General features: G+C 43.1%; 1 protein-coding gene and 1 long non-coding RNA gene across 5 annotated transcripts; one reads left to right on the forward strand and one right to left on the reverse strand.

The window, feature by feature from the left end:
* Positions 1-9138: 9138 nt before the first annotated feature.
* LOC309816020 lies at positions 9139-56627 on the reverse strand. 4 transcript variants are annotated; one of them, XR_014295946.1, is made up of 8 exons: positions 56118-56627; positions 55174-55261; positions 49571-49702; positions 34792-34856; positions 32430-32611; positions 21529-21635; positions 16042-16172; positions 9139-9567 (listed from the first exon to the last, which is right to left on the reverse strand). It is a non-coding gene; the product is annotated as an uncharacterized lncRNA (long non-coding RNA). The 4 variants fall into 4 exon arrangements; XR_014295947.1 differs by having other exon boundaries at positions 55174-55264; XR_014295949.1 differs by lacking the exon at positions 56118-56627 and having other exon boundaries at positions 55174-55664.
* A 499-nt stretch (positions 56628-57126) lies between these two features.
* Positions 57127-58806, forward strand: PCBP1 (poly(rC) binding protein 1). The gene has a single exon (XM_082643156.1). The coding sequence runs from the start codon at positions 57396-57398 to the stop codon at positions 58464-58466; it is 1071 nt and encodes a 356-aa protein (XP_082499282.1). The 5' UTR covers positions 57127-57395; the 3' UTR covers positions 58467-58806.
* Positions 58807-72089: the final 13283 nt, after the last annotated feature.

Consider the following 72089-nt stretch of genomic DNA (forward strand, 5'->3'; position numbering starts at 1 on the left):
TTACACAGCACTACAGCAATCATATGTTAGCTGCAACCACCCTCACCTTGAGCATGTTACAGAAGTGCCTGGATCCCCCTATCCAATAGCCTCTCGCAATTTCTGCAAATTCCCAGCAGCTAATACTCTTAGCAGTCCCTTCTGGCTCTGGCTCCAGCTCCTGCTGGACTTTTGATCTCACTCACATCTCACCTCTTGAAGCTGGTCTCTTCCCTCTGCTCTGAGTTGTCCCAGATATGGGACTTGGTTCCCTTTCTCCATGCTTTACCAGAAAGAAAAATATACACATATACCAACTCCATCAAAACACTATGTGTTCATCAGCCTTTCCTAATGTTATGAAAAGACAGATGGGTTTTATATTACCGTGAGCAACTTAGCTTTCCATCCCCCTACCTCTGATACCCAACAACCCATAGCTAGAGTCAGCCCACTATGAACCACCTACTCCAGGTTCCACTCGGACCAGCACTATGGAACATAAAGAAGTATAAGTTTTGAACTTTCACTCTCTCACCACTACCATTCTGTGGTAGAATGCTTTTTTCCCCTAATATGAATTGTACTACCCTTTTTAGAACAGAACTGGCTGCAGTCAGTTTTGGTTTTAAATAAGTTTTGGTTTTAAATAAGTTTCTGTTACATCACTCTATGTGAACTCTCCAGCTCAGAGAAAAGCCTACATTACCAGTCTAAACCAATTCCCATACACCCATATTGGGGTCTACTGACACTGAGAATGTGATTAAGGAACACAGTGCTTCTGTCCCAAAGAAGGACAAAGGGGTTATATGTAAGTCCTTGTGCCACCCTGCAATAGAATTCCTACTGTTTCCAGGCTGGAGTTCTGGAGCTTCAAATGCCAGGCAACTAGGCAAAACTAAGGTGTCAGTTTCAAGGATTCCTTTCACCTCGGTTGGTGGGTGCCTAAAACCAGCTGAGAGGCTTCTCCAAAGGAGAGGTAAGGACACAGGCAAGGAGCAGGCTTCCTCCCAAGATCTAGGGCAGCTCTAATAAGCCTTGCCTTCCTAGGCCACTCAGGTAATTACCTTCCCTTTCTAAGGGGAAGAAGCAAGAAAGGCCTCCCTAAGGAGGCCCCTGTCCCTTCCACTGCATCTGAGGCAGGAGGCTGAGAGGCTCTGCAAGGCTGTGTATACCAAAAAGGAGCAAATCCTAGGCAAGAAGAATTCTGAGCTTTGAATTCCTTTGTTCATCACACCAGAAACTGCAACTGTAGGCACCATGGCCCAGTAGCCTTCCTCAGGAATCCTTTTCGTTCCAGGAAGGGAGGGGTAGTGAGAGGTCCCTAAATTCTTCACAGAGGCTAAAATTTATAATACCAGATTAAACAAAGAGAGGAAGAGGTAAGAATGGGAAATAAATCTTCTATCTTACATGAAGAGAAGATAAAACTTGATGTTTTATTTGTTAATGCCATAATTTTAATAATACAGCCTTAAATATTGTTTAACCTAAAGGAACCCTCTAATAAAATTTAAAACAGGATGAACACATTCCAAATCAAATAAATAGGAATATTAAAAAAATAAATTAATAGGGGCCTTTCTCACCTTCTGAGATGGCCCACACTCTGCCTGTGGAGTGTGTTTCTCCCAAGGCCGCTCTTGCCTTCTGAGATGGCCCACATTCTGTCTGTGAAGTGTGTTTCTCTCTAAATAAATCCACTTCTCACCTATCACTTTGTCTCTCACCGAATTCTTTCTGCGATGAGACATCAAGAACCTGAGCTTCATTAAGTCCTGAGACCAGCTAGACCAACTCCCGCTCATCATCAACACCACTGGGGACGTCTTCTGTGCCGTTTCTTCGTGACTTTTTGGGCACTAACACCTGGTTGGGAGACTACCTTGGAAGGGATAGCATCTAAAATCATATTTTTGTACTCTGATGCTGTTACAAAAAGTGCTTCATCATCAAGGAGATTCATAGAAAAGCTATGGAAACAATTACAACCATTCCACACCAAGATGATGGCTATGCGAGGATTCCAGCCCATACTGACTTAAAACAAGGAGCTGTCCTGCCCCTGGGGCCCCTAGATCAGGCATCCAGAGATTTTTACTCCCTGACAGGCAGGGTTGATGTCCCTACTCAGCCTTGAAGCAGTTACATAAGACAGACCATCGCCCTTCTGATTCCCATAAGAATATGGGAATAAAATCTCTGAGGGGGAGAATGACACAGGAGGGAAGGAGGCAGGGCACAACTTCTGAAAGAATGACATAGCCCGACGACATGACTTAAACTGATTAGAACCAAATGGGTCCAAGATGTCAGACACAAGTCAACTTCCACTAGACCTTGAGCCTCAGTATATGCTCACATCAGCAAGCTAAATGACACACCCATAGGCGCCATGACAGTTCCAAGACCAACAAAAAGTGGGTGGTGGCCCAATTCCTGGAAACCCCCGCCCCTTACTAAAATAGCTGGAATACTCCTCCCACTCATTAGCCTATGAAATTACCTACTGTGTACCTACTTTATACTGACAACCCCATACCCTGGTGCCTTTCTCACCTTCTGAGATGGCCCACACTCTGTCTGGGGAGTGTCTTTCTCTCTAAATAAATCCACTTCTTAACTAAAAAAAAAAAAAAATTAATAGGAACATTCTATTCATATTGCTCTGTACTTACTTCTTTTTGGGGGGGTGGATGTGAATTTATTTACATTAAGGCCTTATGAAGGGATAAAAAGGTTACATTTTGTGGCATATTTAACAAAATGTACTGACTGAAAATAAAGCTGGAATTGTCCCCAGAAAACTCAGGGCCCCTAGTCTCACTAGGCTCTTTATAGCAGTCCTGTAGGGTATACTTGCTCTTTTCATTGATACAGAACCTACTTCAATGTTTTCATGGCCACATAGCATTTCACAGTCCCTACTCATGGATATTTACCAATGCAATAAACATTCTTGTCCAGAGAACTCTGTGATCAAGGATAAGCACTTCTTTAGACAAAATTCTAGTTTGCCCTGCTGTGATTTGCCTATTTGTATTTTTTGCCCATTTCCTATAGGACTTGCTGTCTTTTCTTTATTGATTTTTAGAAACCTTTTATAGATTATAGATACTAATCCACTGGGGGTTTTTTTAGGCTACATTGGATCTTTGTTGCTGCGCGTGGGCTTTCTCTAGTTATGGCGAGTGGGGGCTACTCTTCGTTGTGGTGCATGGGCTTCTCATTGCAGTGGCTTCTCTTGTTGCGGAGCATGGGCTCTAGGTGCATGGGCTTCAGTAGTTGTAGCACACAGGCTCAGTAGTTGTGGCGTGCGGGCTTCAGTAGTTGTGGCACGTGGGCCCTAGGTGCACAGGCTTCAGTAGTTGTGGCGCACGGGCTTAGTTGCTCCACAGCATGTGGGATCCTCCCGGACCAGGGCTTGAACCCGCATCCCCTGCATTGGCAGGCAGATTCTTAACCACTGTACCACCAGGGAAGTCCCTTAATCCATTGTTTATATTGCGAAAATTTTCTCCCAGCCTGTTGGCTGTCTTCTAACTTTGTTTATGATGACTGTGCCATACAGAAGTTTCTCATTTTTATGTGACAAAACCAATTACAAACAATTTAGAAAGTACTGCCATGGGAGCAATGCATTCCAAGCTCTGAGCCACACAGCCTCTTCTGCTAGGGGCCACATAGCTGTGCCTAGTAGGTTCCTGTGGTGAAACGGGGCTGGTTAGGCAATCATTTTCTGAGCTGTTCACGTCTGGTTTTACAGCCAAGGTGGTGGTGTAAATTAATCAAGTTAAGAAGGAGCAAAAAAGTTGTGAAGATTTTACTTGCTTGCTCGTTTTCATCTATTTGGAGGCTTCTTTCTTAAATGTTTGGAGTCATGTACTAACAATGTCAAAGAAATCCTGAGCCACTGAAAATCCAAAAACATCTTTATAAACAATAATCTGAGTATTTCCAGACCCTTTCAAATGTGGGCTTTAGGGCACTATTTGCTGTCACTGTGGAGGGAAAAAATACATTCCAGACCCCACAGGAATAGAAAGGCTCAAGAGTCAAATGACTCCTAAAGTTTCAAGCAAGAAACCTTTAAAGTTTCCCTTCAGCCTCTCACAGATGATTAGCACTGGCCCCAATCTGATCCTGAACAGTTCAAAAAACCCTAGTGGCCAAATGGGATTTTGCCTGCAAGAGTACTTAGTCCCTGTTGCTGCAAACTGTGCCTACAGGCCCAATACTTTGTGGAGGCCATCCCACTTGGCCAGAACTACCTGCCGCCCCACTACTGAAACTCCATAGTATTCAGGCCAGCTGTGCAGAAGATAGGCCTAAAAGATGGTTCTGGCCTCCTTTCCCCTAGCTGAAACCTGACAGTCCTTAAGGAACTTGGTTTCTGAACAATGAAGGTTCTGCCATAAAATCATCCTTCAGTATCCAGTGGTACCAAAAGGAGAAACAGATGGGTCTGTCTCAATGCTGCTTTAACGCCATTATTCCTATAACCTTAAAAAAAAAATCCTTCTTTTGCTGAGGCCTATACCAAACAACAATGTTCCTCCTCATTTCTGTAAGCTATTGACCTCCTGGTCATCAAGGACTTGGCCCCTTGATCAGAGTCTGCCTTTCCACTCCAAGTCACACCTTTTGCCTGCTCATGGTCTCCTATATCCTCCTATACTTCTACCTCTCCTTGTCTTGTCTTCTACAGTTTCTTCTTCAACTTCATTGATATTTCCAGCCTCTCGATACCCACCCCCCTCATCGTTTTGCTGCCTATCAGTCCTCTCCTAGATTCACTTCTTTCTCTAGTCAAGTAGACAACCACTCTACTACCAATATCCGAGACTCCCCTTACTCCAAGTCTTCCATTTGCCCCACAAAACACAGCTCCTGTTTGAATACAAATGTCCTCTGCTTTAACTCCCAAGTTGCTGAGCATTGCTAAAGCAATCATTCATCATGAGGGCTACTTCCTCTAGAAAGTCACTGTCTCCAATATTAGCTGGGTCTTTAGCACGGCTCAGCTATCCTCCTCCATGTCTCCAGATTACAGCCATTGGCACAACAGATTTTAAAAACCATGCCACTGTCCCCACTACCCCACCTGCTCCCAGCAGATGACTTCCATTTCTTCTGCCCAGAGAAAACAAAGCCCAACAGAAAGAAACTGTCTCCTCCAAACACCAAATCCCTCTGTCCCACCACATCGCTCACCCCTATCAAATGAGAGTGAAAAGTGCTCAAGAGAGTACCAGCAAAAGGTAGGAAAGCAATAAATGGTGATGTGGTGGCGATGCAGTTAAAATCAGCGATGGCTTTGTCCTTTGTTCAAGTTTAATCTACCGATTCTTAGGATACAGTAAACCCTTCTTCCCTGGAACCTTGCTCAACAATTTTTATTTCTCTTTTCTGTCTTCAACGTTTCCCTCTCTTCTAGCTCTTTCCCCACAGCACAAGGTCATACTTGGGTCTCAAAAAACAAATAACCCTCCCTAGATCCTGTGTCCCCGCTTCACCAACTCTCCTCTCTTCACAGACAAGCTTCTTGAAAGAGTGGCCTCCCTGATGGGGCCCACACCCTTGCCTCCATATGCTAGCTGCAGAGATACTATCTAATAAAAGAGAGTGGACTGCTCTTATTTACCAAAGGTCTGCTCTTCGGAAAACTGCTCTAGAGATTAGCGAAGAAGCATAGTGAAAAGAAATACACTGTGTTGCGATTAATTCAGAACTTTAATAATATAAATGAAGAGAACAGATTTTCCTTTGTATCAACACTACCTCTGACCAGGGTATAAGCAAGATCGTTTAAAGTGTTAAGACAAAGAAACGTGTTTTCACAAAACTCTGATTCTCTAGATCCAAAGGTAAAAATCATCTCTCCTCTCTGAGTTCCCACAGCATTAGTCTTATACCTGTCATACCCTATCAGTTTATATCAAATTATCATAAAACTATCTGCAGTTAATAAATAATTGATAAATGATTATTATTATAGATTGGATAATTCTAATAATAGATCTACTCAACCAATTAAATCAGGCCCCCTGAAGATCCTCCACTGACATTTTGCTTAGCATTAGGCTTTTTTTACACATGGAATTTCAAAAAGTTGCATTCAGTCATTCACATCCTGTAATTTCGGTTTTCACTTATTTAAATGTGCCTTAAAAACATCAAATTCTAAGGCATTACCATGTCATTTGGTGTTCAGTCTGAAAAGACTAAGGTAGAAGTCAATGAGGCAGGAATTACCCAATCTGAGGGATGTGAGCAGGGCATTCTGGGGAAGGAATGCATCTTCCCTGCCTCACCTGAAAAGCAGCCCAAGAGACGCTCCCCCAGGAGGGGATGAGACGCCCTCTCACACCGTCCGCCCCTTCTGCCTCCGCCCCTTCACAAGATCTGAGTGTTCAGCTCCCTGGCACAGGCACGGCTTTGCCATTCCTGGACCTCCCGAAGTGCGTTCATTTCTGAAACAAGGAAGTCTGCCTCGAAAATCTCAAACGCTTTTTTCTGATACAAATAACTGCACATTGTTTAAAGCATGAAAATCAAATTTGATTTTGAAAAGCAGGTTCAGTGCTTAAAGAAACCCAGTGGTAAATCCTTTTGTGGATATGAAGAATCTCCATGTCCTCGTCCCCCGACCACCCTCAATATAACTGTTAGATCATCTGTATGAAATCAATAATTCTCCTAAAGCAGAACATGAAGATTGGTGTCAGAAGCTTCTTCCAAAGCACTGATTCCTGCCCCCACAGTCCCGCTGAAGAAGCCAGTCTTTAATCCTCACCCAGGCAGAAATACGGGATTGGAGGACTGTGTAAGGGTAAAAAGGTGGCCAGGAAAGCATGCCAGGAAACACATGGCAGGGCCAGGTGACAGGCCCCAGTCCCTCTAGAGCCAGAACCAGAACCTCCCAATTTGCTTTACCCTTGTAGAGGGTGTAATTTCCAGCAGGGCTAAAATAAAATCACCAACGGCACACAGCCAAAGGGCAGGGCCAGGCTGAGTAAGCAAAAGCCAGGGATGAGCCTGAGAGGCTCCTGATTTAGAATCCAAGCAGTGAGGAGCAAAGGTAGTGGAGAGCCTCTACAGAGGACTTATAAAGTAGTTGCCTTTTGAGTAAGATCCAGGTTGCCAACAGGAAATCTCCTACCTCCATGGGCCTCCTTACTTGCTCCAGAGACTTTCTCAGCAGCCTGACCTTTTTAGGAGGAAAGATCATGAGACTGGGACTCAAGTGACACCAGCGTACTGGTTTTGGAAATGTCCCTTCTCTATGGAGTCACCAGCTCACAGAGCAGAAACTTCCCATGGTGTGCCCCCATTTCCTCCCCCTGCCAATACAGAATCTAAGACTTGTCCCCAAACCATCCAGCCGAGCTATAGTGTGAGGCTGTGGAAAGAATGCTTCATACAGTTCAACACGCCTGGGGAGAAAGATTCCTTCAGTCCTTCACTCGTTCACTCATTCATTCACCCAGTTTCCGAGCACTATTACTGCCCACTGTGCTCCAAGCACTCGGCTACAGGATGCCTTGCAAGATTCTTAGCGGACACTGGTCAGGCAATTGCCTAAGAACCTCTTTAAAGTGGACCCTGTTGATTCGAACTTCTGACAGGAAATAACTGCTTTTTGTGTCTATGCTAGCAGGATGGGTTAGGTAAATAATCTAATCCCATAAATATGGCTGTCAGTTGGAAAACTGCAGTGACTTATGAGACTTTCTGGTTTTCTACCCATTAAAGCAGGTCTTCTTAGGATCTCTACAAGCTAATGCATACACAAGTGAGTTAACCATGTGATTCCAAAAGTAAACAAACCTAATGGGTTCACACAAAAAATCTTTTTTTCATGTAATTAATTCAGACAAGCCCTTCCTTCATGGGTCTAAGTCAATATGATTTTATTGTATTGCTCTCAAAAGAATGAAGCCAGAATTCAATAAACCACTAAGTTACCACCCTAACTCTGCTGTAACCAAACTAGACAACCTTATTTAAAACACCTCAAGCTATTTATGAATAGATTAGGACTTTTTTTTTTTCCTTTTGAATTCTACGGAACATCCAACATTCTCTGGCTAGAGGAATGTCAGGGCCTACAAGGGACAGGGGACAGGGCAGTGACTGTGAGTGACTTGATGTCTTCCCTGGCTCTCTTCTTCCTCCCACCTCTTAACTGTGGGTACTGCTAGCTCCAGGCTACAGCCTTTGCTCTAGTCTTTCCCTCCTTGGAAAATTCATCTCTAAGAGATGGAGAGTAGAGAAATGAGAAATGGAATTTGAGCCCTGAATACCTTAGAGTCCTAATTCTCTAACTGAACTTCAGTTCTAGTAAGGAGTAAAGTAATAAGGCATCGTATACAGGATTGTGTTAAATAAGCTGCTGTATATAATGGCCTTTGTAAATGGCAGATTGATTTTAAAATAATGCTGTGGCTGTTGTTTTATTATGATTACTGCCCAATCCTACCTCTCCTCAAGCTCTACTCTCAGGTTCCAACTGAGACCAATGCCACACTCCTCTCCAGAGTCTGCCAAGACTGCCAGCAGGAAAGGGAGAACAAAGATATGACCCACTCCTCCTTCAAGAATCTCAAGGGTGTCAAATCTAGAGAGTTCCCACTCCTACCTATTACCTCTATTTTTACAGGTAAGTTTTTCTCTAAATGGGAATCCCCACCCTAAAGAACATTTCTTTTCAGATATACCTCTAGCCCTTCAAATTCAACTCCAAGAAACAAATTTGTCTCCCCTTCTAGAAGAGTGGTTCTCCTTTCCAGTTACCCCATACCTGTCATGACGAGTAGTTTTCCAACTTCACAGGGCAAACACTTTGGCATTATCAGTGACTTGTTATTCTTTCTTCTTTATCCTCTTCCTGCCTGGCAGACTACCAGCAGATTGGTGGTTTCTTCTATGAAATGTCCTTCAGATTGGTTCTTTTCCTTATAATCCCATTGCCTACCCCAGCTGACACCTTATTCTCATATTTCAGGCCTGGACTGCCACTATAGATTCCTAACTGGTTTCCCTAACCTCATTTTTCACTTCATTCATTTCATGCATTCACACCATAAAACCTTCCTACTTTTATCACCACTATTCATTACCTAGCCCATCAAGGTTTAAAAAAAAATTGTCTGGTTTCAGCCCACATACCACCCTCAAGTCAGAATCTATTTCCTATTTTTTTTTAAATAAATTTATTTATTTATTTATTTTGGCTGCGTTAGGTCTTCATTGCTGCGCACGGGCTTTCTCTAGTTGTGGTGAGCGGGGACTATTCTTCATTGTGGTGCACAGGCTTCTCACTGAGGTGGCTTCTCTCGTTGGTGGAGCACGGGCTCTAGGTGCACGGGCTTCAGTAGTTGTGGCATGTAGGCTCAGTAGTTGTGGCTCGCAGGCTCTAGAACACAGGCTCGGTAGTTGGGGCGCACGGGTTTAGTCGCTCTGCGGCATGTGGGATCTTCCCCAACCAGGGCTCGAACCCTTGTGCCCTACATTGGCAGGCGGATTCTTAACCACTGCACCACCAGGGAAGTCCCCTATTTTTTTAAAGTGGCTTTTCTTTTTCTGAATTAGAAAAGATAATTTCTGTTAACAATGTGTTGCATGATTTTTAAAATATATACACATAGCTATGGCTATATTTATCTCAACTGAAACAGGTTCATATGCTATATATTTTTTCATGTATATACTGTAGCCATCTTTCTATGACAATAATTATACATTTACTTCGTGTATCACTGTATGGACATACCACTATTTATTTGACCAATCCCCTATCAATGGCTATTTTGATTGCTTTATAAACTCTGTAATAAATATCGTCACACATACATCTCTGTACACTTGCCCTTAGGATAAATACCTAGAAGTTGAATTGTTGGTTTAAGAGCATGTGTACTTTAAATCTGATACATATTGCCAAACTGAACTTCAGAGAGTATTAATATTTATTCCCAGCAACAGAGTATGAGATCCTGTTTCCTCCAGCCCTCGACAGTAACAAATATTTTCTTATTTTTAATATTTGTCAATCTAACAGTTGAAAAATGATATCTCATTTCTGTTTGTTTTCTGGATTATAAATAACAGCTTTTTTCTATATGCTTTATTGGCCATTTATATTTATTTTTCCATGACTTTTCCCATTTCCTTTTTGTGGTTTTTTCCTATTGATTTGTAAGAGCTTTGTACACATTAGAGATATGTTGAAAACATTTTTTAACCAGTTGACACCTACTTTTTATTTTGTTTATGGTACTTGTTGTGATTTTTTTTAAAGCTAATCCACCACACTTTTTCCTTTATGGTTTCTGCCTTTGGTACCACACTAAAAAAACTATTTTCTAGTATACTTATCACTTTAGTTTTTATGTAAAAATCTTTAACACAACATTGTAAATCAACTATACTCCAATAAAAAATAATTTTAAAAAGTAAAATAAAATGAAAATAATAATAATTTTAAAAATAAAAATATTTATCTAGAATTTATTTTACTAGAAGGTGACAGAGATTTTCTTTTAAATGGTTAGACATTTGTCCTAAACGCTATCCTTTGCCACTGAAACCTAAGTCTGTTTCTGGTCTTTCGAATCTATTCTGAGCTCTACTCCCCAACAAGAATTCTTCCTCCCAGTTAGACGAGGTTTTTCATTGCCCACAATAGGTTTTATGTAGGTTGCTGCTTATATTCACATTGCCTCTTACCTTCCCTCCACAGATGCTTCAAAGCAAAACCATTTCTGGGGTAAGAAGAAGTAAATGCTATTTAAAACAAGAAATACTTCCAGGGCTTCCCTGGTGGCGCAGTGGTTGAGAGTCCGCCTGCCGATGCAGGGGATGGGACGCAGGTTTGTGTCCCGGTCCGGGAAGATCCCACATGCTGCGGAGCAGCTGGGCCCGTGAGCCATGGCCGCTGAGCCTGCGCGTCCGGAGCCTGTGCTCCGCAATGGGAGAGGCCACAACAGTGAGAGGCCCACGAACAGCAAAAAAATAAATAAATAAAAAATAAAAAATAAAACAAGAAATACTTCCAAAAGAGAGAAGATAATATAGAAGAACACATAAGAGGTTCTACAAATCCTTTGTGTGGCTACGAAGTAGATGAGCTTTTTATTCAGCAGAGCCCTTCAGTGGACCTTGGATATACAGAGGTGAACCTGGGAGGCGGAGTTAGAGTTCAACTGCTTTGCATAATAAAGTAAGAAGTATTTGGAGCGCTGAGTGGCAATAGAGTAAGGAAGGTTTGCAAAGGAAAGAAAGATAAGATTCTAAGAGACACCAAGGCCACATATATGGGTGATATTAATGAATCCCTAATGGAAAGGTGGGCAAATTACTTTAAGGGAAAGGGATAGCCAGTATGAGAATGCAAGTTGCTTACTTTGCTGCAATGTAAAATACTCTCCATTACCCCAAACTTTAATAAAGTCCGCTACACACAAAAAGGCTTTGAGCTGGGAGATATCTGAGTTCTACCATCTGGTTCAGTGTGGATGGAAACAGGAACAGCATGCTTGAGACAATAAGACTGTCTATAATCTGAACTAATTTAATGGAAGCAAGAGATCAAAATCAGAGTGACTATAAATACATGAGCTCCCAAGAAACTGGTGAATTCCGGGTGAAGGAATCAGAGTTTCCACAAGTTGCAGAATGACACCTTGAGCCAAAAGTTTAAGGGAAAAGATGGTTCCAGCTAACTAATGTGTTACACTATGATACTCAATTCTCAGAACCTTTTAAACAGAATCAAACTGCATGAGGTACAACAGTGATGAACAGAAGTAGCTGGTAGGGGAGGTGCTGATCACTCTGCCTGCACAAGAAACAAGCTGAGGATTGTCCCTTCACCATTGCACATGCTCCCAAAGGGGTCTTGCAGTCCCTACCCCACCTAAGGTGTCCTCAGTCGACTCTCACCTCTTCCACGAAGCTTTCTCCCAAGGTTTTAGCCCTCAGATGTTTCCTTTCCAGAATTTCCAGTTTACTTAAAATCTAAACCTCAGATTAACCTTTATTTTTTCTGTTAATTTCTCTGTGGAATTCAACTGTACATGCCATGCAGACAAGAATTACATGAAAGAAAAAGAAAAGAAACAAACCACCTACACACATCCTAAACATCTTATATTACACTCAGAGCCTATTAAATTCTTGGTGGTGGAACAGTGCAAGACAGTGATGCAGAAGCAAGTTTCCTAATCAACCTAGATGGAGATGCTCCTAAATCAAGGAACAAAGTAAGAGGAATAAAAATAGGAAGGAACGTGGGAATAGGGAGAAGAGGATGGGTTGATGAAGAATGTAATCTGGCTTAAGACATGTAGAGTTTAAAATGCCTAAGAGCCATCCAGGTTATAATATCAATAGTGTATGGTCATCATGAGTCAGGAACTAAAAGAGAGATTTAGGTTGGAGATAGAGATCTGAGAGTTTTTGATAAGCACAGATGACATCACCCAGGGACAGTTTATAGAGGGAAGAGAGAACAGGTCTAAGGAAAGAATCTTAGGAAATGTCTTCATGTAGGGAGCCTGTTAGGAAAGACTAGTTGGGGAAAGTAAGCCTTCTGCAGTTACAGACAAACAAATAATTATACACACCTATAGAATGAACAAGTAACTGGCTGGCTCTATTTAAAATCTCTAAATGCCCATTTCAAGCCCTCTTTCCACCTTCCTGCAAGTGAACTCACTCACTGATCTTCACAGTTAAAACCATGGTCTTTCAGAGGAAGTGGCAGAAATGGACAAGTGTCACAGGCCAAGGCCCCTAAGGTGGTGCTTTGTGGGTGGAGGATGCTATTTGCTGATGTTCAGAGAACACCATACCTAAGGGAAAGTTCAATGCCGAGCCTTTCCATCTAGTTTGTTCTATGATTAGCTCAAGCCAACTGAGTTAAGATCAGCCAACCAAAGATCTCACTCATGACAGTAAAGATCCATATACCAGGGTCTCAAAAGGTCTCAGTCAAGAGTCTTAGTGACTTCTATCTGCTTCAAGTGATCTTTTCCTGTCCTGGTTCTGAATGACATTCAGAGGAAGTGACTGGTTTCCACTTTGGTTACCAGCTATGCCCTTGGCACTTAGTCACCCACCCTGACATATTTAAATGTCTGCAAGACTGCCCTTCCCAGACATGGGTTTATCTTCACTGAAGGACTTAAAAAAATTATTATAGTCTGGACGGCCCATGAGCTATAAAAGAAGAGGGATTTCATAGGCAAAGTAGAAAATTTATAATGTCACACCCATTCCATAAAAATGACCTCCATACCACTTGGCACTGATGCCCATATGTAAAGTCAAAATCCTGAACCAACAGTGAGAACTGAGACTAATGCGGAGATGAATAGTCCCAGAGTGGGAGAGATGGGGTGCCCAAAAGTGCTAGAGAAATCCTGGAAGAGGTCAAACCTAGGGAAAGAAGCCTCAGAGAAGCCCTCCTTCCTTGGATCCAAAAGCTGATGTATCTGTGGCCATGATGGCATCACCCCATTCACCATTTCCTGTTTCCACTGGAGGAAAGGGGAAGAGGACCTAAACATGGGAGAAAAAATGTAGCATCCCTACCTCCTTCTCCACCTTGGGCTCCACTCCAGCTCAGAGCCGGCCTTATGCAGACACACAGTAAGTAGTCAAACACACGGTGTGATTCCAGCAGAGAGACATAAATAGCAGGTGCTCAGTGGGCACTTGTTGAATGAGGAGCCCCCAGAGAGATTTCCTATCCCCAAAGAATTTTTTTCACTGACTGTCACATTACTTTTACCTGGAATTCCTCCATTTGATGTCCATTCCTTTAGGATAAAGCCTTTTACTTCCCAAAACTGTGCTCCACCAAGCACCATACTCTGTCAGATTTTAACAATTTTCTTCAGCCAGAAAAAAAAAAAAAAAAGGTTCTCTAGTTAAATAAGTCTAGGAAATGTTATATTCTCTATCTCCCTTTTGGAGCTTCATAAATGCATATTAAAAGCTCTTTCTGAGGCAGAGGCAGTTGGAGAGCTAACATGAAATTCAGGACAGGGGCTCAACTAAGCCTAAGAGCCTTGTTCCAGAAGCATAGCTGTACAGACCAGCAAGACATCCAATTAGCCCAAAGAGCAGTAGACAGAGTTCAAGGTGGTCAACACTAGGATATCAGTGCATGGGCAGTACTCTACTTACCAAAGAGTAGCCATAGGAAAAGTCTCTAGTATTGGAGAAGGGACCTGGCCCAGAAGAGATTGGAAAGCAAAGGCCACAGCCCCTAAGGGGTTGACAGCAGGGTTACAGTCCTGGACAGGGCTAGGGGGTCCTCTCAGGGAAAAGCCAAAAAAAAAGGTGAGATGGAGGAGAGGCAGAGACTGGTGGACAGAACTGTCACTTAGGGCACATGCCCAGGAGTTCCTCCCTGCTGGGGGCACTGGCTCCAAAATCCTCGTGATCAGCAGATCCAGCTACATCACTAGATCTTGTGTATGAGGCTAAGGTGGTTGGGAAGAGAGGTGGGGGTGTGGTATATCCAGAAATTTCCAAAGAACTGTGCTGATTCTAGTAAGGAAGGAGGTCCATATTATGTCAATCTTTAGGAGGTGAGGGGTAGAGACCATTCTTCAGGTAGTTCTCTAGGGAAATGTGCTGAAAGAAGTGAGAACCTTAGAGGCCTGAATGAAGCCAAAAGTCTGATCCAAAGAAAATGCTCCAGACTTAGGGTAGAAATGGGGACAAAGTAGAAGTTGAAGCCTGAGGGTAAAGGGCATCCATGAACCCAACTGTGAGGAGCTGGGAAAGGCACTGAGATTTGAGCTGTCTCTGTCAAAGACTCCCTGAGAGAGGAAAGATGTGAGAATTCAGATCACAAAGGCAGCTTGGGAGCACTGGTAAATGAAAGATGAACAGTCAACCAGGAGAGAATTCAATCCAAAAAAGTTGAAGATTGAATCACAGGTGCTATGCTGGCACCTCTGGCTTAGTTATTTTGGCTCCACAAAGTTAGAGAACAAGAGGGAACTGCACTTTGTATGGATACTCCAAGTGCTTTGTCACTGCTTTGGACAAGGCTTATTTTACTTTCTGGTAAAGCCCTATCTCAGCACAGCTCATTGGGAAATCAAGACCAAAAGTTGTCTGTGATCAGCGGCCACTGAGGAAGTACCCTGCCCATGTTGTCATCGGTGGCCTCTTTTGCGCCACCATTTTACGTCATTTATGGGAAGCTGCCTCCTGCTTCCTAAGATCAGCGATGGTCTTGTCTGAGGACGTCGGAGCAAACCACAGACTCAAAGGTCCTACACTCCTTATTACATTCTGCCTGTCAGCTGTTCTCTAGACAACACCATGACTGCATATCCAGCACACTGGTGGGGAAATCTCTCTAGACCCAGCACCCGCTCTGGAGTTCAAGAGCCTCCATTCCCCCCACTCTCAGCTCCTTATCTTTCCTCAGGCAAAACTGTGAAGAAAACAAGGTGTTTCTTTAGGAACCCAACTTCTCTTCTCAGGGCCATTATCTCAATCTCAGTGATGTCTCCTTCCCGTCACTATGACTGGGGGCACAATGCTTTCTCCTCTCTGTCCCTACCTTAGTCTAGTTCTCAGAAATCAATCTCATAAAGTCATTCATACTTCTACTTACATGACCAAGACGCTTCATAATCAAACCCTTTCCTGGAGTTTCTTTATTTTTAATAGGGTCTCAAAAGACTTAAAGGGAAAGAAATTTCACTTGTGGAATTCCAAGCAACAGCAAATAGCTGAGGCAAGTCTTTGAGGGGCAAGACGTATTCTTGGTGCCCCCTGAAATTATACCACTTAACAGACCAGTCCTGTCTCTTCTTATTCCATCACCTGACACCCTTAGGCTGTCTCCTCTGCCAGCCAGAGGCCAGGCTCCCCTGGATCTGGGCCAACACCTACCGCCATCTGGTCTCCCTTGAAAAAGCAAAAGGGAGACATCTCTTGTTTACTCAGTAATAATTCACTGTAATAGTCACATAACAGGTGCCACCAGCTCCCAGTTCACGCAGTAAGGCCACACCACACCCTCACCTCTGCCGCCATCATGGCTTATTCCTTGGAACACATCAACAGGTCTTATTTGGATGATAGGACAGGGCCTCTTAAACACACCAGAGTTACCAGTGGTGTTTTGACAGTGTGAGTTACACTACAATGAAGACCTAGAGGTAAAGAACAAAGACTTTTTTAAATCCTCCCCTACAATTAATTGGTTATCTTTCCCACATGTTGTTGCACCATATCTATATATATATATATACAACCTAGTGCTAGTCTATAAACAGGATGCTCTGGCTAAACACGTCTAAACAAGCAAAACTGTGAGATAAAGAAAGATGGTATCTCCCCATCTTCTCTTCTTTCCCCACCCTCCTTTCTTACATCTTGTGAGAGACAGAAGAGCTCTATGAAAACAGCATGGGCTTTGGAAGTGGACAGACCTGAGGAGAAATAAATCATAGCTCAGCCTTGTATTAGCCGTCTGACCTTGGGCAAGTTACATAACTTCTTTTGCAGCTTGCCCATGTGCAAAAATGGAGATGATAACTTATTGATTTGTATTGTGATATTAAATAAGAAAATATGCAAAGACATCTAATATATACCTGGCTCTCCAGGGATGTAAGTTTGTTCTTCCCAATCTAGTTTATCATGTACCTGGTCCCCTCATGTTATGCTCTGGTTGTCCAAGGTGTGTGCCACACACAAACTTTCCCTTCCTTTTCCTAAACCCTATCAAAGTTCCCATCCCTTACAAAAGCTAATCTAATCACACTGCTAAAAGGAAAGCAGTTCTGATAAAATGAAGTCAAGTAAAACGTGGACAATATTGCTGGGTTCCTATATTAACTCTCTGGGAGATATTTCTTCATTTAAAAAGAAAAGGGGGCTTCCCTGGTGGCGCAGTGGTTGAGAGTCTGCCTGCCAATGTAGGGGACACAGGTTCGAGCCCTGGTCTGGGAGGATCCCACATGCCGCGGAGCAACTGGGCCTGTGAGCCCCAACTACTGAGCCTGCACGTCTGGAGCCTGTGCTCCTCAACAAGAGAGGCCATGACAGTGAGAGGCCCACGCACCGTGATGAAGAGTGGCCCCAGCTCGCCGCAACTAGAGAAAGCCCTCGGCACAGAAACGAAGACCCAACAAGGCCAAAATAAATAAAATAAATTAATTTTTAAAAAAATTTAAAAAATAAAAAAAGAAAAAGAAAAGGGGGGTGTGGAAATTCAAATGAAAGAAAAGACTTCTGATGATGAGACTCTCCTACAGGACAGGGAATCAGGGTGTTGGCCTCTCTCCCTGCAAGCACAGTCTCTGTGGTAAAGATGAGAAACCATCAGAGATATAGGACACCATCTCAGATTGGTGAATGTCACACCTCAAATCAACAGGTCCAGAATAGAACCTGGGAGCCTTGGCTACCTCTTCTGCTCTGGCCAGCACACACTACTTCCTTAGCCAAGAAGTTACGGTGGTGCTTTTTTCCCTAGGAGGTTTCCAACACTATTTTAAACTCTATGGAAACAAGCAGTAATAGGATTTAATTATGGGTCATAGCCTTGGAACAGCCTATTTGAGGCCTGGGCTCACTTCCAGAATCATACCTTACCTCACTGAATGGTCTCAACAAGGCCCATGTTAATACAGGAAGCAAAGTGGGCCTGCATCTTGACTTCTCTCAGTGATCTAGGAAGGAGGAACACAGGAAAATTTCTGGACTTTCCACATCCAGGATCACTGAAGCAGATTACTACAACTAAAAACGGCTTAAGTGTAATCACGTGGCACAAAATGCTATGCTGACTATAAATCACAGTTCAGCATGGCAGTTCTCATTGTGAGGGACTCTTTAGCAGTGTGCATGTTCTACTTGACCTTCTTGGCAAGGCCCCAGGTAGCCCAGAGCATAGCCCAGGCTGGGCTCTCAGTGGTCTGGACACCACTGCAGGGTGAAAGGGGCTGGCTGGCAGCTTTGGCAGATGGAGTTAAGAGGAAATGAAGGTGAAGTCCAAGGTAAGGAAGGCGCTGGTCCAGGCAGGATTATCTGACAGCACATGCTCAGGGAACTGGCAAAGCAGAAACAATAATAACAAGTGTTTTAAATTATTTTATATTTATCCAGGTAGTCACCATGGTAAATATCAAATTTTTGCTGGGTTTTCCTTATACTTTGCTAGATTTCCTTATACTTATTTTGTGTTTAATATTGTTTTTGAAATATATACTGAGGGCTAAAATTACGAGGAACATCATAATCTTCCTATTGCTTAGGCCTCTAAAGTTCTTTTCTGTTTTTTTTAATAAATTTATTTACTTATTATTTATTTTTGGCTGCGTTGGGTCTTTGTTGCTGTGCGCAGGCTTTCTCTAGTTGTGGCGAGCCGGGGATACTCTTGGTTGTGGTGCGTGGGCTTCTCATTCCGGTGGCTTCTCTTGTTGTGGAGCACAGGCTCTAGGCGCGCGGGCTTCAGTAGTTGTGGCAAGTGGGCTCAGTAGCCGTGGCTCGCGGGCTCTAGAGCGCAGGCTCAGTAGTTGTGGCGCACGGGCTTAGTTGCTCCGCGGCATGTGGGATCTTCCCGGATCAGGGCGCGAACCTGTGTCCCCGCCATTGGCAGGCGGACTCTTAACCACTGTGCCACCAGGGAAGTCCCGAGGCCTCTAAAGTTCTTAATCTGGTCCTTGACTTCAGCATGAAGCAAGAAAAACCAGGATTCCAAAGCTTCATGGTCAATATTCATTTTTTCATTCAGTAAACATTTCTTCAGGGGCCAATAAGTGCCAAGTCTTTACTCAGTCCTGGGATACAGCAGCAAACAAAACAGATATGGTTCCTGAGTTCCCAGAGCTACAGTTTAGTGAGAGGAGTTGAGAATAAGATCAGGATGCAAAGCAAAAGGTCTATATTAGAAAACAGGCAAGATTATTTAGCCAGCAATGGGATGCAGAGGGAGGAAACCTCTTCTGGGATGCCAGCAGAAGAGACCATGGCAGACAAGGTGCCTGTTCAGGGAGATGAGCTGGGTCAAATAATACCCTTATCCTCCCATTCTTTTTGGCAGGAGAGAGAGCCACTGCTGTGGGTTGAGTTAATCAAGAACAAGTGACCAGGGCCCTCACAGCCAGTGCTACCATGAAGCTGTTCCTTCTCTGCTCACAGCCATGAACTGTGGTATGTGCCATGTGAGCTATGTGTGAGATCCTGAAATCTCCAAAGGAAAACAAGACTTGAGCTGTCTACTGACAGGAATTCTAGAACATATAGTGGGCCAGAAATGGGAAGCATAAAAACAGTCGCCAGAAGAAACTTGGTGACCCTCCCCTGAATTGTCACTGACATTTCTGACATTACAAGGGAATGAAAAAAAAAAGCCTGATTTCACCTGGAGGGGTGGGATCAGGAAGAGACCTGCTGAAATGATCGGGCTACAGCCAGAAGCCTCCTGAGGGGCATTTCTGCTTTAGGGTGTAAAGTGGGCAAGGATGGGGAAATGCTGCAGCCTGCTGTGTTAGAGAAAGGAGCTATTTGAACAGCTCAACCTCAGCACTACCAGAAGTGGGAAGGCTGTGGTAAAGGTGAAGAGCTGATAAGAATAATAGCAAGAGCTTCAGAGTGAGTGCCCAGCCAGTAGAGCAGTGGCCTAAAGAGATTTCCAAGTATTTGACGTCTCTGGGCCTCAGTTTCCTTATCTGAAAACAGAGATGATAATAATAGCATGCACTGGTTTCCTAGGGTTGCTGTAGCAAATACTACCAACTAGGTGGCTTTAAACAACAGAAATTTACTCTCTCACAGTTCTGGAAGCTAGAATTCCAAAATAAAGGTGTCAGCAGGGCTATGCTCCCTCTGAAAGTTCTAGGAAAGAACCCTTCCTTGCCTCTTCCAGCTTCTGGTGGTTGCCAGTAATCCCTGCCATTCTTTGTATATGGCAGCATATCTCCTATCTCTGCCTCCATCTCTACATGGTCATCTTTCCTCTGTGAGTGTCTCCCTCTTCTTATAAGAACACCAGGCATTGGATTAGGGCCCAATCAAGTTATGACTTCATCATAACTTGACTATATCTTACAAAGACCTTATTTCCAAATAAGATCACATTCATAGATTCTAGGTGGGTATGAATTTTTAGGGGGACACTATGCAACCCAGTACAGAGCACCTACCACATAAAGAGTTTATATATGTAAGATGCTTAGAACAGTTCCTGGTAGATAATATATGCCATGTATGAGTTAGCTGCCTTTCTTCATTATCTCTGGCAGACAGTAGCTGCCATGAAATATGTGGATGCTCTGCTGTATAAGAATCATCCTCCCTCCATCTTGAGTCAGAGGCAAAAAACTGGGTGGGACTAGAGTTCCAAAAAGAGAAGATGAGGACAGAGCTAGAACACGATGGGTTTATTACCATTCAACACCCCCTCTACCAATACCCTATCAATACACCTAGGCTGGAGTGAGGAAGTATCTGCTACAGTCACATCATTTGTTTTTTGAACAGAGAACTTATCATTCCAAACTAACAATGGTCCCATCTTATCATTCCAAACTAACAATAGCCCCATCAAAGAAGTCCTCAAATTAGGACCCACTTAGGAGGAGCTTCCAGAGCCAGGAGAGAAGCTGCACCAGTGACCCCAGCAGCCTCATCACTTAGAATCAACTGTGAGTTCTGATCCCAAACTGCTTTACACAGCATATTCATCCCATAGTTTAACAAATGAATGACTACTGAGTCCAAATATTAAATTCATTCTCTAAAATGGAGATTTGCTACTTGCTATAGCTAGGATAGCTTACTTTCAAATTGAGGGAGGAGAGAATAGATTAAAGGTTCCTGCTCTTGCTCCTTCAATAAAGGGGTTTGGGACACTACTAAAAAGAAATAGAACCAGATTTCAACTGCTATCTTCATATCAAAATAAATTCCAGATGAATCAAAGATTTAAATTTAAAGATTTAAAAATACACACCCAAGCAAAGTACTCAACAAGAATGAGTAACTATTTTTATAATTTTGAGGTAGGGAAGCATGCCTTTTCTAAACATTGAACTAGTAGCAAAAACTATAACGGAAAAGATTATGTTGACTACTTAAAAATGTCAAACTTGCAGATAGATAAAAAATTGTATAAACAAAGGTGAAAAACAAATGACAAACTGGGAACAATTCTGCACTATATACAACAGTCAACACTTTAGCTCTTACAAATTATTAACAAAATATTACTGGGAAAATGTGCAAAGGACATGACATGAATAAGTGATTCAAAAAATATATACATCTGTCCAAAATACATTTGAAAAGATGTTTAATCTTTAATATTCAAAGAAATGTAAATTAAATCATATTTAATGATTAAATATGATGTAAATTAAATCACAATTAAGTGCCATGTCTTAGTTACTATTCGAAGCATTTTACTTGGATTAACTGATTTACTTCTCATGAAATAGGTGCTATCATTATCCCTACTTTACCAAAGATGAAACTGAGGTACAGAGAAGTTAAATGACATACCCAAGGTCACACAGTAAGCGGCTGAGTCAGAATTCAGGTCCCATCAGGCTAGCTCCAGAGTCACATTCTCAACTACCATGTTATACAGTGACAAGACAATGTTTCACCTGTCAGATGAGGAACACAAAAAACACACAAGCCAGTGTTACTGATGATATGGAGAAACAGGCAATCTCATGCACTGTTAGTATAAGTTAACATTCTTAAGGGTAGTTTGGCTTCATGAATCAACATTCTAACTGTGCACATATCCTTTATCTGAGCCATTCCATTTCTTGAAACTTATCCTAAGGGGATACATAGACAACTGTATAAAGATTATTTACCAAGGTATTTACTATAGAATATACATAATAACAAATATGTTACAAATAAAAACCCCAACAGGCACACCAAAAATCCAACAAATTCATTCATTCAACAAATATTTATTGAGCACCACCTATGTACCAGGAACTGGTACTAAGCTCTAGTTACAGAGAAGCAGAGTAAAAAAAAAAAAAAAAAAAAAAAAAAATCCCTATTTTCATGGAGCCTACATTCTAATGAAGTGTGTTAGGCAATAAACAAATAAGAAAAATATGTAGTATGGCATGTGGGGCTAAATGCTATAAAGAAAAGTAAAGGAGAGAAGGAAGATAGGAAAGGAAGGTTGTCACATATTTAAGTAAGAGGGTCGGGGAAGGCACCATTGATTAGAGATGAGATAAACAGATTATATACTAAGAGAATAAAATGCATTATGGTATATCCACACATAGAAGTATAATTCAGCCATTAATTCTGTATTTACTGAAAAGATGTCTATAACACATAATCCAATGAAAAAGGATTCTCACTACACACAAAAAATAGGTAACTATGTGAGGTAATGGATGTGTTAACCACATTGTGGTAATCAGTTAACAATATATATATGTATCAAATCACCACACTGTACACCTTAAACTTACACAATGTTACACATCAATTATATCTCAATGAAGCTGGGAAAAAAGGTGAAAAAAGAAAACAAAACAGTATTAAAGAAAAAAAACAGGGCTTCCCTGGTGGCACAGCAGTTAAGAATCTGCCTGCTAATGCAGGGGACACAGGTTCGAGCCCTGGCCTGGGAAGATCCCACATGCCGCGGAGCAACTAAGCCCGTGCACCACAACTACTGAGCCTGCACGCCATAACTACTGAAGCCTGCACTCCTAGAGCCCGTGCTTCGCAACAAGAGGAGCCACCGCAATGAGAAGCCCACACACCACAACAAACAGTAGCCCCCGCTCACCGCAACTAGAGAAAGCCCGAGCGCAGCAACAAAGACCCAAAGCAGCCAAAAATAAATAAAAATAAAATAAATAAATTTATTTTAAAAAACCAGTATTAAGTTATGGGTCCATTGATATGAAATTACATGTGTATACATGCTTATGCTTTACATGGGAAAGAGAAACAACACAGAAAGAGACTGATAATACCAAGCAAGTGAGTGCCAGATAAGTGGTACAGGCAGCACGTGTTTGTTCTACCTGCTCACTCATCCTCCTCTCCACATCTACACTTTGTTCCAAAAAGGATTTAACGACAGCAAATCCACATACGCCACAAGTTCTTTAACTCTGCCCATCCTCCCTCACCCTTTTCCCTGCTCTTCCCAGAAGTCAGGATAGTGACAGGGTGAAAGGGATAAAAGCTTAAGATCAAGATAAGCTGAGCGGACATAAGACGGATGGAGGGACACACCCACAGATCTGGATGGGATTCCTCTTATTGCAGCACATGGGAAACATCCTGGGAGGCATATTTCCTCCGTGCAGATCTGTAAGATTTGAAGCAAGGCTATCTGATTTAGATTCCCCATTATATCTCCTACTAAACCCCAAATGCCTTACAGGGCAGCCAGGAGCAAGACTGCTCATTCACAAGGAGGTGACAAGCCACAGCAGGCCAGAACACTACCCCTGGTACATGAGTGCCTACATCTTCCTTTGAGCAGAAAATGACACAGATTTGAGCCCTTTTTGACCCTTACCTTATCCCTTCCTCCATGCCTGCACCCAACAAGCTGTCCTGGCTATACCATGACTACCCTAGAGATTCAGATTTCCCCACTAAGATTCTCAGGCTAGGTCCCTACCAAGAAAGTTGCCCAAAGTGACAAGCCATGCTAGTGTACACTGGAACATTTTCAGCTGCGACGCAGTTTCGAGTATATCCCTAGATCCAGATATATTTGCTCTCAAATATGTGGGAGCAGAACACACTTATTGCTTGAGCATAAAGCCACACACAAGAAATTGGCAACTTCATAAAGGTGGAATCCATGTTGCTATTCCCTATTTCTTTAGCCTGAGGGTAGCAGTGGAGGCAAACAAATAGAGGTAGGGGACCTAGGGAAAGATTTGACTATTTCAAAATATTTCTCAAACACTCTCTGTCACCTCTTGGATACCTACTATATGCCAGGCCTTGTGTTAAGTGCTTTCATATACTTACACCAAAATTGACAAATTACTTTTATCAAACATTCCTAAAATGTGCTACTGAATTTAAGACACCTAAGGCACATATAGGTCCAGCTGCCCTGCTGACAGCTGAATATCCAAGCTTGAAATTAGGTAGAGGGTAGAAATCTAAGACTTCCCTTGAGGCTACAACACAGAAGTCTCACTGCATACTATCAGGCCACAGCCTCAAGGCCCCATTCCAGCTTCTGCTTTCTCTCCTGGGCTCTCAGCAGGGAACATCACACACACCCACACCCACCCCCACCCACACACACACACACACACACACACATCTTCCAATGCCCTTAGTCTGCAAGTGGAAGAAATTCTTCACTAGGGAAGAGTACAAGGTGAATCAGAGAAAAACCAAAGCAATCATCTCTTCGGCAGAGAAGTCTCTTTCTCTCTTTATCCATTTCTCTCTTGTCTTTCTTGAATATGTAGTTATTGAGCAACTTCTATTATGCTTATCACTATAGGATATAATCATAAGACATGCCTCCTGCCCTCAAGAATTTACTCTGTTTAGGAAGACAAAATCAACACACAGGAAACATGTTATTGAAAAGGGGAACTCTAATGTATATGTAAAACTGAAACAGACTCACAGATACAGAAGACAAACTAGTGATTACCAAAGAGGAGAGGGACAAATTAGGGATTACAGATACAAACTATCATGTATAAAATAGATAAGCAACAAGGATATATTGCATAGCACAGTGAATTATAGCCATTATCTTACAATGGCTATGGAGCATAATCTGCAAAACTACTGAATCACTTTGCTATACACCTGAAACTAATATAATATTGTAAATCAACTATACTTCAATAAAGGTGGAGGGGCTTTAAGATTTCTAGTGCAAGAGTGGTGCCAGTAACACAAATGGAGGGATAAATGATGTTAGACACACGGTACACATAGGTATCTTCAATTTCAACACGATCTCCCCTTTTTTTGTTCTGTTCTTAGTAGAAATGTGTTTCACTTCAAGAAAAATCTCAAATACAAAAATCCAATACATAAAGTTGGGAATCATTCACTAGAAAAAAAACGATCTCTTTGCTGTAAAGTTTAGGGAGCTACCATTTAACCTGCTCCCAACCCATGTTCCTGTTGCCCCATATACACACAACGTTTACATTCAACTTTTCAGGTTCACAGGGTAAAGCAAAGTACTTTTTAAAAAAGATTATAAAAGGCAATATATTGAGAGATGAACAGATATAAACAAAATGTGGTACAAACAACAAATGAAATACTATTTAGCCTAAAAGAGGAGAAAGTCCTATCACATGGTACAACATACAAGACCCTCAAGGACTTTCTGCTAAGTGAAATAAGCTAGACACAAGAAGACAAATAGTATATGATTCTACTTATATGAGGTATTTAAAACAGTCAAATTCCTAGAAACTTAAAGTAGAAGGGTGGTTACCAGGGGCAAATGGGAAGGAAAAATGAGGAATTGTTGTTTAATGAGTATAAGAGTTTCAGCTGTCCAAGATGAAAAAGCTCTGGTGATCTGTTGGAAAACAATATGAATATACTTAACACTACTGAACTGTGAACCTAAAAATGGTTAAGACAGTAAATTTTATGTTTTTTATCACAATTTTTTAAAAAAGCAATGCACACATGGGTTAAAAAAAAATTTCAGCAACACAAAAAGATATCAAAAAAAAAAAAAACCCAAACCTCCAGGGGTAGTCTGGGTATAACAAGTATATAGAGTCCTCCCCTTTTTTCATTCAAATACTAATACTATCATGCCACAAACTCTATTTTGCTTGCTTTAGTTTTCTCTTAACAGTAGATCTTAGAGATTGTTCCACATCACTGTGTGAGTGTGCGTGTGTGAGGGTGGGTGTACCTGTCTCATTCTTTTTAACTGCTGTATTAATATGATGCTATCCACCATAATTTACTCAACTAGTCCCTTATCAATATAGTAAGAAGTATTTTTAAGCAAACCGCGTTAAAGGCTTTGCACACTGATTTTGCACATTTTTCCCCCTCAACAAAAATGTTCAGATTTCACTCTTCATAATACCTCCAAGCAACTATAAATGATGATTGACATTTGCTTTAGTTTGAATTTAATAGTGTTTTGCCTTGGCTCATTTCTACTAGGTTGTATGTTGACTTGTCATTGTCACAAGGAGTCACCAACAGTATAATCAAGGGAACACATGAAATACACACCATCCTCTGAATATTATGGTCACCCTTTACTCCATCATCCTTATAAATGGTTTGTCAAGAGTACAGCCGTCCTCCCTTATCCATGTGGGATACGTTCCAAATCCTGGAACCATGGATATAGTACTGAACCCTATATATACTGTTTTTTCCTATAGCATACACAGCATGGGTATGCTGAACAAAGGATGATTCACGTCCTGGATGGGAAGGAGCAGGATGGCACAAGATTCCATTACACTGCTCAGAACAGTGTGCAACTTAAAACTTATGAATTGTTTATTCCTGGAATTTTCCATTTAATATTTTCAGACCTCAAGTAATTGAAACTATGGAAAGCAAAACCTCAGATAAGGAGGAACTACTGTCTACCCTTTACTGTGTTTAACTCTGAGAAAATTAAAAATACACACACACACACACTTTCATTATTTAAGAAATTAAAAAAAGAAAACACCTCTTTCGGGCTTCCCTGGTGGCGCAGTGGTTGAGAGTCCACCTGCCGATGCAGGGGGACACGGGTTTGTGCCCTGGTCCGGGAAGATCCCACATGCCACGGAGCGGCTGGGCCCGTGAGCCATGGCCGCTGAGCCTGCGCGTCTGGAGCCTGTGCTCCGCAACGGGAGAGGCCACAAAAGTGAGAGGCCCGCGTACCACACACACAAAAAAAATGATAAAATAAAAAATAAAAAACACCTCTTTCACCCAATGTCTCTGGGTCTGCTATTTGGTTTCTTTTAGAGAAAGCACAGTGAAACAGAATGAGTGAGGGCTCTACAGACCCCGTGAATCAGGGTTTGAATCCCGTTTCTGCCATTTCCAAGTTAATCCATCTCCCAGAGCCTCTGGCTTGTCATCTGTAAACCAAGGGCAATACCATCTATCTCTTGCATAGGGAAGATCGCCACACAGGGTGAAAAGTCCATTCAAGAGGACCAAAGTGCTATCTCTATTGAACTAGCACTGCCTGGGGAAGTCAAAGAATTGCTTAGAGAAGTGGTAAAGGACAAGAAGGAATCTGACCAGTCAATGAGAGAAAGGGTGCTCTGGCAGAAGTAACACATGCACAAAGGGTGAGAGTTCTGCAGAGCCACAAAGCACCAACACACTTACTGACAAGAAGGTGAAAGGCAATTTAGTCAACAAATCCTTACTGAGTACCTCTATGCACTCACTAGGCACTGAAGACAAAACCATGAGCAAGAAGGTCCCTGCCCTCATGGAGCTTATAATCTAGTAAGAGGGAAAGATAAACCAGTAAAAAGCATTAAGTGGCCTAACGGAAACAAACAGGTGCTAAGATAATAATATGGTGTTGCTTTGTATGGAGAGGCCAGAAAAGACCTCCAAAACAAGATAATGCTCAACTGAAACTTAAAGGCAAGTGATAATTAATGAAGTGAAGAGCAGGGTAGAGAGTATTCTAGGCCAAGTCCATGAAGCCAGAGAACTGAAAGAACTGCAAGCAGGTGAGGGTGCATGCAGGAGATAAGGAGGAGAGGGGCTTGAAATGAGACTTAAAATACAGGCAGGGGGGCTTCCCTGGTGGCGCAGTGGTTGAGAGTCCACCTGCCGATGCAGGGGACGCAGGTTCATGCCCCGGTCCGGGAAGATCCCACATGCCGCGGAGCGGCTAGGCTTGTGAGCCATGGCCACTGAGCCTGCGCGTCTGGAGCCTGTGCTCCGCAGCGGGAGAGGCCACAACAGTGAGAGGCCCGCATACCACAAAAAAAAAAAATACAGCAGGGGCCAGATCTTGCTAGGCCTTGTAGGCCACAATTTGGGCCAAATTGTGCAAGACTGTTTATTCCAACCTGAGACATTTGGACTTGATTGTATAGGTAACAGGAATACAAGAGAGGATGTGGAAAGGAGAGAGACAAGGCTGAGTTGTTTTATAGAAGGATAGTGGAAGTTGTTTAGAGGACAGCTGCAATAGGGAGTGACGACAGCTGGGAGACCAAAAGACAGCCTACTTTAGGGCAGGGTCACTGTGTACAGAAAAAGAGGCATCCCAGAGGCAAATCTGAAGTGCAATTGGCAGCCTTCAAAGTCTGTGTTCTAGCCTGCTTTCTGAGTCCAAAGTCAAAGTCTGCAGTATACTCCAGAAGTCCTGACCTGCCAGGGGGAATCATTAAGGCCCTCTACCTCATCTGGGATCTTTGCCTACTATGGCAACGAGAAGATGAGGTGTCAGTACATAGGGACAGTTATCCACTGTCCCCACTGAAAGACAGGTGACAGATTAAGGTTCCTGCGACCTTAGGATCCAAGTAAAGGGTTCAAAACACTTTCCTTGGGGCTTCCCTGGTGGCGCAGTGGTTAAGAATCTGCCTGCCAATGCAGGAGACACGGGTTCAAGCCCTGGTCCGGGAAGATCCCATATGCCGCGGAGCAACTAAGCCCCTGTGCCACGACCACTGAGCCCACGTGCCACAACTACTGAAGCCCGTGAGCCTAGAGCCCATGCTCCACAACAAGAGAAACCACCACAACAAGCATGTGCACTGCAACGAAGGGTAGCTCCCACTCACCGCAACTAGAGAAAGCCCGTGCACACCAACGAAAACCCAACGCAGCCAAAAATAAATAAATTATTTTTTAAAAAAAACCCTTTCCTTCCCCTCTAGGGGAGTAAGGGGTCAACACAGTCCTCTAAGTCAGAGTTTCTTCAAATATGGTCTGCAGATGATGACTGGTGTGAGAGTCACCTGGAGACCAATCAAAATGCAGATTCCTGGTTACCACCCATACCTACTCAGTCAGGAGAGCAGGAGTAAAGACCAGGAATCTGCATTTTAAATAAGTAGCCAGCCCCTCAATACTTGCCTCCATGGGTAATTCTGATGTATTAAAGCTTCAAAACCATAGCTCCAGGAATAGGGCTAATGGAGGAAGGCCCTCACTTGAGGGTGAATGGCAACGTCGAAATTAGGGAACTACATAGAACCAAGAGTCAAGCTGGGCATGAAATAAACTAGAAAAAGGAGTCAGAAGGGATTATGAAATTTGAAGTCCCCCAAAGCAGAAAATAGAAGGCAGGACATCAGAGCATGGGGATTAGAGAGCAGAGGAATCAAAGACAGGGAGCACTCCTGGGGAAATCACTAACAATGTCATGATCTCCAGCTGCCTTAGGTTGGTTTCCCCAGTGGAGCAGTAGGAAGGGAGGGCAGATGCTTCACCACACACAGGCCAGGTGACTGGGCCTTAGACTGCCCAGTATGTGCACACAATCACTCCATCCAACCATCAAAAAGAGAACGACACTCCTCCTCAGTAAGTACTGTTTCTATCCCAATGACTCCCCTTCAGCATCCACCATGATGCTAGCTACTGGTCAGTCTGTAGAAGAGCACCAGGCTAAGTAGAAAAACATACAGAACACCTCTAAGGGGTAATGACCGGCCCTACTCACCAAGATTCTCTGCTTGGCACATCAGAGCCCCCTAATGCTGCCATAAACTCTAGGACAATTCCAGGTCAGACACTTTGAAGCCCACTGCCTTCAACCTTCAGATCTTACCATCCATGCATACCCAGCCAGTCTTCCACTACTCCTTACTATGCCTCACCAAGAGAGTCCCAACCTATATTCTACACTCCCATGTCCCTCCCCAAAATTCAGAGAGAAATTCCACAAATTCAGGTTAGGCAGGGAGTCCTGAACTTCTGAGGCTAGCTCCTATGCCTAGTTTGGTGGGAGGAGGTAACCTGAAGGAGTGCCTACCCTACCTGAAGGGAATATCCTCAGCCTACCTGAAGGGAGCACCAAGACTGCTACAGGCCTCTGTACAGGAGACTTTTTTAAAACTATGAGCAAGTTGAACCTAGTATATTTAAAAGGAGGGAAGGGAGGCTCTTCGGAGCAGAAATTAAATTGGGGTATTGGGGGAGGTAAGGTAGGATTTCTGGGGATTGGACTTTAAATAGCACATAAAATACAAAGCAATACAAAATTTAGCTCAAACCCTTATATGTCAACTACCTGATTGTTCCTATAATCCAAAAGCTGATTCCACACTAAAGAAATAAGACTGCTAAAAGATGATTTTAGTAATCCCAAAGATTATCTATGGCCTTAATCCTGAACTGCTTGTCTGTCCCTTCTTACACTCCACCCACTATCCTGGTTCTCTAGGTTTCTGACCTAATGATTTAGCTTCCTGTTTCATCTTTCCCTCACCTTATCCCTAAGGTCTTTTGCTTCCTTCCTTGCTTAGGACTGCACTCCACTCAGTTATTCTGCCATCAACCACTCGGAATAAATAATCTGCCTATCCAGATCCTCAACCTTGATCCGAGGCACTCATGCCCCCTTCATGGCCAAGTCCCCTGCCAGGCTTACCCTTACTTTATGAAGATGTCCCCGAGAGAGACAAGCATGTTAGATGGTTCATCCCAAGTATGTTAGTTGGTTCATCCAGGCAAACAGTGGAATCACCAAAGGTGGAATAAGGAGAATGACAATGAGCCAGGTCAAATGTCTAGACCTCCCCCTGACATTCTAAGGCACACCTTCTTGGCCCTCAGGTGATATCCCTAGTACTCCGTCCCTCCTGCCCACCACCTCCACCTCAAGGCATCCTTCTATCCCACAGCAGCTAGGACTAAGAATACACGGTGAGCAAGACATAGGCCTTTGTCTGATAGAACTTACAGTTTAATGAAGGAGAAAGACAATTAAATAATCCCAACATGTATGACAGTTAAAGGCAATGCATGCAGAGCTGTAAGATTAAGAAGGCTAGTCAGGTGAAGTTACATCTAAGATGAAACTTGAAGGATCAACAGGAGATACCCAAGCAGTGGCAGAGCATTTAAGGAAGCATGTTCTAGGCAGAAGAAACAGCGTATGTAAAGGCCCTGCAGCAAGAAAGCATATCTGAAGAGATGAGATGAGCTGGGGAGGTCAAGGTAGAGAGAATACCAGCACAGATGACGCTGGAGAGACCAAGAAGGGTCTCATAAGATATGAAGCTGTTTTATCATTCACTTAACAAGTATTCACTGAGTGCTTACAATATGCCAGGCATTGTCCTATGTTTTATTTATAACAGTAAATGAAACAGACAATATCCGTGTTCTCAGAGAATTTCCGTTCTAATTGGAGGAGACTATAAACAAGTATGTGACTAAACTAGAAAAATATCACTTATTGATAAGTGCTATGCAAAGAACTAAAATAGGTGATGTGCTAGAAAGTATGTATATGGGTGGCTACTTTATAATCATTAGGTGATCAGGGGAAAGCCTCTCTGAGGAGATGACATTTAAAAGTAGGTATCTAAATAAAAAGGAACCAGCCATTCAAAGAGCAAGGGAAAAAGCATCCTAAGCGGGGTTAACAATACACACATACAAAAGCCCAATGGTAAGATCACTGAAGCTTTTTTAAGCAGAGGAATTAGATCATGACCATTCTTACATTTTATAAAGACACTCTGGCTACAATGTAGAGAACAGAATGGAGGTAGGGGAGAATAAGATTAAGACTGGAGACAGAGATGAGAGTGGATTATGTAGACTAAGGTGAAGCAGAGAAAGAAGGGGACAGTAACAAGGATGATGATAATAACTAATACATAACACACACTAGCTGCCGATCCATTGTTCTAAGCATTTTTTATATATTAATTCATTTAAACCTCACAAATACTGTATCTTATAAATTAGGAAACTAAGGTAGAGGATAGTGGCAATGAAGAAGAAAGCAACTGGGGACTTCCCTGGTGGCACGGAATCCGCCTGCCAATGCAGGGGACATGGTTCGAGCCCTAGTCCGGGAAGATCCCACATGCTGCGGGGCAACTAAGCCCATGCACCACAACTACTGAGCCTGTGCTCTAGAGCCTGAGAGCCATAACTACTGAGCCCACATGCCACAACTACTGAAGCCCACACTCCACAACAAGAGAAGCCACCGCAATAAGAAGTCCGCGCACTTCAAGAAAGAGTAGCCCCCAGTCGCCAACTAGAGAAAGCCCGTGCACAGCAACGAAGACCCAACACAGCCAAAAATAAATAAATAAATTTATAAAAAGAAGAAGAAGAAGAAAAAAGCAACTGGATCCAAGAAATATTGGAGAGGACAAATCCTATGATAGGCTGGTTGTCAGTTGTGGGAAGGGAAGGGGTAGGACTTAGAATGACTACTAGGCCTTGAGCCCAGCAACTGCATGGGTGGTGGTGCTATTTACCATGTGACAGGACACTGGAGGAAGAGCAAGAGGGAAAGAGCAGAAGGCTGCATTTTGCTGAGTCTTCAAAACATCGCAGTGGAGCTGTCCATGTGAACAGCTGGATATTCCGGTCTGGAGAGAGATTTGGTCATCATCCATGTATAGATGGTAACTGAAGCTGTCACAGAAGTTGAGATCACCTACGGGGAGCAGGAAGAAAAGAAAGAAAAAAAAGCCTAGGAACAGACTGCTGACATTTAAAACACAAGAAGTTGAATAAACAAATTTTTTTAAAATACATAAGGAAAATTAAAAAAAATTTTTTAAACACAAAAAGAATCATTAACAACAACAAAAAACTGGAAATACCTTAATGTCCCTCAATAGGAAAACAGATAAATAAAATACAGTATATCTAGTCTATGAAATATTATACAGTAGCCAAAAAGAATGAGAAGTATCTTTATGTACCAACATGGAATATTGTCAAGGCACATTACTGAATCAAAGAAAGAAATATAAAAATGATACATAAAATGTGACCCCATTTGTGTAAATAAATAAAACACGGCAATAGCATTTTAAACATTTTCAGGGACTTCCCTGGTGGTCCAGTGGTTAAGACTCCATGCTTTCACTGCAGGGGGCACAGGTTCAATCCCTGGTCGGGGAAGTTCCACATGCCGCATGGTGTGGCAAAAAAAGAAAAAAATTTCTGGGTTCATACATATGTATGCAAACACACACAGAGTGTGGGAGGTACATTCTAAACCACTAACAGGTTGCCTCTGGAAATACAGAAATAATTGAAACAGGGGAGCGGGGAGCAGGAGTATTCAAAATATCTACCATGTTTTGAAATTAACAGTTTTCAGTATGTTCGTATTTTAATTCACAACAGAAAAATGTGTTCCAAAACTGGAAATTCATAATACTTGTGTAAACCATGGAAGATTAAATGTGTTGTTATTTTGACAATGTTTTAAATTTTAGAGTCACATTTTATTCTGATCTGAATTTTTATCAAGATGCTGAAACTGGTTTGTTTGAAACTAGTTTGTCATACATACTGTGCATAATCACAGTATTTATTTTCTGGGACTATTGGGAATGTGTAGACTTATGTTTATTGCTAAGGGAACAATTATTTATAAAATAATATTAAATCCAGTATTAGCTGCCTATTTCAGACACTTAATACTTGCAGGGACCCATGTTACACTTACTACACTGAAGTTTTTGGTTGTTTGCTTTTTGTTTGTTTGTTTTAAAATTTATTTGGCTGCGTCGGGTCTTTGTTGCTGCGCGCGGGCTTTCTCTAGTTGTGGCAAGTGGGGGCTCCTCTTCGTTGTGGTGCGTGGGCTTCTCATTGCGGTGGCTTCTCTTGCTGTGGAGCACGGGCTCTAGATGCACGGGCTTCAGTAGTTGTGGCGCACGGGCTTCAGTAGTTGTGGCTCGCGGGCTCTAGAGCAAAGGTTCCGTAGCTGTGGCGCACGGGCTTAGTTACTCCACGGCATGTGGGATCTTCCCGGACAAGGGATCAAACCTGTGTCCCCTGTATTGGCAGGCGGATTCTTAACCACTGCGCCACCAGGGAAGTCCCGAGGGTGAGTCTTTAAAAAAAACAAAAAAAACTGCTCTATTTTGAATCCTTGGCCCCAGGCCAAGTTTGGCCACAGATCCCCTAGACTGGGCCAGAACCCCAGGAAGGGAGGTCAAATACCAAAGTCCTAAACAAATATGGGAGAATAAGTACAGATGCCAGCTTCAAGGACAGGGATCAGGTGGCCTTACAGGCCAGCAGCAGTCTCAAAGGGGAAAAAGTATTTAAAGATCTGGAAGTAGCTCTGCAGTGCTGAGGGATGAGGCTGGGGGGCAGTCAGGCAAAACTGGGGGAAGTGGTACGGGCAAGCTGAAGAAACAGCCAGTTCCACTTATAAAGATTCCAAGTGAAGTGCCATAATATGGTGGAAACCACATTTACAACAAAAGGAAGAGGGGAAGCTGCATTCTGTGAAGGGGTTGGGGGCATGGTGGGGGGTTGTCTAGGGATATCTAGAGGAATCACTCCACATCAAAGCAGCAATTCCAGGAGGCACAGTATAAAAGTTTAGAAACTTTCTGGAGCAGCAGAAAGAGGCCAGGGACTTGGCTTCTTCCTGAAAAGAAGGTTCTATAAAAGAGGAGAAAAGACACTGAAATAAAGCCTTTCCTTCTTCAGTAAACCAAAGGCAGAGAGATCATGGTAGGTCTCTGGTGACCGTGCTCTTAACTTTCAACTTTCTGAGCCTGAAAGACAACATATTTGGTCTACATGTTTTCCTGGTTACCCAAAGAGTTGACACTGCCTAGCTGAGGTCTTACCCAACAGCTGACTCACCATCAATTAGTCTGTATCACAGCCTGCTGCGCCTCATGCCTCACACAGTCACATATTGGGCGGCTCTGGAAAGAAAACAATCTGGTGTGAGCTGTCAAAGTCCTCTCCGTACCTGACCTCACCCTCTGGGGGTAGGTTTCATTTCAAAACTGAAAGGGACTGAAGCGCTAGGGAAATCCAAAGATCAACAGAGCCAGGAACAGGTGGTTCCTAGCAGAAAAGTGTCCCAAGCTGGAACTCAGAACAGAAACCAGACGACTGATAAGACAGTTTATGGTATCTGTCTCCAAGCCTTCAGATGCCATTTACATATTTTCCAATATTTACAACAGGGCATGACCACACTTATCCAACTTCTGACAACTAAATATCTAATTCTCCAAATGTTCAATCAACTTCCTGGCTTTATTAAGTTTTAGAGCTTTGGGGTATCTCCAATAACTGGGATACTGGGGGTGGGGGTGAACTTCTGAATTTTGCAGTCCTTCATATGGGCCACATTTTAATCCTAACGAATTCTACCATCTCTTCTTCCTTCTTCATTTCCTCATGACCCCTTAGAAAAATTCCTGTCTCACTAAAAAATTTCTAATTAGTTCATAATGGCTCTCTCACTAGAGCAATATTCAATACAATGAAAGTGTACCTCATCAAAGGAGTCAGGTTATTTGCTTGAGGTTCATTTTAACTACCTGAGTGACCCTTAGGGAAGTCACTTAATCTTTCTGGGCTCAGTTTCCTCATCTATAAAGTAAGGAGGTTGGAAACAGACAGAAGGAAAGCAATAAAACTTCCCTGAACTGAGAAAAGACTTAAGTTTTAAGTCTAAAAGGTTTATCAAGTGACAAGCAGAGTTTTGACTTTTTTTTTTAATCAAACCTAAGCCTATCATGATGAAACACTAAGCATGAAGAAAAAATTTACAAACTTTCAAAGAGCAATGGTTATTACTTACAAAGGAAAGAGAAACCTATTGGCAGTGGACTTTTCATCTGTATTACTAGAAACTGGAGAGTACAAGGCTGCGTACTTTGTAGAGACTAGGACTACTATTCAAGAATCCTTGGGAATTCCCTGGCGGTGCAGTGGTTAGGACTCTGTGCTTTCACTGCTGGGGGCCCAGCTTCCACCCCTGGTTGGGGAACTAAGATCCCACAAGACGTGTGGCGCAGCCAAAAAGGAAAAAAAAGAAAGAATCCTAAACCCAGCCAAGATATCATTCATACATGAAGATATATACACACATACACACAAATAAATAAGTAAATAAATAAACAGACCATCCATGCCCCTTGTCTAGGAAAATCACTCAAAGTATCCTAGTCAAATTAATATTTAAAATTGGAACAAAGCTGAGAAAGACAAAGTATACGCAAGACATGTTTCCCCTCCCCCTAAGAAAACCTTTTCATGAAATTGTACCAAGTGACTTCTGATGGCATTTCCAAGTACAAACAGAAACTGTCCTATACACAACCCTCCCTGGCAGTCTGGGTTTGCGAGTTGTACATCACCTAGTGGCCTGATGAAGTAAATGCAGTTTCATCAAGCGCCCGGATAAACTTCCAGCCATTTTGTGATCTCTGACGGTGTGTACGGGGCAGCAGCCTGATGTCTTAGAGATTCTGAGTAGGGGACGGCAAACCCACCAGGCTCATATAGAACTGTATAGATTCAGCTCACTAACCATCCATTCTCCAAGGATGTGGGAAGGGCCCACACTTCGTGCTAACTAATCACAAGAAGTGAAGCATAATTTGTTGCAAGGCTGCACTTGCAAATAATGAGAGACAGAGAATGCTTCTGTGCAGACCAATCTGAACTGAAAGCCAAGTTTAGATGCTATGAGAAAACTGCAAATACTCCTCATAAACAGGAAGAACGTCTCCAAACATTTACAAGATTGGAGGTGGAAGATGGATTATATTTACCCTGTATGGTTCCAGGAGATAGGCCTATAACTGATGAGAAGATACCTCAATTAGATTTCAATTCAAAACAAGAAATAATTTTCTATTCATGAGAGCAATTCAACAGTATAATGGGAGAAACCATAAACAAAATGAAAAGACAATCTACAGAATGGGAGAAAATATTTGCAAACAATACAATCAACAAGGGCTTAATTGCCAAAATACACAAACAGCTCATACAATTCGATAACAGAAAAACAAACAACCCAATCAAAAAATGGGCAGAAGACCTAAACGGACATTTCTCCAAAGATGACATACAGATGGCCAATAGGCACATGAAAAGATACTCAACACTGCTAATTATTAGAGAAACGCAAATCAAAGCTGCGATGAAGTATCACCTCACACCAGCCAGAATGGCCATCACTAATAAGGTCTACAAATAACAAATGCTGGAGAGGGTATGAAGAAAAGGGAACCCTCCTACATTGTTGGTGGGAATGTAAATTGGTGCAGCCGCTATGGAAGACAGTATGGAGGTTCCTTAAAAAACTAAAAATAGAGTTGCCATACGATTCAGCAATCTCACTCCTGGGTATATATCCGGAGAAAACTCTAATTTGAAAAGATACAGGCAGCCAAGCTCCAGCTGAAGAAGAAGTGGGGTAAGTAAGGAGGTCTCTACAACATGGCTCGTACAAAGCGGGCTGCCTACAAATCGACCTGTGGTAAAGCACCAAGGAAGAAACTGGCTGCAAAAGCCGCTTGCAAGAGTGTGCCCTCTACTGGAAGGCTGAAGAAACCTCAGCGTTACAGGCCTGGTACCGGGGCACTCCGTGAAATCAGATGTTGTCAGAAGAAGTCTACTCAGCTTCTGATTCACAAACTTCCCTTCCAGCATCTGGCACGGAAAATTGCTCAAGACTTCAAAACAGATCTGCGCTTCCGGAGTGCCGTTACTGGTGCTTTGCAGGAGGAAAGTGAGATCTATCTGGCTGGGCTTTTTGAAGACACCAACCTGTGTGCTATCCATGCCAAACGTGTAACAATTATGCCAAGCGACATCCAGCTAGCACGCCGCATACATGGAAAACACCCTTAAGAATTCACTCTGATGGGAAATACTTCATTCTTTAAAAAAAGAATTTCTCTTCTTCCTGTTATTGGTAGTTCTGAACATTAGATGTTTTTCCCCCATGGGGTCAAAAGGTACCTAAGTATATGATTGCAAGTGGAAAAGAGGGGACAGAAATTGGCAATTTTTCCAGTTTCATTTGTGTGTGAATTTTTAATATAAATGTGGGGACATAAAGCATTAATGCAAGTCAAAATGTTTCAGTAAACAAGTTTCAGCAGTTCAATTTTATAACAATTATACATAAACCTGTTAAATTTTTCTGGACTATGAAAAAAAAATACAGGCACCCCAAAGTTCATAGCAGCATTATTTACAGTAGCGAAGACATGGAAGCAACCTAAATGTCCATCCACAGATGAATAGACAAAGAAGATGTGGTATATATACACACAATGGAATATTACTCAGTAAAAAAACAAAAAGAAATAATGCCATTTTTGGCAACATGGATGGACCTAGAGATTATCATACTAAGTGAAGTCAAAAAGAGAAAGACAAATACCACATGATATCATTTACACATGGAATCTAAAATATGATACCAATGAACTTATTTACAAAACAGAAAAAGACTCACAGATATAGAAAACAAATTTATGGTTACCAAAAGGGAAAGGTGGTGGAGGGGGATAAATAAGGAGTTTGGGATTAGCAGATACAAACTACTATATATAAAACAGACAAACAGGGTACTTCCCTGGTGGTCCAGTGGTTGAGAATCTACCTTCCAATGCAGGGGACATGGGTTCGATCCCTGGTTGGGGAACTAATAATATCCTAGAGGCCACGGGTTAACTAAGCCCGTGTGGTGCAACTACTGAGCCCACACACTCTGGAGCCCATGCACCACAACTAGAGAGAAGCCCGCATGCCACAACGAAGAGTCCACTCACCGCAAGGAAAGATCCTGCGTGCCACAACTAAAACCTGACACAGCCAAATTAAAAAAAAACAAAACAGATAAACAACGCGGTCCTACTGTATAGCACATGGAACTATACTCAGTATCCTGTAATAAACCATAATGGAAAAGAAAAAAAAAACAACTATAATGGGATTCCTCAAGATGTGATGAGCTTCCCAGCAATGGAAGTATTCAAAAATAATTTAAATCAGCTGTCCCCAACCTTTTTGGCACCAGGGAACAGTTTCATGGAAGACAATTTTTCCACGAAAGGAAGGTGGCAGGGGGATAGTTCAGGCGGTAACGCGAGCGATGGTGAGCAGCAGATGAAGGTTCGCTCGCTTGCTTGCCCGCTGCTCACCTCCTGCTGTGCAGCCCGGTTCCTAACAGGCCGTGGACTGGTACCAGTCCGCAGCCTGGGGGTTGGGGACCCCTGATTTAAATGATCATCTGTCAGGGGACTACATAAAGCAATTCTGTAACTGAATGGAAGTCTGGAGACAAGGAGATTGATTGTATTACCTCAAAGGCCCTTTCCAATTCCAAGTGTCTGTCATTCTATTAAATAAAACAAAAACAAAGCAAACAAATAAACAAAACAAAAACCACTAATAAATAACTAAAGAGTTTTCCCTCTGCATTTTTTTTCAAGCTCGGACTAAGAAGCCAGTACAACTTAGTGGGTTTGATACCACTTTCCACTTAAGTAAATGTGGACAAATTACTTAACTCTATTTGCCTCACTCTTATTGTCTGTAAATTTAGAACAATAATAATACCTATCTCATAAGATTACTATGACGGTTAAATAATATGATACTTATAAAGTACTTAAAACAGTGCCTAACAAAGAAAGTGTATACAACTAGCAGGTAGCTGTGGTGAATGGGAGTGGGGGGTTGAAAGTGAAACCTAAATGTGCTGCTTGTTTTAGTTATCTGTTCCCAACCCTCAACCAAAGCATTCCTGGCTGCTGCTGGCCAGAGGCTAGGTTCCCTTGGCAACCAGCCTCAAAAAAGAGCCCAGATCTACCTTCTTCAGGAAGGCAGCTCATTCTCTGCCCTGAAATCTATCATCTTCCTTTGCACAAAGCAGGCTCAATTACAGAATATCAGAGTTAGAAGGACCATCTCAGAGACCATGTAGAGCGACCCCTTTGTTTAATAAATGAGGACAACAGGCCGAGAAAAGTCAAGTCCTAGAGGTGGCAAGTTGGTGGCAGGGTCAAGACAAGATCGCAGGCCTCCTCATTCCTAGCCCAGTAAAGTTGTCCCATTTTTCAGTAGGACTGGTCCTCCTAAGTCCCATGCTACTGACCCACACTACGTACTTTACACAGGTAAAAGAGAAATAGAAGCAGTAGAGTGCAGAGATTAAGAGCATGGACTCTGGAGCCAGACTGCTTATTCAAATCCCAGCTCTACCACTTACTGTGACTTTAAGCAAGTTTCCTAACCTCTCTGTTTCTATAAAATAGGGATAAGGGTTACTACCTTATAGTTATTATAAGGATATGATGAGATAATCCATGTAAAATGCATGACACACAGAAAGTGCTCAACGTGTATACTGCTTCCTCTGTTTCTCATCATTACCAGTTGCATTAAGAAGAAAGACAATCATAATAACAAATGAGACCAGACAAGCTCCTACTTCTGGTCCAGAGAGCACTGGGAAGAACAAGCGTAGCTGTTTAGCTCCATTTCCTGGTCCTGGCCAGGAACACCCAATCCCTAGCAGGGGAAGACTACAACTAACCCATCACTCATTCATTACTTTGGATCTAGGAAAGAGTCAACTCAGAGAATAACCCAGTACATGCTATAGTGATAAGATATTTAAGATCACAAATAAAGGTTAGGGAGGTCCAAACCCACAACACAATTCTTGTGGGTCCAGTCTCTTCCTCTTAACCCACGACGGGTGGTATAGTGTAAAGGTTAAGAACAAGAGCTCTGGAGTTTGACGGCCTGAAGTGCAGTTCCTGTTCCGTCATTTATTTGCTGTATCACTTAAGCAAATTACCTTACCTCTCTCTAAGCCTTTATTTCTCCATCTGTTAAATGAGAATAACAGCTATTCTGATTATGATAACAGCTGACATCTGGTGAGCACTTTCTATGTGCCAAGCGCTACATTAAGCACTTTACATGGCTTAAATTACTTAATCATCACAAACACTTTATGGGGCTGGTACCTTAGTACCCCCATTTTACAGATGAGGAAAATGAGGCACAGTCTTCTTATTCAAGGCCACATGGCTAGTTACTGGCAAAGCTGAGATATCAACACAGGAGGTCTGACCTCAGAGTCTATGCTCCCTCCTCCTACGCTGCTCTATTTCTCCATAGCACCAGCTTCACATGGTTGTTATGTTGTTAAAATAAGCCAATCCATATAAGGTGCTTAGCGCAGGGCCTTGTTCATCAAGGTTCACCATCACCATTATTACTGTTGTTGTCATTATCATCGTCATCAACCCTTTGAGACTCTCAAATACTACTACCCCCTGAGTTCTAATTTCACCTAAAGGGAAATGGTTGCTTTCCTACCTAGATACCAACCAGCTCACCGGGCAGCCTGCAGTGAGGTTCTAGTATTTCATTTCCCTCATGTAACACAGCAGTAAGTATCTGGGTGGAGAGGCAAGGAAATATCTTCTATAAACCTGCTACTTTATAAAAAAAAAATAAAGTCTGTTTTTAAAAAATAAAATCTTCACTACTCTCATTAGAAAAGAAACATATGTTTATTATATTTTTCAAAATAAAGCACAGATCAGACTTCCCTGGTGGTCCGGTGATTAAGAGTTCGCCTGCCAATGCAGGAGATGCGGGTTCGATCCCTGGTTGGGGACATAAGATCCCACATGGCGCAGGGCAACTAAGCCCACGCGCCACAACTAGAGAGCCCGCGTGCCCCAACTACAGAGCCCACATACTCTGGAACCCACATGCCACAACGACAGAGCCCACACGCCACAGCTAAAGAGCCCACACGCCACAACAAAGATCCCACATGCTGCAACTAAGACCTGATGCAGCCAAAAAGAAAAATAAATATTTTAAAAAATAAATAAAGCACAGATACACACTATTTTTTTAAATTGTTCTCTACCTCCTTCCCCTTTCCACTCTCCTGTTCTCAAAACCAGTAGATTATTTAGTCACTTAATCCTCATAAGAAGTAAGACTGGTGTCATTCATCATTATCTCCATTTGACAAGCACAGAAACTGAGGTTCAGAGAGGTTCACGATCATACAGCTGGTAAGTGGATGGCCAGGGTCTCTGGAAAAGAACTTTCAGATATGGAGGAAGGTAAAGACAGTAAACTCCTTCTCTAAGCCTGAGAGGAAGTGGTTATGACAGATGGTTCCTTGAAGGTTAAAAAGAACCAAGACTGATAATGGGATTTTTAAGAAACTCTTGCTCTAACAAGGTAAGAACAGATGTTGTAACCCAAAAAGCCAGTAATGCAGTGAGCTATCATCAATCCTGCCCTCCCAGAAACAGTGCAAATTATTGATAAGCCTAACAAAGCAGGACTTCATCTCTGAAGATATCCATACCATACCCCTGCACACCAGTTCTTACCTCCCAAATTCCAAAATGATGTATCACTTTATCCTGCTAGAGAGCACAGTTCAAAGTAAGTGTTTTTTAGAGTGAGCAACGTGAGGGCAGGAACAATGTCTTGTTCATACAGATCTTTCCCTCATTAACTGGTACACAATCTTCTATTTATTCAATACATTTTGTTTAAAAATGAATAAATTTGGGACTTCCCTGGTGGTCCGCTGGTTAAGAATCCGCCTTCCAATGCAGGAGACGTGGGTTCGATCTCTGGTAGGGGAACTAAGATCCCACATGCCACAGGGCAACTAAGCCTGCATGCTGCAACTACTGAGCCCACACACTCTGGACCCCATGCTCCACAACTAGAGAAAAGCCTGTGCACCACAATGAAGAGTCCACTCGCCACAAAGAAAGATCCCACATGCTGCCACTAAGACCCAACACAGCCAAAAAAGTAAATAAAATTTTAAAAAAAGAATAAATGTATTCATTCAACTCCTATGTGCTAGGTACTGTTCTAGGAGGTGGGGATAATAGCAATGAGCAAAACAAAGTGGATGAAATTTACATTCTAGTCATGGGTGACAAATAATAAACTATAGTAGAGAGTTCCTAGAACAGTGCCTGGCACACAGTAGGCAGCACTCAAAATATTTAAATAATGAGTGAATGAATGAATGAATAGTATGTCAAATAGTAATAAGTTCTGTGGAGACAAACAAAGCAGGGAAGGGAAACAAGGAAGGCAGAGAGCAGGAGATGGCTTTTACTTTACATAGTATGGTCAAGGAATGCTTAGATTAGGTGACAGTTGGGCAGAAACCTGAAGGAGGTAACGGAGGAGGCCACGTTGACATCTGGAATAAGTGTTCCAGAAAAAACAGCTACAAAGGTCCCAAGGCTTGGCATGTTGGAGCAATTGCAAGGAGACCAGTGCGGCCAGAGCCCAAAGAGAAAGTGATAGACGATGAGGTCAGAGCAGCTGGGAGAGGGTGATGTTGAAGATCCCACGCAGCCTTGTAGATCACCTGAAGGACTTTAGTTTTTAATCTGGGTGGGACCCAGTGAATAGTTTTCAGCAAAGTGGTATGATGTGATATACACGTAACAAGATTATACTGGTCACTGTTAAGATTAGACTGGGGCCCCTGAGAAAACCATAATTCAAAAAGAGTCATGTACCACAATGTTCACTGCAGCTCTATTTACAATAGCCAGGACATGGAAGCAACCTAAGTGTCCAACGATAGATAAATAGATAAAGAAGATGTGGCACATATATACAATGGAATATTACTCAGCCAAAAAGGAAACGAAATTGAGTTACTGTAGTGAGATGGATGGACCGAGAGTCTGTCATACAGAGTGAAGTAAGTCAGAAAGAGAAAAACAAATACCGTATGCTAAAACGTATATATGGAATCTAAAAAAAAAGGTCATGAAGAACCTAGGGGCAGGACGGGAATAAAGACACAGACCTACTAGAGAAGGGACTTATGGACACGGGGAGGGGGAAGGGTAAGCTGGAACAAAGTGAGAGAGTGGCATGTACATATATACGCTACCAAATGTGAAACCAATAGCTAGTGGGAAGAAGCCGCATAGCACAGGGAGATCAGCTCGGTGCTTTGTGACCACCTAGAGGGGTGGGATAGGGAGGGTGGGAGGGAGGGTGGGAGGGAGGGAGACGCAAGAGGGAAGAGATATGGGGATATATGTATATGTATAGCTGATTCACTTTGTTATAAAGCAGAAACTAACACACCATTGTAAAGCAATTATACTCTAATAAAGATGCTAAAAAAAAAAAAAGATTAGACTGGGGGAGACCAAGAGCAAAAGGAGGAAGAACATTTAGAAGGCTATTCCAATAGTAGCAGGGAAGGGGGTGAGAAGTGTTCAAACCCTGGATGCATTTTAAGGTAGAGCTCACAGGACTGGCTGGTGGATTGGATGATGAGAGAAAGAGAAACAACAGAGTCAAGGGAGAGTCCTCAATATAACTGAAACTGAGACGGGGAGAAACTGCCAGAGGTACAGGTTTGAGAGGAGAAGTTCCAGGATTAATGTTTTGAATACTTTAAGTTCAAGAAGTTATTACAGGACTTCCCTGGTGGTGCAGTGGTTAAGAACGCACCTGCCAATGCAGGGGACACGAGTTTGAGCCCTGGTCCGGGAAGATCCCCCATGCCGCAGAGCAACTAAGCCTGTGCGCCACAACTACCAAGCCTGCACTCTAGAGCTCGCGAGCGACAACTACTGAGCCCGTGAACCACAACTACTGAAGCCCGTGTGCCTAGAGCCCATGCTCTTCAACAAGAGAAGCCACTGCAATGAGAAGCCCATGCACTGCAACGAAGAGGAGCCCCCGTTCACCACAACTAGAGAAAGCCTGCGTGTAGCAACGAAGACCCAACACAGCCAAAACTTAATTAATTAATTAATTAATTAATTAATTTTTAAAAAAAGCTATTACATACACACATGGAGATATCCCATAGGCAGCTGGACAGAAGAGTCTTGAGTTCACAGGAAGACATTCAAGCTGGTAATATATACTTGAGAATTCTCAGGGTATAAATGATATTTAAATTCTTAAAAGAGAGCACTTAGTAAATGAGTGTAGACAGAGAAGTGATCCAAGGACGGATTTGAGTACTCCATCATTGGAGGCTGAGGAGATAAGGAAACAGCCAAAAGGGCGGGGCGGTACGTGGGAGTTTGAGAAGAAGGGGCTCCTGAGGTAGAAGGAGAACCAAGGGAGCGGCATCCTGGAAGCCAAGTGAAACTAGTGTGTGAGGAGGAAGTGTCAAATACTACTGAGAGATCAAGAAGATGACAGAAATGACCACTGAATCTATGTACTATTTTCTAAGCATTCCTCCCTAATCCACACATAACACATTTTTTTCTTTTAATCTACGTAAAATCCCAGTATTGTCCAATGAATACACATCAGGTTTCTGTTTAATGCAGCTATATCTGCATCTCAAAAAACAAAATCAATGCTCTTAAAATGGACACAGCAGACTTTACACAGTGAATAATGTTGACCAAATGCTTTATCTGGTTGAAGTAACTGTCTCTCTGACATAATGTCCCTGACCAAGTCTTACTTGTGTTCAGTAGGTGGGATCAGAGAAATGAGTTATTTAAATGTATTTCTTTTGTTCTGCCATAAAGTAGCAATTATTCTTGAACTCATTTTCCTCCTTCCTAACTCAAACATCCTAAGCAGCTAAACAAAGACCCTAAATTTCCACACACACCCCCTTATAAACAAAGCAGAACACAATAAAATCCAAAAGTTGGATGAGAAAGGGATATGCTGCCTATTGTAGCTGCTTTCTTTTACTATACAAAGGGTTAATAATTATTTGCTAATTCAAAGGCTGTACTTTGTTTACATTTTGTCCTTAAAATCTCTAGATAGGAAGTGCGATTTCTAGTGTCTTCACCTTAAAAGAGAATTACTGCTACAAAATAAGGACTTTAACTTTCTGTGCTCTAGCGCAGGGGTCCCCAACCCCCTGGCCACAGACCAGTACTGGTTAGGAACCAGGCAGCACAGCAGGAGGTGAGTGGCGGGCAAGAGAGAGAAGCTTCACCTGTATCTACAGCCGCTCCCTATCGCTCGCATTACTGCCTGAGCTCCGCCTCCTGTCAGCATTATCATGAGTTGTATAATTATTTCATTATATATTTCAATATAATAATAATAGAAATAAAGTGCATGATAAATGTAATGCTCTTGAATCATCCCGAAACCATCCCCGCCACCCCATCTGTAGAAAAACTGTCTTCCACGAGACCGGTCCCTGGTGCCAAAAAGGTTGGGGGCCAGTGCTCTAGTGAACAGAGTCATGTCTCAATAATCTACACTTCTGAAGCAGAACAATAATCACCAAAAACTGGATCACGCAAACATCCTTCATGTCTTCATGAAACGGCTACAACTTCTGAAAGGACTGAGCTCTCTGCCTTTGGGAGGAATACCCTTCCCTGCCCTCCACCGTGCAATGTGCCAACTTGGGACTCAGCCTGAATGACAACTTCTCTAGGCGGCCTTCCCAGATCCCCTCCAAGGCTGAATAAAGGGCCCTCCTCTGATCCCGTAACACCACAGCTTGGTAAGCACCACAGCTTACTCATATCCCAATACTTTAACACATTATACTGTGAACCTGTTTACTCCTCTGTCTACCTCTCCAGACCATAAACATCTTGAGGGCAAGGACAATATCTCATTCATTTTTATAGCCTCAGTGTCTGAAACATATCAAACAATCAAGTGTCTGCTGAATGAAAGAATAACATGAAACTTGAGCCAGAATACCTTACGTGATTTTTTTTTTTTTCTTTTTGCAGTATGCGGGCCTCTCACTGCTGTGGCCTCTCCCGCTGCGGAGCACAGGATCCGGACGCGCAGGCTCCGGACGCGCAGGCTCAGCGGCCATGGCTCACGGGCCCAGCCGCTCCGCGGCACATGGGACCCTCCCAGACCGGGGCACGAACCCGTATCCCCTGCATCGGCAGGCGGACCCCCAACCACTGCGCCACCAGGGAGGCCCCCTTACGTGATTTCTGTAGCATATTTTCCTTGATAAACCAGGTGAACTGAGGCTAATATTAAAATTACTGGCGTCTGTATGATCCAGCAATCCCACTCCTGAGCATATATCCACACAAAACTGTAATTCGAAAAGATACATGCACCCCTATGTTCACGACAGCACTACTCACAATAGCCAAGACGTGGAAACAACGTCACTATCCATCGACAGCTGAATGGATAAAGAAGACGTGGTACATATATACAATGGAATACTACACAGCAATAAAAAAAGAATGAAATAATGCCATTTGCAGCAACATGGATGGACTCAGAGATTATCAGACTAAGTGAAATAAGCCAGAAAGAGAAGGAAGAATACCATATGATATCACTTATATGTGGAATCTAAAATATGACACAAATGAACCTATCTACAACACAGGAACAGACTCACAGACACAGAAAACAGGCTTGTGGTTGCCAAGGGGGGGGCGGGGGGAGGGATGGATTGGAAGTTTGGGGTTAGCAGATGCCAACTATTATATATAGAATGAGTAAACTACAAGGTCCTGGGGTTTCCCTGGTGGCACAGTGGTTGAGAGTCTGCCTGCCGATGCAGGGGACACAAGTTCGTGCCCCGGTCCGGGAAGATCCCACATGCCGCAGAGCGGCTAGGCCTGTGAGCCATGGCTGTTGAGCCTGAGCGTCCAGAGCCTGTGCTCCACAACGGGAGAGGCCACAACAGTGAGAGGCCCACATACCACAAAAAAAACAAAAAAACAAAAAAAAACTACCGGGTCCTACTGTATAGCACAGGGAACTATATTCAATAATCTGTGATAAACCATAACGAAAAAGAATATAAAAAAGAATGTATACATATTTATAACAGTTTCTTACTAACACAACATTGTAAATCAACTATAAGTCAATAAAAATAAAATAAAATAGGGAGTGCGTTGGCGGCCTAGGGGTTAGGATTCAGTGCTTTCACTGCAGAGGCCTGGGTTCGATCCCTGGTCAGGGAACCATCCCGCAATGCCATGCAGCATGGCCAAAATAGAAAAAAAAAAAAAGAAAGAAAGAAAATAAAAGAAAATTACTGGCATCTATTCACATCCCAGTTGATAGCAGAAACAAAGAAATTTCCCCTACCTGACACTGGAAATAGAGGATAAGAAGAGATACGTGCTGCTCAAAACCAGATCAGGAGGAGTTATCATACTAGCTGCTCTGCCTTGATTTGTCCCACACCATACGAGAGGCTAATGGACCTCTGGATTGCTCTCTTCACCTCCCTTCCACTGATTCTGTATTCTCCTCTTTGCCCTATTCTTCTTTTGTTTGTTTTGTTTTAATATTTATTTATTTATTTCTGGCTGCTTTGGGTCTTAGTTGTGGCACATGGGATCCTTTGTTGTGGCCCATGGGCTTCTCTCTAATTGTGGCATGCGGGTTCCAGAACACGTGGGCTCTGTAGTTGCAGCACATAGGCTCTCCAGTTATGGCACATGGGCTTTGTTGGCCTGCGGTATATAGGCTCTTAGTTCCCTGACCAGGAATCGAACCCAGGTCCCCTGCATTGGAAGGTGGATTCTTAACCACTGGACCACCAGAGAAGTCCCCTCTGCCCTATCCTTTTCTGTCTTTGCTTTACTTACCTTTTCCCACTTCTTCTCATTCTATAATTTGCATTTGCATTCTGTTCTCATTTTCCCTTTAACTTTTCTCTGCACTCTGTTCTCCAGGCCTTATTTTAGTTAAAATGACCCTGGGGAATACATGAGCAATGCTTTGCCCAACTGGGAGAACTTAGGCCAAGGATGTTGCTGTATATCCTGGTCACTTCTGTAAAGCACACCAACATATTTCTGCTGTTTCTGAGGAAACCAAGTAGTGACCCCCTAACAGCAGCACAGGGTTATCAGAATATGAGGTCAAATTGTTACTATCCACAGTGGGTAAGACATGTTTCTAAACTGCACTCTCTAGTATCCTGGAAATAGGGTAAAGGTCCTCTTAATTTACAATAATTTTAAATAAAAGAGAAATGGGAAGCTAAATATGAAGGGCAAAGAGGAAAAGAAACCATGTTTTTGGGAAAAATGCTGCGTGTTGATGGGACAAATTTCAAAAGCTATAGGATACTTGCTGGGCCAGGTAGGTTGGGGGGAAAAAAAAGGTGGTTCCTGCCCCCAGGGAACCTAGTCTCATTCCTACCACTTCCCAAACCCATAAATGTAAACATTAAAGAACCAGAGAGAGGAGATTCTCTTGAACCAAAAGAGTCAGTAACCTAACATAAGTGAATTGGATGTTCAGGGACAGAAGAATAAAGACTGGATAGAAAACTCTTTGAATTTAAGATAAAGTTATTCCATGTATTAAAGTCAGTGCCACAAACATCAGAAGCCAAGGAAAGGAACAATCCACGACTAGGAGTCAAGAGGCCTGGCTCAGGTCCTAACAAGCTGTGTAACCTTGGGCAAGTCATTTTACTACTCTGATCCAAAGATGGTTCTTTCATAAAATGGGCATAATAATATCTCCCTGGCAAAGTTGACTGTGATGATTAAATAACACTTTGAAAAGTTTTATATAACATACCAATGTGGTAAGAGGAAGCAAAAATCCTGTGGTTCAATTTCTAAAGTGTAAGCCTGACTCACCTTCCCAACCTTTAACCAACCTGGGAGAAGAGTCATGTGAGGCTCCAGGAGTGGGGTGGTGACTGTTTAGTCAGTTGCTCTGTATCTCAGTGGCTTCATCTGTAAAATGGGTGGTATGGAATTCACTCACATATCCGCAAGATAAGGCAGGTCTGAGGAAGGGAGTGGAGAATTTACCATAAGTGACTAAAACATTTACCCAACCCTCCCTCCCAGGGATAAATGACCAAGATCATCAAATATCATCACTCCCTGGACAGAATTAGAAACGGCCTTAGAGAGCATTTAATCTCGTTTTACAGATGGGAAAACTGAGACCCAGATAAATGAACTGAATTGTAGAATCTCAAAGCTAGTTAGTGGCAGAGTTGGAGCTAGGGGCCAGAGCCACCAATTCTCAAGTCCAGTACCCTCTTTGCCAGATCTCAGGGTCACCCAAGGTACCTGAGGCCCTTATAACATATTATCAACACCAAGACACAATACAATTTCATCAAAAGCTAAATGTGGGTTACCCAAGGGAGGGGCTGTAAGACTCTGATGCAGGCAGTGCTGAGAGCTGGGAAAGAGAAGACTTCATTGGGAAAGTGAGTAGAGTCCCGGAGATACTCAGACACAAAGAGATTAAACAAATATGTCTGCTGCAGAATTACAAAGGATCATGAGAGATTGCTACAAGCAACTATATGCCAATAAAATGGACAACCTGGAAGAAATGGACAAATTCTTAGAAAAGCACAACCTTCTGAGACTGAACCAGGAAGAAACAGAAAATATAAATAGACCAATCACAAGCACTGAAAATGAAACTGTGATTAAAAATCTTCCAACAGGGGCTTCCCTGGTGGCGCAGTGGTTGAGAGTCCGCCTGCCGATGCAGGGGACACGGGTTCGTGCCCCGATCCCGGAAGATCCCACATGCCGTGGAGCGGCTGGGTCCGCGAGCCATGGCCGCGGAGCCTGTGTGTCCGGAGCCTGTGCTCCGCAACGGGAGAGGCCACAGCAGTGAGAGGCCCGCGTACAGCAAAAAATCTTCCAACAAACAAAAGCCGAGGACCAGATGGCTTCACAGGCGAATTCTATCAAACATTTAGAGAAGAGCTAACGCCTATCCTTCTCAAACTCTTGCAAAATATAGCAGAGGGAGGAACACTCCCAAACTCATTCTACAAGGCCACCATCACCCTGATACCAAAACCAGATAAAGACGCCACAAAAAAAGAAAACTACAGGCCAATATCACTGATGAACGTAAATGTAAAAATCATCAACAAAATACTAGCAAGCAGAATCCAACAGCACATTAAAAGGATCATACACCATGATCAAGTGGGGTTTCCCAGGGAAGCAAGGATTCTTCAATATATGCAAATCAATCAATGTGATACACCATATTAACAGACTGAAGGAGAAAAACCATATGATCATCTCAATAGATGCAGAAAAAGCTTTCAACAAAATTCAACACCCATTTATGATAAAAACTCTCCAGAAAGTGGGCATAGAGGGAACCTACCTTAACATAGTAAAGGCCATACATGACAAACCCACAGCCAACATCATTCTCAATGGTGAAAAACTGAAACCATTTCCACCAAGATCAGGAACAAGACAAGGTTGTCCACTCTCACCACTATTATTCACCATAGTTTTGGAAGTTTTAGCCACAGCAATCAGAGACAAAAAAGAAATAAAAGGAATCCAAATCAGAAAAGAAGTAAAGCTGTCACTGTTTGCAGATGACATGATACTATACATAGAGAATCCTAAAGACATTACCAGAAAACTACTAGAGCTAATCAATGAATTTGGTAAAGTAGCAGGATACAAAATTAATGCACAGAAATCTCTTGCATTCCTATGCACTAATGATGAAAAATCTGAAAGAGCAATTAAGGAAACACTCTCATTTACCACTGCAACAAAAAGAATGAAATACCTAGGAATAAACCTACCTAAGGAGACAAAAGACCTGTATGCAGAAAACTATAAGGCACTGATGAAAGAAATTAAAGATGATACAAACAGAGAGATATACCATGTTCTTGGACTGGAAGAATCAACGTTGTGAAAATGACTATACTACCCAAAGCAATCTACAGATTCAATGTAATCCCTGTCAAACTACCAATGGCATTTTTCACAGAACTAGAACAAAAAAATTTCACACTTTGTATGGAAACACAAAAAGACCCCAAATAGCCAAAGCAATCTTGAGAAAGAAAAATGGAGCTAGAGGAATCAGGCTCCCGGACTTCAGACTATACTACAAAGGTACAGTAATGAAGACAGAATGGTATTAGCAAAAATCCAGAAATATAGATCAATGGAACAGGATAGAAAGCCCAGAGATAAACCCACGCACATATGGTCACCTCATCTTTGATAAAGGAGGCAAGAATATACAATGGAGAAAAGACAGCCTCTTCAATAAGTGGTGCTGGGAAAACTGGACAGGTACATGTAAAAGAATGAAATTAGAACACTCCCTAACACCATACACAAAAATAAACTCAAAATGGATTAAAGACCTAAATGTAAGGCCAGACGCTGTAAAACTTAGAGGAAAACATAGGCAGAACACTCCATGACATAAATCACAGCAAGATCCTTTTTGACCCACCTCCTAGAGAAATGGAAATAAAAACAAAAATAAACACATGGGACCTAATGAAACTTAAAAGCTTTTGCACAGCAAAGGAAACCATAAACATGACGAAAAGACAACCCTCAGAATGGGAGAAAATATTTGCAAACAAAGCAACTGACAAAGGATTAATCTCCAAAATATACAAGCAGCTCATGCAGCTCAATATTAAAGAAACAAGCAACGCAATCCAAAAATGGGCAAAAGACCTAAAAAGACATTTCTCCAAAGAAGATATACAGATTGCCAACAAACACATGAAAGGATGCTCACCATCACTAATTATTAGAGAAATGCAAATCAAAACTACAATGAGGTACCACCTCACACCAGTCAGAATGGCCATCATCAAAAAATCTATAGAGACTTCCCTGGTGGCACAGTGGTTAAGAATCCATCTGCCAATGCAGGGACACAGGGTCGAGCCTTGGTCCGGGAAGATCCCACATGCCGTGGAGCAATTATGCCCGTGTGCTACAACTACTGGGCCTGCGCTCTAGAGCCTGTGAGCCACAACTACTGATCCCGTGTGCCACAACTACTGAAGCCCGCAAGCCTAGAGTCCGTGCTCCGCAACAAGAGAAGCCACCACAATGAGAAGCCCGCGCACTGCAACCAAGAGTAGCCCCCGCTCGCTGCAACTAGAGAAGGCCTGCGCACAGCAGCGAAGACCCAACACAGCCAGAACTAAAATAAATAAATAAATAAAAATTAAAAACAATCTACAAACAATAAATGCTGGAGAGGGTGTGGAGAAAAGGGAACCCTCTGCACTGTTGGTGGGAATGTAAATTGATACAGCCACTATGGAGAACAGTATGGAGGTTCCTCAGAGAGCTAAAAATGCAACTACCATATGACCCAGCAATCCCACTACTGGGCATATACCCTGAGAAAACCATAATTCAAAACGAGTCATGTACCACAATGTTCACTGCAGCTCTATTTACAACAGCCAGGACATGGAAGCAACCTAAGTGTCCATCAACAGATGAATGGCTAAAGAAGATGTGGCACATATATACAATGGAATATTACTCAGACATAAAAAGACACGAAACGAAGTTATTTGTAGTGAGGTGCATGGACCTAAAGACTGTCATACAGAGTGAAGTAAGTCAGAAAGAGAAAAACAAATACTGTATGCTAACACATATATATGGAATCTAAAAAAAAAAAAAAAAGGGGTTCTGAAGAACCTAGGGGCAGGACAGATATGAAGATGCAGACATAGAGAATAGACTTGAGGACATGGGGAGGGGGAAGGGCAGGCTGAGACAAAGTGAGAGAGTGGCATGGACATATATACACTACCAAATGTGAAATAGTTAGCTACTGGGAAGCAGTTGCATAGCACGGGGAGATCAGCTCGGTGCTCTGTGTCCAACTAGAGGGGGTGGGATAGGGAGGGTGGGAGGGAGACGCAAGAGGGAGGAGATATGGGGATATATGTATATGTATGGCTGATACACTCTGTTATAAAGCAGAAACTAACACACCATTGCAAAGCAATTATACTCCAATAAAGATGTTAAAAAAAAAAAAGAAATATGCAGCCAAAAAAGGCTTAAAATTGCAGTCTTGGGAAGACTGACCCAGTGGGTAAAATTTTCTTTAGGGAAAAGAAACAGGTGGCAGATTTAGAGGACCAGAATGCTTTGAATCAGGATAATTCTTGATTATATGCAATTTAGTCCTTTTGTTGTCTCCTAAGTTTTTAACACTTACTAAGATCAACTGTCTCTCTACAAGATAAGGCCCTCTAAAGAGACCACAGACGGTCTACCCTAGTGGTTAAGTATATAGGCTCTGGGCTCAAATTGCCTCGATCCAAATCTTCGTTTTACCACTTAACAGCTGTGTGACCTTAGATAAATCCTTCTCTTTGTACCTCTGTTAAAATGGAAATAACATCACCCCCATCTCAGGAGGATTTGTGAGGTTTAAATGTGTAGATTAATCATACTAGTAGTCATAACCTAATAATGGGTTTTTCATCCCTTAAGTGTGATGTGCGCCTCTTTTTTTTTTAATGTAACGAAGACAACAGAAATTACCAGAGTACATTGCGTGCAGTATGAATAAGCACTGTTTTGCAAAAATTGTTTCCTTTATCCGTATGTACGCATATATGTTTCAATTACGTAAAACATGCTTATGGTGGTTTGCTTTTAAACATGTGAGAACCACTGAATTGACACAGAAAATAAAGGTTCAAACAGCGGCTGGCACACGGTAAGCACTTAGTGCTGTGACTGTCATTGTTGCTGTTATGCACCTACCTGTTAACGGTGCTTGTAGGATTATCTAAGGTAATGTGAAAGCGCTTTGGAAAGTCTAATATACAATATTAGTGTACATTAAAGGAAGCAAAAGCCCTTCTCTCCACCTCTTAATACCCATACAAGCATAGCCCTCTTTTGGCACATATTTGTTGCTTGGTCCACAAGTTATTTGTTACATTGAACTGAAAAGTCCACAGACCATGACTTATCTACTACTCTGTCATGCTCTGTCAATATCTGCAGAGAAACAGAGGCTTGGTGCCAGAGTAAATTTATTTATTTTTACCTGGGTGGAGGTTGGGATGGGGAAGGCGAAAGTCATGTCCATGGGAAGCTGAAGGACGCAAGTGAGTCAGAGAAATTGCCTGCTCCCCGCCACAGGTAGACTCAAATGCGCCACAGACCTGGCTGGACTGACAGATACTTGAGCCTTTATGCAGGGCTGAATCACTTCCTTTTCTCTATCCTCACCCAGACAACTCATAAAAAAAAAAAAAAAAGCCTCTGAGCTCCTCACAGGCATAGCTCACACCAGGAAAAACTGGGAATCCCCAAACAGATACAAATAGGGGGTGACTATGCAACAAAAAGTTACCTGAGGGGTTCCTTGAAATAACAAGCCCACCTAAACGTCCAGATAGCATTTAAATTCAAAACCCTGACTTAGAGAAAAATTCGGAAGTGTGCTCACCAATAACTGTATCAGGTCTGGATTCCATCCTCAACACTGTGTGACCTTGAATTAGTCACTGCATCTCTCTGGGCCTAAGTGATTTCATCTGCTAAAAAAAAAAAGAGAGAGAGAGATAACACGTAGCTCACAGGGTCATTGTAAAAATTAAAAAAGACGGTATGCAGTAAAATGGCTAGCACAGGATCTGGCACTGGTAAATGCACAATAAATGTCTGTCCCTTCTAGCCTACAAGTCAACAACTACGGCGAACTGAGGTTCACTGGCCAGCTCATAGGTATCCTAGTCGCTTCATGGAAATTGCCTTCTTTTAAAAGAAGCTTTATAATACCATTTCTTTATCTCTCTAGCACAATAGCCTATTCTAGAAGTCTAGGAAAGCAATAATTTCCCATCTCATTCTTTACAAGTAGTGATTCCTAAATGTTTTGGTACTGAGGACCCAAATTATGCATTGGTACTGCCCCCCCCATCCATTATTAAACGAAATGAGAGACTCGGTATGATGCCTACATTTTACAGTTATTTGCGTTCCCGTTTCAAATTAATGAAAGAAATGTATTAAAATTCCCCCTCTGAGGCTGGGACCAGCCTGCGGGGTTTCATCCCAATCTGGTCAGAGCACTCGCTGCGCGAGGAAGGCCCCGGCTCACTGGCGGGAGGGGGGGATGGGGGGGCGGTCGCGTTCTAGAGCTTTCGGCCCGACCCCAATTTCTCGTTGGCGACGAATATAGGCCACGTGTCGCCATTTTGTGTTCAGGAAACATGGCGGCCACCCCCACGGGGAAGAAGGGGGGGGAAGGACCGCCACGTTAGCCGCTTTCCCTGAGGGATCCTGAAGCACCCCGCACACTCGGCCTTTTCTGTCTGGCTCAGCCGAGGAAAAGGGGAAGGGGCAGAAATCACAACTGGCTCCCCAAGGGCCCCAGCGACCTTTCTTTACCGGGAGGAACGCGCGGCTCCACACACAGCAAGAAAGGCCCTCCAAGATGGCGGGCCCTGTTGGGGGCCGCCCCCGGAGAGCGTGGGCGCCGCGGCTGCACCGAGCGGGGAAAGGGCCGAAAGGCAGCAGCGGGAGAGTAGCTCGCGCAGGGAAAACCGCAGGAGCTCCCCAGAGCAGGGGTAAATGCGGTCCCCCAAGATGCACGCCATTGTCTTAAATGTCTGACGAGGCGGCAGCGACTAAAACGACACCGCTCAGGAGGTGGGGGTTCTGCGGGTTTAACGAAAGAGAGTTGCAAAATGCAGACAAAGCATTATGTAAATGGACGCCATTCTCTTCATGGCCATGTTTCTAGCACTTCCCAGAAACCATGAGCAGAGCCGTGACTTTGACGGCGGCGCGTGGTGGGTTTTGGTCTTTCTCCCCACCGACCACCGCCACGGGGCCGAGGTGGGGGTGGAGGCTGGCGGGGGACGCCCCGACGCCGAACATGAAGGGGTCCCACGTGCCCGCCCGCCCCCCAAGCCTCGCCTCGCCGCCCCTCCCCCCCGGAAGACCGCGGCTGCCCCTCCCGTTCTCCCCACACCCTCACGCACGCGCTCTGGCCGCCTCGAGCGCATGTTTTAAACCCGCGGCGTCCTAGCAGCCGCCTGCAGTTATCGCCGGGGCTGCCCGTGTCGCTCCGCGCTGAAACCGCTTTTGTAGGGCGGGAAAATAACGTGTCGCCTCCGCGCACAACACTACCGTTTCCAAACATCTGCCGGCGGCTCTGGGGTTAATAAAATACATGTTCGTTTTAAAACTTTGCCGGACTCACAGCTTCTGCCTACCGGGGCTTTCTTTTCAATGCTAGGCTGTTAAAAGTGTATTTTAAAAACTACTCTATGGGGGTTGGCGCAATCTTGTGACCTAAAAAGGACGGGTCCTCATTTTTTTCAAGGGGTCCTGCGCAGCAAGCACTTCCGGGGTCAGAGGGTACGCGGGGTTGAAAGCGGGCTTCCCGCCCCGCCCAGACCGCCGAGGCTGCCGCCGGAGTCGCCACCGCCGCGCCCTCGCCCACCCGCCCGCCCGCCGCTCCCGGCCCCGCTCGCCCCCTCCGCCGCCGCCGCCCGCCCCTGCGACGACGCCGCGGCCTCCCGCCCGCGCCCGCTCGCTCCCGCGGCCCTCGCTCGCCTCGCGCCGGCAGTTTGGGGCCTACACCTCCCCTCCCCCAGCCAGCCACCAAAGACTTGACCACGTAACGAGCCCAACTCCCCCGAACGCCGCCCGCCGCTCGCCATGGATGCCGGTGTGACTGAAAGTGGACTAAATGTGACTCTCACTATTCGGCTGCTTATGCACGGAAAGGAAGTAGGAAGCATCATTGGGAAGAAAGGGGAGTCGGTTAAGAGGATCCGCGAGGAGAGTGGCGCGCGGATCAACATCTCGGAGGGGAATTGCCCGGAGAGAATCATCACTCTGACCGGCCCCACCAATGCCATCTTTAAGGCCTTCGCTATGATCATCGACAAGCTGGAAGAAGATATCAACAGCTCCATGACCAACAGCACGGCGGCCAGCAGGCCCCCGGTCACCCTGAGGCTGGTGGTGCCGGCCACCCAGTGCGGCTCCCTGATTGGGAAAGGCGGGTGTAAGATCAAAGAGATCCGCGAGAGTACGGGGGCCCAGGTCCAGGTGGCGGGGGATATGCTGCCCAACTCCACCGAGCGGGCCATCACCATTGCTGGCGTGCCGCAGTCTGTCACCGAGTGTGTCAAGCAGATCTGCCTGGTCATGCTGGAGACGCTCTCCCAGTCTCCGCAAGGGAGAGTCATGACCATTCCGTACCAGCCCATGCCGGCCAGCTCTCCAGTGATCTGCGCGGGCGGCCAAGATCGGTGCAGCGACGCTGCTGGCTACCCTCACGCCACCCATGACCTGGAGGGACCACCTCTAGATGCCTACTCGATTCAAGGACAACACACCATTTCTCCGCTCGATCTGGCCAAGCTGAACCAGGTGGCAAGACAACAGTCTCACTTTGCCATGATGCACGGCGGGACCGGATTCGCCGGAATTGACTCCAGCTCTCCAGAGGTGAAAGGCTATTGGGCAAGTTTGGATGCATCTACTCAAACTACCCATGAACTCACCATTCCAAATAACTTAATTGGCTGCATAATCGGGCGCCAAGGCGCCAACATTAATGAGATCCGCCAGATGTCCGGGGCCCAGATCAAAATTGCTAACCCAGTGGAAGGCTCTTCTGGTAGGCAGGTTACTATCACTGGTTCTGCTGCCAGTATTAGTCTGGCCCAATATCTAATCAATGCCAGGCTTTCCTCTGAGAAGGGCATGGGGTGCAGCTAGAACAGTGTAGGTTCCCTCATAACCCCTTTCTGCTGTTTTCCCATGATCCAACTGTGTAATTTCTGGTCAGTGATTCCAGGTTTTAAATAATTTGTAAGTGTTCAGTTTCTACACTTTATCATCCGCTAAGAATTTAAAAATCACATTCTCTGTTCAGCTGTTAATGCTGGGATCCATATTTAGTTTTATAAGCTTTTCCCTGTTTTTAGTTTTGGGTTTTTGGGTCATGAGTTTTATTTCTGTTTGTCGATAAGAAATGTAAGAGTGGAATGTTAATAAATTTCAGTTTAGTTCTGTAATGTCAAGAATTTAAAAATTAAAAAATGGATTGGTTAAAAAATGCTTCATATTTGAAAAAGCTGGGAACTACTATCTTAAACTCTTTGTTGGTGCATTTCTTTCTTCCCTTCTAGTGTTAGGCTTTTGTAGGGAGAAGGGTGGGCCCGTCCCTGGTATTTTCTCCAGCCCTTTTCATCTTACTGGTAAGATTCCATTTCCATCCCAACAAAGGAACACGGCAGGCTGGGCCTGCTTTGGGACGTTTGCAGAGACAGTGGGGGGTCGCTTGGAGAGTGACATCCCTCCAGCCAGGTTCCAGAGAGAGGCCTTTGCCCATTTCTCTGGTAGAAAACATAAGGGGTTTCTCAGATGGGAAGAGTATGCCCACTCGGTAGGACCTCTGATGAATGGCAGTGTGTCCTCTAGTCCCACCAGCCCCGCCCTCAATCTCACGTGCAAAACTCTTAGCCAGGAACAAAAAAACGTTCTGAGGTGGGAGGAGCCTGGGGGACCCAGAGAAGAGGTGGGGGAGGGAAGGGCTGGGCGGGGGGGGGGAAGGGAGGGGCTGAGGTGGGGGAAGGGAAAGGGGCTGGGTGGGTCTAAGGGCCTGGGAGAGGGTAGCTGCTACAGGGTGGTGGTAGGGATAGTGGGCTTGGTTGGGCAGCAAGACTGAATGGGGGATGGTAGCAGCGGGGCGCATGTGTCGCGCGTGCACCTGTGGCAAGCGGCCTGTCAAGAGGATGTTATTACACCTGCCAAGTGGCTACCCAGAAACAAAGGAGGCCAGCTTCTAATTCTCCTGCTGTGTGCAATGTTTAGAGAAATAGTACCAGGAAATAATTCTGCCTAAATGGGGCAGTCCACACAGGCAGGAATGTAGGCTGATCATTGACAACCGCGTAAGAACGACCTCAGTGTTAAAAAATGCAGATTCCTGGGTCCCACCCCAAATCTAATCAGAACACTGCATTTTCAGCAAAACTCCAAAAGGTCCTTAGATGTGAGTGCCACTGATTCTCTTCACCAGTGGAGTAGGAAGATCTTTCTGTAAAGGCCTAGCAGCCTCATGTCAGCCAGTGGGTCTAGGCTGAAACTGATGAGAGAAGAAAATTTTTCCACCATTAGGCAAAAACACTAGAAACAGCAGGTTAGGACAATAGACGATTAGGTGCCAGAGTGTGTTGTTCAAACCAGGCACTGTGGGAGATCACCAACAGCAGAAATTCCTGTGGGGGGGGGGAGTATTAGCCACCATAACTATTTGCTGAGGTTTCTTCTCCACAGGGCACCTGCTCCTTTTTTTGGAGGTACAGACCTAGTTCCGAGGGTCCCTGGAGGTAAGATTGGTGTCTACCATGTACTTTATACCCACTGCGGAGTCAGGCAGTTAGTCCCTGAAAGGAGCCCAAGTCCTGGAGTTAAAACTGAATTTAAATTTGAATTCTGCCACTGTGGCCTTGGGCAAATTACTAAGTTCTGTATAAAATGGAGGTGTTGAAGTACACATCTGGGCTTGTGAAAGAAAAAACAAAGCGTGTGTAAAACAGAACAGTGCTTATAATACAGTAGACTTCAATATACTTTAGGTTGCAAAAAGCCAAAGGCCCATTACTGCCCCCAATGTCTTCGGGCAGAGAAATACTGAAAGAAAGCAATGTGTACTAAATGATAAGCTGAGAGAAGACAGTTGTCTTGAGGGGCCAGGATAGGTAAGGGAGACACTAGTGAAGACCCAGCAATGGGTTTGATGTCTTCTGGAAATGCTGAGCACAAACCAAGTTTGTGTAGAGCAGGAGGGGATAATTAGGTTGGACCCTCAAACACCACGTCTAATGGTTTGTGAGATACCCTGGAAACTTGCTGGGGGAAGTGGTTCCAATACCCTATATAAAGTAGGCCTCAGGGCTTCCCTGGTGGCACAGTGGTTGAGAGTCCGCCTGCCGATGCAGGGGACACGGGTTCGTGCCCCCGTCCGGGAGGATCCCACCTGCCGCGGAGCGGCTGGGCCTGTGAGCCATGGCCGCTGAGCCTGCGCGTCCGGAGCCTGTGCTCCACGACGGGAGAGGCCACAACAGTGAGAGGCCCGCGAACCGCAAAAAAAAAAAAAAAAAAGTAGGCCTCAAATTTTCCTCAAACCCTATCCCCACCCCTTAAAAGGCAAAGCTGGCAATAGTATGTAAAATAATGATTTAGGCAGCAAGGATGGATAGGATAGGATGGGAAGAAGGGCAACTTGGAGAGAATAAAGGCAGGAACAGCAGTTAGAAAACGACCTCAGGTAAGTAGGTTCTAATATTGGTTGGGAAGTGGTATCAATAGAAATGCATATAGAAAGGGACCAATGCAAGAGAGATTGAAACTGCATGAGGAGGAGCAGTGATTTCAGACATGGTGACTGGAGTATTTGCAGGCAGAAATATTCAACAAGTAGCTTGAAATAGGAGACCAGCTCTGAAGGGAAATCAGAGCTACAGGGAGACAGGTAACAAGAGGAGACGGCTAGAGATTGAGCTTTGGGGTATAAGCTGGGGGGTAAAGGGACCTAGTCAAATTGTTCAGTGTATCTCTAGTGCCTGTCACCATACCTAGCATACAGCAGGGGCTCAATAAGTATTTGTGGAATACATATGGAGGAAGCAGCCAATGAAGAAGGAATAGTCAAAGCAGCAGAAGAAAAACCAGGATAGCACCCTTGAGAGTAGTCAAGGAGGAAAGTTTCAAGGCCAATGGAATGACAATAATGCAGCAATTGTGAGGTTCAACAGGTTTGATTGAACATCTATGTGCAAACATCGATTTGAACTAAAACTGGAAGTTTGGGTACAGTTGGGAGATGTGTAATAGCCCATTGTAGTTAGAGCATGTTACTTGGTAAAGGGAGGGAAGCGGAGGGGGAGGAAGCCACAGAATCATCTGAGGCTAAATTATAAACAGCTTTGAATGCCAAAATAAGGGTTTGAGCTTTGTCTTGAAAGCCAGTCGTCTCCAAACATTTTCTTAAAGTGTACCCCTTCTGTAAAAAGTCTTTAGCATATACCCTTATTACGTGCTCATTTATTTATAAATTACGTATATGTCTATAGTCATATGCTTTTTTATAAACTTATATACATAATATAAAGCATAATTCTAAATACGTATATTAGAAAACATAAAAAACTTAAATGTTAACAGTTAAGATAAAAACAAACATAAATCTAATTTCTAATAGTTTTTTTTACTCCCTTTCCTCCCATTCATTTTAGAGATTAAAGGGGATACTGGAGAAGACAATTTCAATGTCATGAGTATCCTTAGGGAGCAGAATTTCAGAAATATGGGGAGAAGCCGGACTGCAGCAGGAGGGGAGGGCTTGGGGGCTGAGGAATGGAGACAGGAGTATAGATGGCTCAAATACGTGGTACAAAGGAGAGAAAGAAATAGGACAGTGACTTGGGGGAGAACTGGGGGAAAGGTTTTTTGTTGTTTTGTTGTTTTTGAAAGGAATCTCACTAAAGGCAGAGTAATAAGGAAGCAATAGAAAGCTAAAAATAAAAGCTACAGGTTTCAGAAGACTGTAAATAGAAGAGGGCATCGGAGCAGTGACTGTCAGTTGCCAGGCCAGTTTGACTACTAGAGTTAAATTCACATTGTCCCCTCTCTTATGGATACTTGCACTTCCAGACTCCTCCCCTTTCTCTTTGGGGCAGCTTGAGCAGGTCTCATCCTCTTCTGGATGGAGGACTGGAAATGGATGAGCCCCCCCCCACCAGTTGCTTGTCATAGCCCTATCATTCCTGCTACCAGCTGTTAGGCCACCGCCACTGCCACAGTCTGGAGGAGACTAAACAGGTTGACAAACACCTGTGGTGTCATATCCCCTGGAGTTGTCCCCCATATTTAGAAGGCTGGTCTCCCCCCAACCCCCAGTCCCCTCCCTTGCCCCACTCAACAGACACACACACATCACCACCACATGCCCCACCCCAGCCAGCAGTTTGGGCAATGGGTCACCATTCTTGGGTTCACCCGTAGAGCAGTTACTTATTCTCTGTCACCTGTTTGCCAAAGGCTTGAGGTTTGTGAGCTGAATCCACCTCACACAGGTGGATTCACACACACACACACACACACACACACACACACACACACACACACACACACACACACACACACCCCACCCCCGGCTACCCCAAGTAGAGAACCACATACGGTCCAGCATCGCTGGGCCTGTCATCCCTGCGAAAAGGCAGCACCCAGCCAAACATATACATAGGCAGTCACCACCGGAGAAGCTGTCCACTGCCAAGTCCTCTGGCCACCTTGCTTGGTCTGGCCACCTGAGGATTCCAATCTGACCACATCACTCCCCTGCTTAAAGGCCATCAAGTCTCACCTCTACCCATGGTCTACAAAAGGAAATCCAAACTTCTCAGCAGAGTTTCCAGACCCTTCAGGATCTGTTCCCACCAGCTTCACCAGTGCAAAGACTGCTAGGCTCTTGCAGTTCCCCAAAGTCATTCTGTTTGGGCATCCTTGCATTTGGGAAATCATTGTTTCTTCGTAATTCTGACCCTGGCTGTCTTCTTCATTACCTGCCTGGGGTTCTGGGGTTCCCGCTCTTGAGCATCAAAATTCTGCAAGGAAAATTATACTCTGCTGGGTTCTATGTTCAGAGACCTGAGTTCTAGTCCTGGCTCTAAGTGATCGGGGACAAATTGCTCCCCCTTCCCGGGTCGCAGTCCTCCCTCTGAGCTAACTGGGTAAGATAATATCCATGGCTGCTTGGGAAATACTGCCTTCGTGGGCACCCAACCCTGCTTCTGCCTCCTGCCACAGGGCTGACTTTTGACACACAGGCCTTCTGTAAACACTCTAAGAGAGAAAAACGGAAGTTAACAAAAAACTGGCAGCAGCAAGCCCCAGCTTGGCATTTTGGGTAACTATTCAACCAGGGCTTGATTGAGGAGGAAGCAGAGAGGAACTACCAGAGAGGTTTGCTCTGAATATCCCTGAAGGTTCTGTCCGCTTTAGACTTTCTGGGGAAGAGGAGAGGGCAGTAGAGGGAAAGGCAAAGGGGGCATGCCAGAGAAGGTTACATGCGGGCAGGCAGAGATAGGCCGCCAAGCAGACCCAGGCCCCCGCCCCCTTCCTTCCCCTGCTCTCAGGCCCTAACAGTGAAGGCCCTGTGAGATGGCTCTGGCTCCCCTGAGTGCCCCCTGGACCCATGTCCACTAAAGTAGGGAGAGGGTAACTATAGCTACCCCCTTCTCCTCCCAGCAGCCAGTTAAGTAAGACTCCAGACATCTGCCACGAGGCTCAGTCCACCTTGGTGGGGAGTTGAGGCAACTAACTCTGCTTCAGTGATAGCAAACACATTCCCCAATTAGCCACTCAGGTGGTGGAAGACCCCAAATTGCTTACTCCCTGAGCCATTCGACCGTACCAAGGAGACAGATGAACTTTCTTAAACCTGCCTCCATGTAGATGAAAACCCGTGCCTTCATTTGTTAGTTTACCTCTATTTCAGAAAACATTTTCAGGGCTTGCTCAGTAGCCCTTAAGAGAACCTTCTCCCACTGGCTCCTGACAGGATGTCAGTGAGGTCAGATGTGGTCATTCCCCAGCCTGCAACCTGAGCCACTCAAGCAACATCTCCAGGACTGGCTAACATTTATCAAAAGCTTGCTATGTGCAAAGCACTGTTCCAAGCACTTCAAATGAATTAACTCCTTGAATCCACAGGGCCCTATGAGGTACAGTTATTCTGATGCCACTTTACAGGTGAGAAAACTGAGGCACACTGCAGTGAGGTGACTTGTCTGAGCTTACAGAGCCAGTGGGAGGCAGAGACAGTATTTGAGCATGAGCAATGTAGCTCCCAAGCTGCTTTCTAGCCACCATTCTGGCCTGTCCCACTAGGCCAGAAAAACTGCCCTGGGAGAGCCTAATTGTTTCATTTTGTCTTTAATAACTTTTATTGCCCAATTTTTCAGTTGACACAGCAATACATATTTTTGTAGAACATACATAAATATATAATACATATGAAAATCCATATTGGTACATATTGCTAACTAGAGGTTAACGTCCTCTAGTCTTTTGTTTTACATACTACTCTTTTAAAGTAGCATATATAGGGCTCCCCTGGTGGCTCAGTGGTTAAGAATCCTCCTGCCAATGCAGGGGACACGGGTTCAAGCCCGGTCCAGGAAGATCCCAAATGCCACGGAGCAACTAAGCCCATGCACCACAACTACTGAGCCTGCTCTAGAGCCTGTGAGCCACAGCTACTGAGCCCGCAAGCCACAGCTACTGAGGCCCATGCGCCTAGAGCCTGTGCTCCGCAACAAGAGAAACCACCGCAATGAGAAGCCCGCGCGCGGCAACAAAGAGTAGCCCCTGCTCACCTCAATTAGAGAAAGCCCGCAGCAGTGAAGACCCAACGCAGCCAAAAAATAAATAAATAAAATAAATAAATTTATTTAAAAAATAAAAATAAAAAATAAAGTAGCATATATATACTATCCTTTTAAAAGTGGATATACTCTACACACTAACTTGTATGCTATTTTCCTTTTTATTAAATTGAGATATCATTCGTATACCATAAAATTCACCATTTTAAAGTGTACAGTTTCGTGGGTTTTAGTATATTCACGAGGCTGTGCATTCATCACCACTATCTTATGCCAGACGTTTCACCACCTCAAAAAGAAACCCATACCTGTTACCAGACACTCCTCATTCCTCACACACCCCATCTACCCCATTCCTTGGCAACCAGTAATCTACTTTCTGACTCTATGGATTTGCTTATTCTGGACATTCCATATAAATAGAATTATATAATACGTGACCTTTTGTGTCTAGCTTCTTTCACTTAGCATAATGATTTAAAGGTTCCTCCATGTTGTCACACATATCAATACTTTGCTCCTTTTTATGACTGAATATATTCCACTGTATGGCTATAGTACAAGTTGTTTATCCATTCATCAGTTGATAGACATTTGAGTTGTTTCCACTTTTTGGCTATTATTAATAATGCTGTCATGAACATTCCTGTATAAGTTTTTATGTGGACATAGGTTTTCATTCCTCTTGAGTATATACCTAGGAGTAGAACTGCTGGGTTATGTGGTAAATCTGTTTAACTTTTTGAGGAACTGCCAAATAGCTTTCCATGGGGGCTGCACCATTTTACATTCCCACCAGCAGTGTATGAGGGTTCCAGTTTTTCTACCTTCTTGCTAATGCTTGTTAGTTTCTTTTCTTTTTTCTTTTTTTGGAGTCATCCTAGTGGACATGAAGTGATACCTCATTGTAATTTTGGTTTGGATTTCCCTAATGATTTGCATTTCCTTCACTGAGAATTTTTTCTTGTGCTTATCAGTCATTTGAATATCTTCTTTGGAGAAATGTTTATTCAAATACTTTGAGCATTTAAAAAGTTAGGTTATCTTCTTGTTGAGTTGTAAGATATCTTTTTTTTTTTTTTTTTTTTGGCTGTGTTGGGTCTTTGTTGCTGTGCGCAGGCTTTTCTCTAGTTGCGGCGAGCGGGGACTACTCTTCATTGTGGTGCATGGGCTTCTCACTATGGTGGCTTCTCGTGGAGCATGGGCTCTAGGTGCTCGGGCTTCAGTAGTTGCGGCGCACGGGCTTAGCTGCTCTGCGGCATGTGGGATTTTCCCGGATGGAACCCGTGTCCCCTGCATTGGCAGGTGGATTCTTTTTTCTTTTAAATAAATTTATTTATTTATTTATTTTTGGCTGCATTGGGTCTTTGTTGCTGCACGCAGGCTTTCTCTAGTTGCGGTGAGTGGGGGCTACTCTTTGTTGTGGTGCGCGGGCTTCTCATTGTGGTGGCTTCTCTTGTTGCTGAGCACGGGCTCTAGGCGTGCAGGCTTCAGTAGTTGTGGCTCGCAGGCTCTAAGGCACAGGCTCAGTAGTTGCGGCGTTCGGGCTTAGTTGCTCCGCAGCATGTGGGATCTTCCCGGACCGGGGCGCAAACCCATGTCCCCTGCATTGGCAGACAGATTCTTAACCACTGCGCCACCAGGGAAGTCCCGTGAGAGTTCTTTATATATTCTATATACTAGAATCTTATCTCATAGATGACCACAAATATTTTCTCCCATTTTGTGGGTTGTCTCTTAACTTTCTTGATAGTGTCCTTTGAAGCATAAAAGTTTTAAATTTTGTTTAATTTTTTTTTTTTAGGCCGCACCTCACATGGCTTGTGGGATCTTAGTTCCAGGGCTCGAACCCAGGCCCTAGCAGTGAAAGCTCCGAGTCCTAACCACTGGACCTCCAGGGAATTCCCAAAACGTTTTTAATTTTGATGAAGTCCAGTTTATTTTTTTCTTTGTTGTGCTTTTGGGTGTCATAGCTAAGAAACCATTGCTTAATCTAAGGTCATAAAGAATTATACTAATGTTTTCTTCTAAGAGTTTTATAGTTCTACCTCTTACACTATAAAACTCTTAAAACATAAGCATAAATCTTCATGACCTTAGATTTAAGCCTTTGATCCATTTTGAACTAATTCTTATTTATGGTCTGAGTAGGGATCCAAATTCATTCTTTTGCGTGTGGATATCCAGTTGTCCCAGCACCACTGGTTGAAAAACTTTTTCATTATATCCTATTTTTTAACTTAATAAACTGTGAATATTTTCCACTGTGATAAATCAATAAATACTATTTTGTAGTAGTATTTTTTATTAGCCATATGTGCTCCATTACACTCATGTAATTTATTTAACTAATCTCCTATTTACAGACATGTAAATTGTTTTTACATTTTACTGTCTTAAATAAAGTGGTGAATATATTAGAAAAATATCTTGAGATACATCTCTGATTATTTTCTTAGGACAAATTATTCAAAAGAGGAAAGGCTGGATTAAAGGGCAGCTTTATTTTCAAGGCTTTAGATGCATACCATCACCTTACTTTAGAGCAGCAGTTCTCAAACTTTTTGGTCTGAGGATCCCTTTACACTCAAAAATTATTGCGTTTCCCAACAGGCTTTTGTTTGTGTGGGTTATTCTATTTGTATTAACTGTCTTAGAAATTAAAACATTAAACATTTATATATTCATTTCAAAATAACTATCATGAACCCATTAAGTGCTAACATAAATGATACCTTTTTTTTATTAAAAATAGTATTTTCCACAACAAAAAACATTTAATGAGAAAAGTGGCTGTTTGACAGTTGTCCAAACCCTTTCAGTATCTGGTTGAATAGAATATGCTGGAGTCTCATTATCTGTTTCTGCATCAGGCTGGCTGAGATATCACACATCATCTAGCCTCTGGAAAACTGCACTCCACACTAATGAGAGAATGAGAATGAAAAGGGCAAATAACATCTCAGTAATATCATAAAAATAGTTTTGACCTCTTAGATCCCTAAAGAGTCTCAAGGAGCCCTAGGTGTCCCTGACCACTCTTTGAGAAATGCTGCTCTGTGGAAAGGTTTTACCAAGTATATTCTTGTGACTGTACCCTTTTTCCTGCACCTCCAACAGTGGGCATCATCACTTTTTAAAAAAATTTTATTTATTCTTTTCTTAATTTTTATTTTTTGTGTTAGTTTCAGGTGTACAGCAGAGTGACGCAGTTATGCATATACATGTATCTATTCTTTTTCAAATCCTTTTCCCATTTAGGTTATTACAGAATATTGAGTAGAGTTCCTTGTGCTATACAGTAGGTCCTTGTTAGTTATCTATTTTACATCATTTTTAAAAATATCTTCATTGGAGTATAATTGCTTTACACATTTTTTTTAACATTTGCTAATTTGTTAAGCAAAAAGCAGGCCCTCTTTATGATTTGAATGTGCACTCTGTAATTTCTCATAATGTTGAAACTTTTTTCATGATTTTTGTAATTTATATTTTTCTTTTATAGATTGCCTTTTCATATCCTTTGCATGTTTTCTTCCTGAGATGATCCTCTTCTATCTTAATGATTGTAAGAGCATTCTATATATTTAGGATATTAGCCCCTTGTCATGAAAGTTGGGAGTGTTTTTGATGTGCATGAGTTTTGTTTTGTTTTGTTTTGTTTTATATAGGCAAACTGACCAGTATTTTTCATGGTTTTGTCCTCTCCTTTTGCCCTACCTAAAGTCAAATAAATTATCCTCTAATTTAATTTCCCACCAGCTGTGTGAATGTGCCTGTTTGGCCTAGGAAGGCATCAGGAAGTACCAGATTAGCACTTTTATAGTATTATTTTTATTTTATTGATTATGTGGGTATTACACAATGAAAGTGAAATCACATTTGAGCCAGAATGAAGATGACCTTTGATGTCATCATGCCAGGACATCTCCCACCAAGTGTCCTTGGGGAGAAAATTCCTGCTTACCCAGAACAAGGTGACAGAAGTAAGGTTTATTGTTTGCATGTCTGATGAGGCGGGTCTCACCTGCTCAGAAGCCTGGAGACTTGTGAGTCTCCTGTTCCTCCCAGGGGAGGAGGTGGCCCATCCGGGTGGGCTCCTGGCCTCATGCCAACGCTGTGGTGCCCAGCAGGGGGCTGTCTCAACGTACCTGAGATGGGGCCAATTTATACCCAAAAATTTAGCAAGGGATTCAGGTCTCCAGAAGTTAAAGCTTTATTAGGGGACATGAGTGCCAAAGCACTCATGACCCATTTCTTAGGAAGAGCCATTTGAAAATAAGAAAAGGAAACTAGAACTTAACAGTCTGACAGGATATTCTAGCTAACCACAAATTTACAGAATTATAGCTTAGCTACAGAGATCCCCTTTCGCAACTTTTTGCAAATCTCTCCAGTAAATGCTACCTTCTAGAGCTTGACGGCTCTCTGAAAAAGGTAATCAGAAACCATTACAAAGTGGATTTTTGCATCCAAGATGACTAAGCGCAGCGAGCAGGGATTTTCCCAGGATTGTTTCCCATGTTCTTAAGCACACTAGAGACTTTTCTTTGCCAATCTGGCAGGTGAAAACAAATGTCATGGCATTGTGTTAATTTTCATTCCTTAGATTACTGGTGAGTAAAAAAAAAAAAAAAAAAATTATACATTTCTCAGCTGTTTGCATTTCTCCTTTGGTGAATTACCTATTAAACACTTTTTTCACCTTTTTCTGTTGGGGTGTTCATATTTTTCTTATTGACTGAGGATCTTATTACATAGTAAAATATTAACACTTCATCATATATACTGCATTTTTTCCCTCAATTTGTCAGTTTCCTTTCAGCTTCTGCTCTGCAGAAGTTTCTAATGACTAAGAAGCTAAATCTATCAATCTTTAACTTTACGGTTTCTGTCTTCAGCGTCACGCTTGGGAAGTCCTCTCCTCACCACAATTATTAAAAAAAAATAATCCTCTTTTTTCTTCTAGTATTTTATGTTTTCATTTTTTACATTTAAATCTAATCCATCTGAAATTTATTTTGGTATATATGGTAGGAAAAGCTAATAATTTTTTCCCCAAAATTGCTGGCTAGTTGTCCCAATGATATTTCTTGAATAATCCAGGAATGACAAATATGTGGCCTGAGTGTAGTCTTCTGTTCCTGGGCCCCTGGAAGACATTTCTAATCAAATGCAGAACTCCTGGCTAAGCTTAGACTAGGCCTCACAGCCCTCCTAGAACTTCAGGCAGCCACCTCCTACTCCTACCTGTGACATTTGGTATCAAGATGAAACTCTACCATTCTCTAGACTAATCCTTCCTCTTCCCCATTGATGTGAGAGACCTTTATTAGAAAATATTCTTTTCTATTCTAGACTTTCCTTTCTGCCTTATCGATATGGCTGTCTTTTCCTGTGCCCTCTCCACCCTCTTTGGTTATTACTTCTATGCATTAAACGGTAATAATTGGTAGCACAAGTCTTACACCCTTTGCAACACATTCTTGAATAGTTTCTCTCATTTAAACTTGTAAGTTTATTGAATCAAAGTACCTCCAAAATAAATTAATTAAAACTTAAAATTCATGTTAGATTTTCCAATCTAGATACATAGTATTTCTTTCCATTTTTAAAGCCTTCCTTTATGTTTCTGAATAGTTTTATTCTAAGTCCTACACACTGATTAAGTTTATTCCTAGATATTTTATATTTTTATATTTGTGGTGAGACCTTTTTTCTAATACAATATCTAACTTCTTATTACCAGAGTGAAAGCTTCATGGGAGCAGAGACTACATATCTTTCGTTCATAACTGTAGCCCTACAGCTTAAGAAACAGTGGCTCCACATTGGAGGCTCTATACATTTCTAAGTAAGTGAACATAAAGCTATGCTATTGTCTTAGTGTGTCATTAATTTGTAACAGGCAACTTTGCTGAATTATTGATTAGCTTTGTTTTCCAAGTGATTCCCTGGAATTTTCCACATTTGCGAATATTGATAATTGTTTTCTTTCCAACCTGTATTGTTCTTATTGACTTTTCTTCTAAGACTTATTGAACTGAATAAATCTTTCTATTCAGGTTTCTATTGTTCTTTCAGAACAATCCTAAATAATAGTGATGGCAGTGGGCACCGTTTTCGTGTTCCTAACTTTTATGGTAATACTTCTAGTGTTTCACTGTTAAGTATGATGACTAGAGTAAAAGCAAATTTGATAGAAAGAATGTAATGGGTCCCATTCTGGACGTGTTCAGAGGTGTATTAGTGTGGAGATGTCCAGTAGACAGCTGGACATATAAGAAACCTGGGTTAGGGACTTCCCTAGTGGTGCAGTGGTTAAGAATCTGTCTGCCAATGCAGGGGACACAGGTTCGGTCCCTGATCTGGGAATATCCCACATGCTGCGGAGCAACTAAACCCGCGCACCGCAACTCCTGAGCCCACGTGCCACAACTATGGAAGCCTGCACATTCTAGGGCCCATGCTCTGCAACGAGAGAAGCCACCGCAATGAGAAGCCCACGTACCACAACAAAGAGTAGCCCCTGCTCACCGCAACTAGAGAAAGCCCGCATGCAGCAACAAAGATCCAACGCAGCCAAAAAAAATTAAAAATTAAAAAAAAAAAAGATATCTGGGTTAGAGGGACTTCCCTGGCCATCCAGTGGTTAAGACTCTGCCCTTCCAATGCAGGGGGCATGGGTTTGATCCCTGGTCAGGGAACTAAGATCCCACATGCTGTGCGGCACGGCCAAAAAATAAATAAAAAGTTTTTAAAAAAAAAGAAATCTGGGCTAGAGACAAAGATTTGGGAGTTAACATTGTATAGGTAGGAGCCGAAGCCTTGGGATAGATAAATTCACATAGAGAGAATGTCAAGGATAGAACTGGGGAACACCAATCTCAAGCCTGAGTAGAGGAACAGGAAACCATCAAAGAGATGAAAGAAAATCAGTAAAGGA

The sequence above is a fragment of the Mesoplodon mirus genome (genome assembly GCF_964341445.2).
Source record: "Mesoplodon mirus genome assembly, chromosome: 14".
NCBI lineage: Eukaryota > Metazoa > Chordata > Mammalia > Artiodactyla > Ziphiidae > Mesoplodon > Mesoplodon mirus.

Bases quoted from the DNA above. Each gene is read 5' to 3' on its own strand.
- PCBP1 (XM_082643156.1), top strand. From the start codon at position 57,396: ATGGATGCCGGTGTGACTGAAAGTGGACTAAATGTGACTCTCACTATT.